Source organism: Phyllobates terribilis, unplaced genomic scaffold (assembly GCF_046119375.1).
Source record: "Phyllobates terribilis strain yellow unplaced genomic scaffold, ASM4611937v1 Scaffold_126__1_contigs__length_5098115, whole genome shotgun sequence".
In the NCBI taxonomy this organism is placed as follows: Eukaryota; Metazoa; Chordata; class Amphibia; order Anura; family Dendrobatidae; genus Phyllobates; species Phyllobates terribilis.
Window position 1 is genome coordinate 3,828,475 of NW_027362886.1, and position 65,765 is coordinate 3,894,239.

Genomic DNA, 65,765 nt, shown 5'->3' on the forward strand with positions numbered 1-65,765 from the left:
AGTGCGTATGAGTGAGTGTGTGTGAATGTGTGTGAGTGTGTGCGAGTGTGTGCATGCAAGTGTGTGCGTGCGACTGTGTGCGAGTGTGTGCGAGTGTGTGCGTGTGCGAGTGTTTGTGCGTGTGGGTGCGAGTGTGTATGAGTGTGTGTGCGATTGTGTGCAAGTGTGTGCGAGTGTGTATGAGTGTGTGTGCAAGTGTGTGCAAGTGTGTGCGAGTGTGTGGGTGCGAGTGTGTGCAAGTTTGTGCGAGTGTGTGTGAATGTGTGTTCGAGTGTGTGCGAGTGTGTGTGAATGTGTGCGAGTTCGTGTGTGCGAGTGTGTGTGTGCGATTGTGTATGAGTGTGTGCGAGTCTGTGTGAGTGTGTGCGAGTGTGTGCGAGTGTGTGTGTGCGAGTGAGTGCGAGTGCGTGCGAGTGTGTGTGAGTGTGTGCGAGTGTGCGTGATTGTGTGCATGTGAGTGAGTGTGTGTGTGTGTGTGATTGTGTGCTTGCGAGTGTGTGCTAGTATGCATGAGTGTGTGCGCGAGTGTGTGTGTGTGAGTGAGAGAGTGTGTGTGTGAGTGTGTGCGAGTGTTTGCGAGTGTGTGTGTGAGTGTGTAGGACTGTGTGTGCGAGTGTGTGTGCGAGTGTGTGCGAATGTGTATGAGTGTATATGCGAGTGTGTGTGCGAGTGTGTGCGATTGTGTGTGTGAGTGTGTAGGACTGTATGTGCAAGTGTGTGCGAGTGTGTGCGAGTGTGTGCGAGTGTGTGTGAGTGTGTGTGTGAGTGTGTGCAAGTGTGTTCGAGTGTGTGTGTGCGAGTGTGTATGAGTGTGCGTGTGTGCGAGTTTGTGTGCGAGTGAGTGTGTGCGAATGTGTGCGAGTGTGTTTGTGAGTGTGTGTGTGAGTGTGTGCGTGCGAGTGTGTGTGAGTGTGTGCAAGTGTGTGTGAGTGTGTGCAAGTGTGTGTGCGAGTGTGTGCGAGTGTGTGCAAATGTGCCCGAGTGTGCACGAGTGTGCACGAGTGAGTGTGTGCAAGTGTGTGTGAGTGTGTGCGAGTGTGTGTGTGCGAGTGTGTGTGTGCGAGTGTGTGCGAGTGTGTGTATGAGTGTGTGTTCGATTGTTTATAAGTGTGTGCGAGTGTGTGTGTGAGTGTGTGCGAGTGTGTGTGCAAGTGTGTGTGTGCGAGTGTGTTCGATTGTGTGTGGGTGTGTGTGTGAGTGTGAGTGAGTGTGTACAAATGTGTGCGAGTGTGTGCTAGTGTGTGTGATTGTGTGTGTGAGTGTGTAGGACTGTATGTGCGAGTGTGTGCGAGTGTGTATGAGTGTGTGTGTGAGTGTGTGCAAGTGTGTGTGAGTGAGTGTGTCTGCGAGTGTGTGTGTGAGTGTGTGTGAGTGTGTGCGATTTTGTGTGAGAGTGTGTAGGACTGTATGTGCGAGTGTGTACGAGTGTGTATGAGTGTGTGTGTGTGAGTGTGTGCAAGTGTGTGCGAGTGAGTGTGTGTGAGTGTGTGTGCGAGTGTGTGCATGTGAGTGTGTGCGTGCGAGTGTGTGCGTGCGAGTGTGTGCGAGTGTGTGCGAGTGTGTGAGTGCGAGTGTGTGCGAATGTGTGCGAGTTTGTGCGTGCGAGTGTGCACGAGTGTGCACGAGTGTGTGCGTGTAAGTGTATGCGTGCGAGTGTGCTCGAGTGAATGGGTGTGAGTGTGTGCGAGTGTGTGTGAGTGTGTGCGAGTGAGTGTGTGTGAGTGTGTATGAGTGAGTGTGTGTGAGTGTGTGCGTGTGTGTGAGTTTGTGTGCGAGTGTGTGCGAGTGTGTGCGAGTGTGTTTGAGTGTGTGCGAGTGTGTGTGCGAGTGTGTGCAAGTGTGTGCGAGTGTGTGCGAGTGTGTGTGTGCGAGTGTGTGTGAGTGTGTGCGAGTGTGTGTAGGAGTGTGTGTGAGTGTGTGCGATTGTGTGTGTCAGTGTGTAGGACTGTATGTGCGAGTGTGTGCGAGTATGTTCCAGTGTGTGTGTGTGTGCGAGTGTGTGAGTGTGTGTGAGTGTGTGCAAGTGTGTGTGTGCGAGTGTGTGTGTGAGTGTGTGCGACTGTGTGTGCACGTGTGTGTGCGTGTGTGCGAGTGTGTATGAGTGTATGTGCGAGTGTGTGTGCGAGTGTGTGCGAGTGTGGGTGCGAGTGTGTGTGTTTGAGTGTGTGCGAGTGGGTGTACGAGTGCGTACGAGTGTGTGCGTGTGTGCGAGTGTGTGCGTGCGAGTGTGTGCGAGTGTGCTCGAGTGAGTGGGTGCGAGTGTGTGCGAGTGTGTGTGAGTGTGTGCGAGTGAGTGTGTGCTAGTGTGCGCGAGTGTGTGTCAGTGTGTGCGAGTGTGCGCGAGTGTGTGCGTGTGAGTGAGTGTGTGTGTGATTGTGAGTGTGTGCTTGCGAGTGTGTGCTAGTGTGCATGAGTGTGTGAGTGTGTGCGAGTGTGTGTGTGAGTGAGCGCAAGTGGGGTTTGCGAGTGTGTGTGAGTGTGTAGGACTGTGTGTGCGAGTGTGTCCGAGTGTGTGCGAATTTGTATGAGTGTATGTGCGAGTGTGTGTGCGAGTGTGTGTGAGTGTGTGCGAGTGTGTGTAGGAGTGTGTGCGAGTGTGTGTAGGAGTGTGTGTCAGTGTGTGCGATTGTGTGTGTGAGTGTGTAGGACTGTATGTGCGAGTGTGTGCAAGTGTGTTCGAGTGTGTGTTTGTGTGTGAGTGTGTGCGTGTGTGAGTGTGTGCAAGTGTGTGTGTGCGAGTGTGTGTGTGCGAGTGTGTGTGATTGTGTATGAGTGAGTGTGTGCGAGTGTGTGCGAGTGTGTGTGTGAGTGTGTGCAAGCATGTTTGAGTGTGTGTGTGCGAGTGTGTTTGAGTGTGTGTGTGCGAGTGTGTGTGTGCATGAGTGAGTGTGTGCGAGCCTGTGAGAGTGTGTGTGTGTGAGTGTGTGCGAGTGTGTGTGCGAGTGTGTGTGTGCGAGTGTGTGCGTGCGAGTGTGTTCGAGTGTGTGTGCAAGTGTGTGTGCGTGCGAGTGTGTACGGGTGTGTATGAGTGTGTGTGTGCGTGCAAGTGTGTGCGAGTGCGTGCGAGTGTGTGTATGAGTGTGTGCGAGTGTGTGCAAATGAGTGTGTGCGAGTGTGTGAGTGTGTGTGTGCGATTGTGTATGAGTGAGTGTGTGCGAGTGTGTGTGAAAGTGTGTTCGAGTGTGTGTGTGAGTGTGTGTGAGTGTGTGCGTGCGAGTGAGTGCAAGTGCGTGCAAATGTGTGCGAGAGTGTGCGAGTGTGGGCGTGCGTGTCTGTGCTAGTGTGCGCGAGTGTGTGAGTATGTGCGAGTGTGCGCGAGTGTGTGTGTGAGTGAGTGTGTGGGAGTGTGTGCGAGTGTTTGCGAGTGTGTGTGAGTGTGTAGGACTGTGTGTGCAAGTGTGTGTGTTCGAGTGTGTTCGAGTGTGTGCAAGTGTGTGCGAGTTTGTGTGTGCGAGTGCGTATGAGTGAGTGTGTGCGAATGTGTGCGAGTGTGTGCGAGTGTGTGCATGCAAGTGTGTGCGTGCGACTGTGTGCGAGTGTGTGCGAGTGTGTGCGTGTGCGAGTGTTTGTGCGTGTGGTTGCGAGTGTGTATGAGTGTGTGTGCGATTGTGTGCAAGTGTGTGCGAGTGTGTATGAGTGTGTGTGCGAGTGTGTGCAAGTGTGTGCGAGTGTGTGGGTGCGAGTGTGTGCAAGTTTGTGCGAGTGTGTGTGAATGTGTGTTCGAGTGTGTGCGAGTGTGTGTGAATGTGTGCGAGTTCATGTGTGCGAGTGTGTGTGTGCGATTGTGTATGAGTGTGTGCGAGTCTGTGTGAGTGTGTGCGAGTGTGTGTGTGCGAGTGAGTGCGAGTGCATGCGAGTGTGTGTGAGTGTGTGCGAGTGTGCGCGAGTGTGTGCATGTGAGTGTGATTGTGTGCTTGCGAGTGTATGCTAGTGTGCATGAGTGTGTGCGCGAGTGTGTGTGTGTGAGTGAGAGAGTGTGTGTGTGAGTGTGTGCGAGTGTTTGCGAGTGTGTGTGTGAGTGTATAGGACTGTGTGTGCGAGTGTGTGTGCGAGTGTGTGCGAATGTGTATGAGTGTATATGCGAGTGTGTGTGCGAGTATGTGCGAGTGTGTGCGATTGTGTGTGTGAGTGTGTAGGACTGTATGTGCAAGTGTGTGCGAGTGTGTGCGAGTGTGTGTGTGAGTGTGTGCGAGTGTGTGTGAGTGTGTGTGTGAGTGTGTGCAAGTGTGTTCGAGTGTGTGTGTGCGAGTGTGTATGAGTGTGCGTGTGTGCGAGTTTGTGTGCGAGTGAGTGTGTGCGAATGTGTGCGAGTGTGTTTGTGAGTGTGTGTGCGAGTGTGTGCGTGCGAGTGTGTGTGAGTGTGTGCAAGTGTGTGTGAGTGTGTGCAAGTGTGTGTGCGAGTGTGTGCAAATGTGCCCGAGTGTGCACGAGTGTGCACGAGTGAGTGTGTGCGAGTGTGTGCAAGTGTGTGTGAGTGTGTGCGAGTGTGTGTGTGCGAGTGTGTGCGAGTGTGTGTATGAGTGTGTGTTCGATTGTTTATAAGTGTGTGCGAGTGTGTGTGCAAGTGTGTGCGAGTGTGTGTGCAAGTGTGTGTGTGCGAGTGTGTTCGATTGTGTGCGAGTGTGTGTGTGAGTGTGAGAGAGTGTGTACAAATGTGTGCGAGTGTGTGCTAGTGTGTGCGATTGTGTGTGTGAGTGTGTAGGACTGTATGTGCGAGTGTGTGCGAGTGTGTATGAGTGTGTGTGTGAGTGTGTGCAAGTGTGTGTGAGTGAGTGTGTGTGCGAGTGTGTGTGTGAGTGTGTGCGAGTGTGTGCGATTTTGTGTGAGAGTGTGTAGGACTGTATGTGCGAGTGTTTACGAGTGTGTATGAGTGTGTGTGTGTGAGTGTGTGCAAGTGTGTGCGAGTGAGTGTGTGTGAGTGTGTGTGCGAGTGTGTGCATGTGAGTGAGTGCGTGCGAGTGTGTGCGTGCGAGTGTGTGCGAGTGTGTGCGAGTGTGTGCGACTGTGTGCGAGTGTGTGCGAGTGTGTGAGTGCGAGTGTGTGCGAATTTGTGCGAGTGTGTGCGTGCGAGTGTGCACGAGTGTGCACGAGTGTGTGCGTGTAAGTGTATGCGTGCGAGTGTGTGCGAGTGTGCTCGAGTGAATGGGTGTGAGTGTGTGCGACTGTGTGTGAGTGTGTGTGAGTGAGTGTGTGTGAGTGTGTATGAGTGAGTGTGTGTGAGTGTGTGCGTGTGTGTGTGTAATTGTGTATGAGTGTGTGCGAGTGTGTGTGCGTTTGTGTGAGTGTGTGCGTGTGTGTATGCGAGTGCATGTGAGTGAGTGTGAGTGTGTGCGAGTGTGTGTGTGCGATTGTGTATGAGTGTGTGCGAGTGTGTGCGAGTGTGTGCGTGCGAGTGAGTGCGAGTGTGTGCAAATGTGTGCGAGAGTGTGCGCGAGTGTGTGCGTGTGAGTGAGTGTGTGTGTGAGTGTGAGTGTGTGCTATTGTGCATGAGTGTGTGAGTGTGTGCGAGTGTGCACGAGTGTGCGTGTGAGTGAGTGAGTGTGTGTGCCAGTGTGTGCGAGTGTGTGTGCGAGTGTGTGTGAGTGTGTATGAGTGTATGTAGGAGTGTGTGCGAGTGTGTGCGATTGTGTGTGTGAGTGTTTAGGACTGTATGTGCGAGTGTGTGTGAGTGTGTGTGAGTGTGTGTAGGTGTGTGTGCGATTGTGTGTGTGAGTGTGTAGGACTGTATGTGCGAGTGTGTGCGACTGTGTTTGAGTGTGTGTGTGCGAGTGTGTGAGCATGTGTGAGTGTGTGCAAGTGTGTGCGTGCGAGTGTGTGTGTGCGAGTGTGTGTGATTGTGTATGAGTGAGTGTGTGCGAGTGTGTGCGAGTGTGTGTGCAAGTGTGTTTGAGTGAGTGTGTGTGTGCGAGTGTGTGCGAGTGTGTGTGCGAGTGTGTGCGCCAGTGTGTGTGTGCGAGTGTGTGCGAGTGTGTGCGTGCGAGTGTGTGTGTGCACGCGAGTTTGTGCGAGTGTGTGAGTGTGTGTGCGAATGTGTGTGCGTGTGAGTGTGAGCGAGTGTGTATGAGTGTATGTGCGAGTGTGTGCCAGTGTGTGTGAGTGTGTGTGTGCGAGTGTGTGCAAGTGTGTGCGAGTGAGTGTGTGCGAGTGTGTGCGAGTGTGTGCATGCAAGTGTGTGCGTGCGAGTGTGTGCGAGTGTGTGCGAGTGTATGCGTGTGCGAGTGTTTGTGCGTGTGTGTGCGAGTGTGTATGAGTGTGTGTGCGATTGTGTGCAAGTGTGTGCGAGGTTGTATGAGTGTGTGTGCGAGTGTGTGCAAGTGTGTGCGAGTGTGTGGGTGCGAGTGTGTGCAAGTTTGTGCGAGTGTGTGTGAATGTGTGTTCGAGTGTGTGCGAGTGTGTGTGAATGTGTGGGAGTTTGTGTGTGCGAGTGTGTGTGTGCGATTGTGTATGAGTGTGTGCGAGTCTGTGTGAGTGTGTGCGAGTGTGTGCGAGTGTGTGTGTGCAAGTGCGTGCGAGTGCGTGCGAGTGTGTGTGAGTGTGTGCGAGTGTGCGCGAGTGTGTGCATGTGAGTGAGTGTGTGTGTGAGTGTGATTGTGTGCTTGCGAGTGTGTGCTAGTGTGCATGAGTGTGTGCGCGAGTGTGTGTGTGTGAGTGAGAGAGTGTGTGTGTGAGTGTGTGCGAGTGTTTGCGAGTGTGTGTGTGAGTGTGTAGGACTGTGTGTGCGAGTGTGTGCGAATGTGTATGAGTGTATATGCGAGTGTGTGTGCGAGTATGTGCGAGTGTGTGCGATTGTGTGTGTGAGTGTGTAGGACTGTATGTGCAAGTGTGTGCAAGTGTGTGCGAGTGTGTGTGTGTGAGTGTGTGCGAGTGTGTGTGAGTGTGTGTGTGAGTGTGTGCAAGTGTGTTCAAGTGTGTGTGCGAGTGTGTATGAGTGTGCGTGTGTGCGAGTTTGTGTGCGAGTGAGTGTGTGCGAATGTGTGCGAGTGTGTTTGTGAGTGTGTGTGCGAGTGTGTGTGAGTGTGTGCGAGTGTGTGTGAGTGTGTGCAAGTGTGTGTGCGAGTGTGTGCAAGTGTGTGCAAATGTGCCCGAGTGTGCACGAGTGTGCACGAGTGAGTGTGTGCGAGTGTGTGCAAGTGTGTGTGTGTGTGCGAGTGTGTGTGAGTGTGTGCGAGTGTGTTTGAGTGTGTGCGAGTGTGTGTGCGAGTGAGTGTGTGCGAGTGTGTGTGTAATTGTGTATGAGTGTGTGCGAAGGGTGTGCGTTTGTGTGAGTGTGTGCGTGTGTGTATGCGAGTGCGTGTGAGTGAGTGTGAGTGTGTGCGAGTGTGTGTGTGCGATTGTGTATGAGTGTGTGCGAGTATGTGTGAGTGTGTGCGAGTGTGTGCGAGTGTGTGCGTGCGAGTGAGTGCGAGTGTGTGCAAATGTGTGCGAGAGTGTGCGCGAGTGTGCGCGAGTGTGTGCGTGTGAGTGAGTGTGTGTGTGAGTGTGAGTGTGTGCTAGTGTGCATGAGTGTGTGTGTGTGCGAGTGTGCGCGAGTGTGCGTGTGAGTGAGTGAGTGTGTGTGCGAGTGTGTGCAAGTGTGTGAGAGTGTGTGCGAGTGTGTGTGTGCGAGTGTGTGCAAGTGTGTGCGAGTGAGTGTGTGCGAGTGTGTGTGTAATTGTGTATGAGTGTGTGCGAAGGGTGTGCGTTTGTGTGAGTGTGTGCGTGTGTGTATGCGAGTGCATGTGAGTGAGTGTGAGTGTGTGCGAGTGTGTGTGTGCGATTGTGTATGAGTGTGTGCGAGTATGTGTGAGTGTGTGCGAGTGTGTGCGAGTGTGTGCGTGCGAGTGAGTGCGAGTGTGTGCAAATGTGTGCGAGAGTGTGCGCGAGTGTGCGCGAGTGTGTGCGTGTGAGTGAGTGTGTGTGTGAGTGTGAGTGTGTGCTAGTGTGCATGAGTGTGTGAGTGTGTGCGAGTGTGCGCGAGTGTGCGTGTGAGTGAGTGAGTGTGTGTGCGAGTGTGTGTGCGAGTGTGTGTGAGTGTGTGTGTGAGTGTTTAGGACTGTATGTGCAAGTGTGTACGAGTGTGTGTGAGTGTGTGCGAGTGTGTGTAGGTGTGTGTGCGATTGTGTGTGTGAGTGTGTAGGACTGTATGTGCGAGTGTGTGCGACTGTGTTCGAGTGTGTGTGTGCGAGTGTGTGAGCATGTGTGAGTGTGTGCAAGTGTGTGCGTGCGAGTGTGTGTGTGCGAGTGTGTGTGATTGTGTATGAGTGAGTGTGTGTGAGTGTGTGCGAGTGTGTGTGCAAGTGTGTTTGAGTGAGTGTGTGTGTGCGAGTGTGTGTGAGTGTGTGTGCGAGTGTGTGTGCCAGTGTGTGTGTGCGAGTGTGTGCGAGTGTGTGCGTGCGAGTGTGTGTGTGCACGCGAGTTTGTGCGAGTGTGTGAGTGTGTGTGCGAATGTGTGTGCGTGTGAGTGTGAGCGAGTGTGTATGAGTGTATGTGCGAGTGTGTGCCAGTGTGTGCGAGTGTGTGTGTGCGAGTGTGTGCAATTGTGTGCGAGTGAGTGTGTGCGAGTGTGTGCGAGTGTGTGCGAGTGTGTGCATGCAAGTGTGTGAGTGCAAGTGTGTGCGAGTGTGTGCGAGTGTATGCGTGTGCGAGTGTTTGTGTGTGTGTGTGCGAGTGTGTATGAGTGTGTGTGCGATTGTGTGCAAGTGTGTGCGAGGTTGTATGAGTGTGTGTGCGAGTGTGTGCAAGTGTGTGCGAGTGTGTGGGTGCGAGTGTGTGCAAGTTTGTGCGAGTGTGTGTGAATGTGTGTTCGAGTGTGTGCGAGTGTGTGTGAATGTGTGCGAGTTCGTGTGTGCGAGTGTGTGTGTGCGATTGTGTATGAGTGTGTGCGAGTCTGTGTGAGTGTGTGCGAGTGTGTGCGAGTGTGTGTGTGCGAGTGCGTGCGAGTGCGTGCGAGTGTGTGTGAGTGTGTGCGAGTGTGCGCGAGTGTGTGCATGTGAGTGAGTGTGTGTGTGAGTGTGATTGTGTGCTTGCGAGTGTGTGCTAGTGTGCATGAGTGTGTGCGCGAGTGTGTGTGAGTGAGAGAGTGTGTGTGTGAGTGTGTGCGAGTGTTTGCGAGTGTGTGTGTGAGTGTGTAGGACTGTGTGTGCGAGTGTGTGCGAATGTGTATGAGTGTATATGCGAGTGTGTGTGCGAGTATGTGCGAGTGTGTGCGATTGTGTGTGTGTGTGTAGGACTGTATGTGCAAGTGTGTGCAAGTGTGTGCGAGTGTGTGTGTGTGAGTGTGTGCGAGTGTGTGTGTGAGTGTGTGCAAGTGTGTTCGAGTGTGTGTGTGAGTGTGTATGAGTGTGCGTGTGTGCGAGTTTGTGTGCGAGTGAGTGTGTGCGAATGTGTGCGAGTGTGTTTGTGAGTGTGTGTGCGAGTGTGTGCGTGCGAGTATGTGTGAGTGTGTGCGAGTGTGTGTGAGTGTGTGCAAGTGTGTGTGCGAGTGTGTGCAAGTGTGTGCAAATGTGCCCGAGTGTGCACGAGTGTGCACGAGTGAGTGTGTGCGAGTGTGTGCAAGTGTGTGTGAGTGTGTGCGAGTGTGTGTGTGCGAGTGTGTGTGAGTGTGTGTATGAGTGTGTGTTCGATTGTTTATAAGTGTGTGCGAGTGTGTGTGAGTGTGTGCGAGTGTGTGTGCAAGTGTGTGTGTGTGAGTGTGTTCGATTGTGTGCGAGTGTGTGTGTGAGTGTGAGTGAGTGTGTACAAGTGTGTGCTAGTGTGTGCGATTGTGTGTGTGAGTGTGTAGGACTGTATGTGCGAGTGTGTGCGAGTGTGTATGAGTGTGTGTGTGAGTGTGTGCAAGTGTGTGCGAGTGTGTGCGATTTTGTGTGAGAGTGTGTAGGACTGTATGTGCGAGTGTGTGCGAGTGTGTATGAGTGTGTGTGTGAGTGTGTGCAAGTGTGTGTGAGTGAGTGTGTGTGAGTGTGTGTGCGAGTGTGTGCATGTGAGTGTGTGCGTGCGAGTGTGTGCGTGCGAGTGTGTGCGACTGTGAGCGAGTGTGTGCGAGTGTGTGAGTGCGAGTGTGTGCGAATGTGTGTGAGTGTGTGCGTGCAAGTGTGCACGAGTGTGCACGAGTGTGTGCGTGTAAGTGTGTGCGTGCGAGTGTGTGCGAGTGTGCTCGAGTGAATGGGTGTGAGTGTGTGCGAGTGTGTGTGAGTGTGTGCGAGTGAGTGTGTGTGAGTGTGTGTGCGAGTGTGTGCGAGTGTGTGCGATTGTGTGTGTGAGTGTTTAGGACTGTATGTGCAAGTGTGTGCGAGTGTGTGTGAGTGTGTGCGAGTGTGTGTAGGTGTGTGTGCGATTGTGTGTGTGAGTGTGTAGGACTGTATGTGCGAGTGTGTGCGACTGTGTTCGAGTGTGTGTGTGCGAGTGTGTGAGCATGTGTGAGTGTGTGCAAGTGTGTGCGTGCGAGTGTGTGTGTGCGAGTGTGTGTGATTGTGTATGAGTGAGTGTGTGCGAGTGTGTGCGAGTGTGTGTGCAAGTGTGTTTGAGTGAGTGTGTGTGTGCGAGTGTGTGCGAGTGTGTGTGCGAGTGTGTGCGCCAGTGTGTGTGTGCGAGTGTGAGCGAGTGTGTGCGTGCGATTGTGTCTGTGCACGCGAGTTTGTGCGAGTGTGTGAGTGTGTGTGCGAATGTGTGTGCGTGTGAGTGTGAGCGAGTGTGTGCGATTGTGTGTGAGTGTTTAGGACTGTATGTGCAAGTGTGTGCGAGTGTGTGTGAGTGTGTGCGAGTGAGTGTGTGTGAGTGTGTGTGCGAGTGTGTGCGAGTGTGTGCGAGTGTGTGCGATTGTGTGTGAGTGTTTAGGACTGTATGTGCAAGTGTGTGCGAGTGTGTGTGAGTGTGTGCGAGTGTGTGTAGGTGTGTGTGCGATTGTGTGTGTGAGTGTGTAGGACTGTATGTGCGAGTGTGTGCGACTGTGTTCGAGTGTGTGTGTGCGAGTGTGTGAGCATGTGTGAGTGTGTGCAAGTGTGTGCGTGCGAGTGTGTGTGTGCGAGTGTGTGTGATTGTGTATGAGTGAGTGTGTGCGAGTGTGTGCGAGTGTGTGTGCAAGTGTGTTTGAGTGAGTGTGTGTGTGCGAGTGTGTGCGAGTGTGTGCGCCAGTGTGTGTGTGCGAGTGTGTGCGAGTGTGTGCGTGCGAGTGTGTGTGTGCACGCGAGTTTGTGCGAGTGTGTGAGTGTGTGTGCGAATGTGTGTGCGTGTGAGTGTGAGCGAGTGTGTATGAGTGTATGTGCGATTGTGTGCAAGTGTGTGCGAGGTTGTATGAGTGTGTGTGCGAGTGTGTATGAGTGTGTGTGCGATTGTGTGCAAGTGTGTGCGAGGTTGTATGAGTGTGTGTGCGAGTGTGTGCAAGTGTGTGCGAGTGTGTGGGTGCGAGTGTGTGCAAGTTTGTGCGAGTGTGTGTGAATGTGTGTTTGAGTGTGTGCGAGTGTGTGTGAATGTGTGCGAGTTCGTGTGTGCGAGTGTGTGTGTGCGATTGTGTATGAGTGTGTGCGAGTCTGTGTGAGTGTGTGCGAGTGTGTGCGAGTGTGTGTGTGCGAGTGTGTGCAAGTGTGTGCGAGTGAGTGTGTGCGAGTGTGTGCAAGTGTGTGCGAGTGTGTGTGTGCGAGTGTGTGTGTAATTGTGTATGAGTGTGTGCGAGTGTGTGTGCGTTTGTGCGAGTGTGTGCGTGTGTGTGTGCGAGTGCGTGTGAGTGAGTGTGAGTGTGTGCGAGTGTGTGTGTGCGATTGTGTATGAGTGTGTGCGAGTATGTGTGAGTGTGTGCGAGTGTGTGCGAGTGTGTGCGTGCGAGTGTGTGCGTGCGAGTGAGTGCGAGTGTGTGCAAATGTGTGCGAGAGTGTGCGCGAGTGTGCGCGAGTGTGTGCGTGTGAGTGAGTGTGTGTGTGAGTGTGAGTGTGTGCTAGTGTGCATGAGTGTGTGAGTGAGTGCGAGTGTGCGCGAGTGTGCGTGTGAGTGAGTGAGTGTGTGTGCGAGTGTGTGCGAGTGAGTGTGTGCGAGTGTGTGCGAGTGTGTGCGAGTGTGTGCATGCAAGTGTGTGAGTGCAAGTGTGTGCGAGTGTGTGCGAGTGTATGCGTGTGCGAGTGTTTGTGTGTGTGTGTGCGAGTGTGTATGAGTGTGTGTGCGATTGTGTGCAAGTGTGTGCGAGGTTGTATGAGTGTGTGTGCGAGTGTGTGCAAGTGTGTGCGAGTGTGTGGGTGCGAGTGTGTGCAAGTTTGTGCGAGTGTGTGTGAATGTGTGTTCGAGTGTGTGCGAGTGTGTGTGAATGTGTGCGAGTTCGTGTGTGCGAGTGTGTGTGTGCGATTGTGTATGAGTGTGTGCGAGTCTGTGTGAGTGTGTGCGAGTGTGTGCGAGAGTGTGTGTGCGAGTGCGTGCGAGTGCGTGCGAGTGTGTGTGAGTGTGTGCGAGTGTGCGCGAGTGTGTGCATGTGAGTGAGTGTGTGTGTGAGTGTGATTGTGTGCTTGCGAGTGTGTGCTAGTGTGCATGAGTGTGTGCGCGAGTGTGTGTGAGTGAGAGAGTGTGTGTGTGAGTGTGTGCGAGTGTTTGCGAGTGTGTGTGTGAGTGTGTAGGACTGTGTGTGCGAGTGTGTGCGAATGTGTATGAGTGTATATGCGAGTGTGTGTGCGAGTATGTGCGAGTGTGTGCGATTGTGTGTGTGTGTAGGACTGTATGTGCAAGTGTGTGCAAGTGTGTGCGAGTGTGTGTGTGTGAGTGTGTGCGAGTGTGTGTGTGAGTGTGTGCAAGTGTGTTCGAGTGTGTGTGTGAGTGTGTATGAGTGTGCGTGTGTGCGAGTTTGTGTGCGAGTGAGTGTGTGCGAATGTGTGCGAGTGTGTTTGTGAGTGTGTGTGCGAGTGTGTGCGTGCGAGTGTGTGTGAGTGTGTGCGAGTGTGTGTGAGTGTGTGCAAGTGTGTGTGCGAGTGTGTGCAAGTGTGTGCAAATGTGCCCGAGTGTGCACGAGTGTGCACGAGTGAGTGTGTGCGAGTGTGTGCAAGTGTGTGTGAGTGTGTGCGAGTGTGTGTGTGCGAGTGTGTGTGAGTGTGTGTATGAGTGTGTGTTCGATTGTTTATAAGTGTGTGCGAGTGTGTGTGAGTGTGTGCGAGTGTGTGCGCAAGTGTGTGTGTGTGAGTGTGTTCGATTGTGTGCGAGTGTGTGTGTGATTGTGAGTGAGTGTGTACAAGTGTGTGCTAGTGTGTGCGATTGTGTGTGTGAGTGTGTAGGACTGTATGTGCGAGTGTGTGCGAGTGTGTATGAGTGTGTGTGTGAGTGTGTGCAAGTGTGTGCGAGTGTGTGCGATTTTGTGTGAGAGTGTGTAGGACTGTATGTGCGAGTGTGTGCGAGTGTGTATGAGTGTGTGTGTGAGTGTGTGCAATTGTGTGCGAGTGTGTGCATGTGAGTGTGTGCGTGCGAGTGTGTGCGTGCGAGTGTGTGCGAGTGTGTGCGAGTGTGTGCGACTGTGTGCGAGTGTGTGCGAGTGTGTGAGTGCGAGTGTGTGCGAATGTGTGTGAGTGTGTGCGTGCAAGTGTGCACGAGTGTGCACGAGTGTGTGCGTGTAAGTGTGTGCGTGCGAGTGTGTGCGAGTGTGCTCGAGTGAATGGGTGTGAGTGTGTGCGAGTGTGCTCGAGTGAATGGGTGTGAGTGTGTGCGAGTGTGTGTGAGTGTGTGCGAGTGAGTGTGTGTGAGTGTGTGTGCGAGTGTGTGCGAGTGTGTGCGATTGTGTGTGTGAGTGTTTAGGACTGTATGTGCAAGTGTGTGCGAGTGTGTGTGAGTGTGTGCGAGTGTGTGTAGGTGTGTGTGCGATTGTGTGTGTGAGTGTGTAGGACTGTATGTGCGAGTGTGTGCGACTGTGTTCGAGTGTGTGTGTGCGAGTGTGTGAGCATGTGTGAGTGTGTGCAAGTGTGTGCGTGCGAGTGTGTGTGTGCGAGTGTGTGTGATTGTGTATGAGTGAGTGTGTGCGAGTGTGTGCGAGTGTGTGTGCAAGTGTGTTTGAGTGAGTGTGTGTGTGCGAGTGTGTGCGAGTGTGTGTGCGAGTGTGTGCGCCAGTGTGTGTGTGCGAGTGTGAGCGAGTGTGTGCGTGCGATTGTGTCTGTGCACGCGAGTTTGTGCGAGTGTGTGAGTGTGTGTGCGAATGTGTGTGCGTGTGAGTGTGAGCGAGTGTGTGCGATTGTGTGTGTGAGTGTTTAGGACTGTATGTGCAAGTGTGTGCGAGTGTGTGTGAGTGTGTGCGAGTGAGTGTGTGTGAGTGTGTGTGCGAGTGTGTGCGAGTGTGTGCGAGTGTGTGCGATTGTGTGTGTGAGTGTTTAGGACTGTATGTGCAAGTGTGTGCGAGTGTGTGTGAGTGTGTGCGAGTGTGTGTAGGTGTGTGTGCGATTGTGTGTGTGAGTGTGTAGGACTGTATGTGCGAGTGTGTGCGACTGTGTTCGAGTGTGTGTGTGCGAGTGTGTGAGCATGTGTGAGTGTGTGCAAGTGTGTGCATGCGAGTGTGTGTGTGCGAGTGTGTGTGATTGTGTATGAGTGAGTGTGTGCGAGTGTGTGCGAGTGTGTGTGCAAGTGTGTTTGAGTGAGTGTGTGTGTGCGAGTGTGTGCGAGTGTGTGTGCGAGTGTGTGCGCCAGTGTGTGTGTGCGAGTGTGTGCGAGTGTGTGCGTGCGAGTGTGTGTGTGCACGCGAGTTTGTGCGAGTGTGTGAGTGTGTGTGCGAATGTGTGTGCGTGTGAGTGTGAGCGAGTGTGTATGAGTGTATGTGCGATTGTGTGCAAGTGTGTGCGAGGTTGTATGAGTGTGTGTGCGAGTGTGTATGAGTGTGTGTGCGATTGTGTGCAAGTGTGTGCGAGGTTGTATGAGTGTGTGTGCGAGTGTGTGCAAGTGTGTGCGAGTGTGTGGGTGCGAGTGTGTGCAAGTTTGTGCGAGTGTGTGTGAATGTGTGTTTGAGTGTGTGCGAGTGTGTGTGAATGTGTGCGAGTTCGTGTGTGCGAGTGTGTGTGTGCGATTGTGTATGAGTGTGTGCGAGTCTGTGTGAGTGTGTGCGAGTGTGTGCGAGTGTGTGTGTGCGAGTGCGTGCGAGTGCGTGCGAGTGTGTGTGAGTGTGTGCGAGTGTGCGCGAGTGTGTGCATGTGAGTGAGTGTGTGTGTGAGTGTGATTGTGTGCTTGCGAGTGTGTGCTAGTGTGCATGAGTGTGTGCGCGAGTGTGTGTGAGTGAGAGAGTGTGTGTGTGAGTGTGTGCGAGTGTTTGCGAGTGTGTGTGTGAGTGTGTAGGACTGTGTGTGCGAGTGTGTGCGAATGTGCATGAGTGTATATGCGAGTGTGTGTGCGAGTATGTGCGAGTGTGTGCGATTGTGTGTGTGTGTAGGACTGTATGTGCAAGTGTGTGCAAGTGTGTGCGAGTGTGTGTGTGTGAGTGTGTGCGAGTGTGTGTGTGAGTGTGTGCAAGTGTGTTCGAGTGTGTGTGCGAGTGTGCATGAGTGTGCGTGTGTGCGAGTTTGTGTGCGAGTGAGTGTGTGCGAATGTGTGCGAGTGTGTTTGTGAGTGTGTGTGAGAGTGTGTGCGTGCGAGTGTGTGTGAGTGTGTGCGAGTGTGTGTGAGTGTGTGCAAGTGTGTGTGCGAGTGTGTGCAAGTGTGTGCAAATGTGCCCGAGTGTGCACGAGTGTGCACGAGTGAGTGTGTGCGAGTGTGTGCAAGTGTGTGTGAGTGTGTGCGAGTGTGTGTGTGCGAGTGTGTGTGAGTGTGTGTATGAGTGTGTGTTCGATTGTTTATAAGTGTGTGCGAGTGTGTGTGAGTGTGTGCGAGTGTGTGTGCAAGTGTGTGTGTGTGAGTGTGTTCGATTGTGTGCGAGTGTGTGTGTGAGTGTGAGTGAGTGTGTACAAGTGTGTGCTAGTGTGTGCTAGTGTGTGCGATTGTGTGTGTGAGTGTGTAGGACTGTATGTGCGAGTGTGTGCGAGTGTGTATGAGTGTGTGTGTGAGTGTGTGCAAGTGTGTGCGAGTGTGTGCGATTTTGTGTGAGAGTGTGTAGGACTGTATGTGCGAGTGTGTGCGAGTGTGTATGAGTGTGTGTGTGAGTGTGTGCAAGTGTGTGTGAGTGAGTGTGTGTGCGAGTGTGTGCATGTGAGTGTGTGCGTGCGAGTGTGTGCGTGCGAGTGTGTGCGAGTGTGTGCGAGTGTGTGCGAGTGTGTGCGACTGTGTGCGAGTGTGTGCGAGTGTGTGAGTGCGAGTGTGTGCGAATGTGTGTGAGTGTGTGCGTGCAAGTGTGCACGAGTGTGCACGAGTGTGTGCGTGTAAGTGTGTGCGTGCGAGTGTGTGCGAGTGTGCTCGAGTGAATGGGTATGAGTGTGTGCGAGTGTGTGTGAGTGTGTGCGAGTGAGTGTGTGTGAGTGTGTGTGCGAGTGTGTGCGAGTGTGTGCGAGTGTGTGCGATTGAGTGTGTGAGTGTTTAGGACTGTATGTGCAAGTGTGTGCGAGTGTGTGTGAGTGTGTGCGAGTGTGTGTAGGTGTGTGTGCGATTGTGTGTGTGAGTGTGTAGGACTGTATGTGCGAGTGTGTGCGACTGTGTTCGAGTGTGTGTGTGCGAGTGTGTGAGCATGTGTGAGTGTGTGCAAGTGTGTGCGTGCGAGTGTGTGTGTGCGAGTGTGTGTGATTGTGTATGAGTGAGTGTGTGCGAGTGTGTGCGAGTGTGTGTGCAAGTGTGTTTGAGTGAGTGTGTGTGTGCGAGTGTGTGCGAGTGTGTGTGCGAGTGTGTGCGCCAGTGTGTGTGTGCGAGTGTGTGCGAGTGTGTGCGTTCGATTGTGTGTGTGCACGCGAGTTTGTGCGAGTGTGTGAGTGTGTGTGCGAATGTGTGTGCGTGTGAGTGTGAGCGAGTGTGTGCGATTGTGTGTGTGAGTGTTTAGGACTGTATGTGCAAGTGTGTGCGAGTGTGTGTGAGTGTGTGCGAGTGAGTGTGTGTGAGTGTGTGTGCGAGTGTGTGCGAGTGTGTGCGAGTGTGTGCGATTGTGTGTGTGAGTGTTTAGGACTGTATGTGCAAGTGTGTGCGAGTGTGTGTGAGTGTGTGCGAGTGTGTGTAGGTGTGTGTGCGATTGTGTGTGTGAGTGTGTAGGACTGTATGTGCGAGTGTGTGCGACTGTGTTCGAGTGTGTGTGTGCGAGTGTGTGAGCATGTGTGAGTGTGTGCAAGTGTGTGCGTGCGAGTGTGTGTGTGCGAGTGTGTGTGATTGTGTATGAGTGAGTGTGTGCGAGTGTGTGCGAGTGTGTGTGCAAGTCTGTTTGAGTGAGTGTGTGTGCGAGTGTGTGCGAGTGTGTGTGCGAGTGTGTGCGCCAGTGTGTGTGTGCGAGTGTGTGCGAGTGTGTGCGTGCGAGTGTGTGTGTGCACGCGAGTATGTGCGAGTGTGTGAGTGTGTGTGCGAATGTGTGTGCGTGTGAGTGTGAGCGAGTGTGTATGAGTGTATGTGCGATTGTGTGCAAGTGTGTGCGAGGTTGTATGAGTGTGTGTGCGAGTGTGTATGAGTGTGTGTGCGATTGTGTGCAAGTGTGTGCGAGGTTGTATGAGTGTGTGTGCGAGTGTGTGCAAGTGTGTGCGAGTGTGTGGGTGCGAGTGTGTGCAAGTTTGTGCGAGTGTGTGTGAATGTGTGTTCGAGTGTGTGCGAGTGTGTGTGATTGTGTGCTTGCGAGTGTGTGCTAGTGTGCATGAGTGTGTGCGCGAGTGTGTGTGTGTGAGTGAGAGAGTGTGTGTGTGAGTGTGTGCGAGTGTTTGCGAGTGTGTGTGTGAGTGTGTAGGACTGTGTGTGTGAGTGTGTGCGAATGTGTATGAGTGTATATGCGAGTGTGTGTGCGAGTATGTGCGAGTGTGTGCGATTGTGTGTGTGTGTAGGACTGTATGTGCAAGTGTGTGCAAGTGTGTGCGAGTGTGTGTGTGTGAGTGTGTGCGAGTGTGTGTGAGTGTGTGTGTGAGTGTGTGCAAGTGTGTTCGAGTGTGTGTGCGAGTGTGTATGAGTGTGCGTGTGTGCGAGTTTGTGTGCGAGTGAGTGTGTGCGAATGTGTGCGAGTGTGTTTGTGAGTGTGTGTGCGAGTGTGTGCGTGCGAGTGTGTGTGAGTGTGTGCCAGTGTGTGTGAGTGTGTGCAAGTGTGTGTGCGAGTGTGTGCAAGTGTGGGCAAATGTGCCCGAGTGTGCACGAGTGTGCACGAGTGAGTGTGTGCGAGTGTGTGCAAGTGTGTGTGAGTGTGTGCGAGTGTGTGTGTGCGAGTGTGTGTGAGTGTGTGTATGAGTGTGTGTTCGATTGTTTATAAGTGTGTGCGAGTGTGTGTGAGTGTGTGCGAGTTTGTGTGCAAGTGTGTGTGTGTGAGTGTGTTCGATTGTGTGCGAGTGTGTGTGTGAGTGTGAGTGAGTGTGTACAAGTGTGTGCTAGTGTGTGCGATTGTGTGTGTGAGTGTGTAGGACTGTATGTGCGAGTGTGTGCGAGTGTGTATGAGTGTGTGTGTGAGTGTGTGCAAGTGTGTGCGAGTGTGTGCGATTTTGTGTGAGAGTGTGTAGGACTGTATGTGCGAGTGTGTGCGAGTGTGTATGAGTGTGTGTGTGAGTGTGTGCAAGTGTGTGTGAGTGAGTGTGTGTGCGAGTGTGTGCATGTGAGTGTGTGCGTGCGAGTGTGTGCGTTCGAGTGTGTGCGAGTGTGTGCGAGTGTGTGCGACTGTGTGCGAGTGTGTGCGAGTGTGTGAGTGCGAGTGTGTGCGAATGTGTGTGAGTGTGTGCGTGCAAGTGTGCACGAGTGTGCACGAGTGTGTGCGTGTAAGTGTGTGCGTGCGAGTGTGTGCGAGTGTGCTCGAGTGAATGGGTGTGAGTGTGTGCGAGTGTGTGTGAGTGTGTGCGAGTGAGTGTGTGTGAGTGTGTGTGCGAGTGTGTGCGAGTGTGTGCGAGTGTGTGCGATTGTGTGTGTGAGTGTTTAGGACTGTATGTGCAAGTGTGTGCGAGTGTGTGTGAGTGTGTGCGAGTGTGTGTAGGTGTGTGTGCGATTGTGTGTGTGAGTGTGTAGGACTGTATGTGCGAGTGTGTGCGACTGTGTTCGAGTGTGTGTGTGCGAGTGTGTGAGCATGTGTGAGTGTGTGCAAGTGTGTGCGTGCGAGTGTGTGTGTGCGAGTGTGTGTGATTGTGTATGAGTGAGTGTGTGCGAGTGTGTGCGAGTGTGTGTGCAAGTGTGTTTGAGTGTGCGAGTGTGTGCGAGTGTGTGTGCGAGTGTGTGCGCCAGTGTGTGTGTGCGAGTGTGTGCGAGTGTGTGCGTGCGATTGTGTGTGTGCACGCGAGTTTGTGCGAGTGTGTGAGTGTGTGTGCGAATGTGTGTGCGTGTGAGTGTGAGCGAGTGTGTGCGATTGTGTGTGTGAGTGTTTAGGACTGTATGTGCAAGTGTGTGCGAGTGTGTGTGAGTGTGTGCGAGTGAGTGTGTGTGAGTGTGTGTGCGAGTGTGTGCGAGTGTGTGCGAGTGTGTGCGATTGTGTGTGTGAGTGTTTAGGACTGTATGTGCAAGTGTGTGCGAGTGTGTGTGAGTGTGTGCGAGTGTGTGTAGGTGTGTGTGCGATTGTGTGTGTGAGTGTGTAGGACTGTATGTGCGAGTGTGTGCGACTGTGTTCGAGTGTGTGTGTGCGAGTGTGTGAGCATGTGTGAGTGTGTGCAAGTGTGTGCGTGCGAGTGTGTGTGTGCGAGTGTGTGTGATTGTGTATGAGTGAGTGTGTGCGAGTGTGTGCGAGTGTGTGTGCAAGTGTGTTTGAGTGAGTGTGTGTGCGAGTGTGTGCGAGTGTGTGTGCGAGTGTGTGCGCCAGTGTGTGTGTGCGAGTGTGTGCGAGTGTGTGCGTGCGAGTGTGTGTGTGCACGCGAGTTTGTGCGAGTGTGTGAGTGTGTGTGCGAATGTGTGTGCGTGTGAGTGTGAGCGAGTGTGTATGAGTGTATGTGCGATTGTGTGCAAGTGTGTGCGAGGTTGTATGAGTGTGTGTGCGAGTGTGTATGAGTGTGTGTGCGATTGTGTGCAAGTGTGTGCGAGGTTGTATGAGTGTGTGTGCGAGTGTGTGCAAGTGTGTGCGAGTGTGTGGGTGCGAGTGTGTGCAAGTTTGTGCGAGTGTGTGTGAATGTGTGTTCGAGTGTGTGCGAGTGTGTGTGAATGTGTGCGAGTTCGTGTGTGCGAGTGTGTGTGTGCGATTGTGTATGAGTGTGTGCGAGTCTGTGTGAGTGTGTGCGAGTGTGTGCGAGTGTGTGTGTGCGAGTGCGTGCGAGTGCGTGCGAGTGTGTGTGAGTGTGTGCGAGTGTGCGCGAGTGTGTGCATGTGAGTGTGTGTGTGTGAGTGTGATTGTGTGCTTGCGAGTGTGTGCTAGTGTGCATGAGTGTGTGCGCGAGTGTGTGTGTGTGAGTGAGAGAGTGTGTGTGTGAGTGTGTGCGAGTGTTTGCGAGTGTGTGTGTGAGTGTGTAGGACTGTGTGTGTGAGTGTGTGCGAATGTGTATGAGTGTATATGCGAGTGTGTGTGCGAGTATGTGCGAGTGTGTGCGATTGTGTGTGTGTGTAGGACTGTATGTGCAAGTGTGTGCAAGTGTGTGCGAGTGTGTGTGTGTGAGTGTGTGCGAGTGTGTGTGAGTGTGTGTGTGAGTGTGTGCAAGTGTGTTCGAGTGTGTGTGCGAGTGTGTATGAGTGTGCGTGTGTGCGAGTTTGTGTGCGAGTGAGTGTGTGCGAATGTGTGCGAGTTTGTTTGTGAGTGTGTGTGCGAGTGTGTGCGTGCGAGTGTGTGTGAGTGTGTGCCAGTGTGTGTGAGTGTGTGCAAGTGTGTGTGCGAGTGTGTGCAAGTGTGGGCAAATGTGCCCGAGTGTGCACGAGTGTGCACGAGTGAGTGTGTGCGAGTGTGTGCAAGTGTGTGTGAGTGTGTGCGAGTGTGTGTGTGCGAGTGTGTGTGAGTGTGTGTATGAGTGTGTGTTCGATTGTTTATAAGTGTGTGCGAGTGTGTGTGAGTGTGTGTGAGTTTGTGTGCAAGTGTGTGTGTGTGAGTGTGTTCGATTGTGTGCGAGTGTGTGTGTGAGTGTGAGTGAGTGTGTACAAGTGTGTGCTAGTGTGTGCGATTGTGTGTGTGAGTGTGTAGGACTGTATGTGCGAGTGTGTGCGAGTGTGTATGAGTGTGTGTGTGAGTGTGTGCAAGTGTGTGCGAGTGTGGGCGATTTTGTGTGAGAGTGTGTAGGACTGTATGTGCGAGTGTGTGCGAGTGTGTATGAGTGTGTGTGTGAGTGTGTGCAAGTGTGTGTGAGTGTGTGTGCGAGTGTGTGCATGTGAGTGTGTGCGTGCGAGTGTGTGCGTGCGAGTGTGTGCGAGTGTGTGCGACTGTGTGCAAGTGTGTGCGAGTGTGTGAGTGCGAGTGTGTGCGAATGTGTGTGAGTGTGTGCGTGCAAGTGTGCACGAGTGTGCACGAGTGTGTGCGTGTAAGTGTTTGCGTGCGAGTGTGCTCGAGTGAATGGGTGTGAGTGTGTGCGAGTGTGTGTGAGTGTGTGCGAGTGAGTGTGTGTGAGTGTGTGTGCGAGTGTGTGCGAGTGTGTGTGTGAGTGTGTAGGACTGTGTGTGTGAGTGTGTGCGAATGTGTATGAGTGTATATGCGAGTGTGTGTGCGAGTATGTGCGAGTGTGTGCGATTGTGTGTGTGTGTAGGACTGTATGTGCAAGTGTGTGCAAGTGTGTGCGAGTGTGTGTGTGTGAGTGTGTGCGAGTGTGTGTGAGTGTGTGTGTGAGTGTGTGCAAGTGTGTTCGAGTGTGTGTGCGAGTGTGTATGAGTGTGCGTGTGTGCGAGTTTGTGTGCGAGTGAGTGTGTGCGAATGTGTGCGAGTGTGTTTGTGAGTGTGTGTGCGAGTGTGTGCGTGCGAGTGTGTGTGAGTGTGTGCCAGTGTGTGTGAGTGTGTGCAAGTGTGTGTGCGAGTGTGTGCAAGTGTGGGCAAATGTGCCCGAGTGTGCACGAGTGTGCACGAGTGAGTGTGTGCGAGTGTGTGCAAGTGTGTGTGAGTGTGTGCGAGTGTGTGTGTGCGAGTGTGTGTGAGTGTGTGTATGAGTGTGTGTTCGATTGTTTATAAGTGTGTGCGAGTGTGTGTGAGTGTGTGCGAGTTTGTGTGCAAGTGTGTGTGTGTGAGTGTGTTCGATTGTGTGCGAGTGTGTGTGTGAGTGTGAGTGAGTGTGTACAAGTGTGTGCTAGTGTGTGCGATTGTGTGTGTGAGTGTGTAGGACTGTATGTGCGAGTGTGTGCGAGTGTGTATGAGTGTGTGTGTGAGTGTGTGCAAGTGTGTGCGAGTGTGTGCGATTTTGTGTGAGAGTGTGTAGGACTGTATGTGCGAGTGTGTGCGAGTGTGTATGAGTGTGTGTGTGAGTGTGTGCAAGTGTGTGTGAGTGAGTGTGTGTGCGAGTGTGTGCATGTGAGTGTGTGCGTGCGAGTGTGTGCGTTCGAGTGTGTGCGAGTGTGTGCGAGTGTGTGCGACTGTGTGCGAGTGTGTGCGAGTGTGTGAGTGCGAGTGTGTGCGAATGTGTGTGAGTGTGTGCGTGCAAGTGTGCACGAGTGTGCACGAGTGTGTGCGTGTAAGTGTGTGCGTGCGAGTGTGTGCGAGTGTGCTCGAGTGAATGGGTGTGAGTGTGTGCGAGTGTGTGTGAGTGTGTGCGAGTGAGTGTGTGTGAGTGTGTGTGCGAGTGTGTGCGAGTGTGTGCGAGTGTGTGCGATTGTGTGTGTGAGTGTTTAGGACTGTATGTGCAAGTGTGTGCGAGTGTGTGTGAGTGTGTGCGAGTGTGTGTAGGTGTGTGTGCGATTGTGTGTGTGAGTGTGTAGGACTGTATGTGCGAGTGTGTGCGACTGTGTTCGAGTGTGTGTGTGCGAGTGTGTGAGCATGTGTGAGTGTGTGCAAGTGTGTGCGTGCGAGTGTGTGTGTGCGAGTGTGTGTGATTGTGTATGAGTGAGTGTGTGCGAGTGTGTGCGAGTGTGTGTGCAAGTGTGTTTGAGTGTGCGAGTGTGTGCGAGTGTGTGTGCGAGTGTGTGCGCCAGTGTGTGTGTGCGAGTGTGTGCGAGTGTGTGCGTGCGATTGTGTGTGTGCACGCGAGTTTGTGCGAGTGTGTGAGTGTGTGTGCGAATGTGTGTGCGTGTGAGTGTGAGCGAGTGTGTGCGATTGTGTGTGTGAGTGTTTAGGACTGTATGTGCAAGTGTGTGCGAGTGTGTGTGAGTGTGTGCGAGTGAGTGTGTGTGAGTGTGTGTGCGAGTGTGTGCGAGTGTGTGCGAGTGTGTGCGATTGTGTGTGTGAGTGTTTAGGACTGTATGTGCAAGTGTGTGCGAGTGTGTGTGAGTGTGTGCGAGTGTGTGTAGGTGTGTGTGCGATTGTGTGTGTGAGTGTGTAGGACTGTATGTGCGAGTGTGTGCGACTGTGTTCGAGTGTGTGTGTGCGAGTGTGTGAGCATGTGTGAGTGTGTGCAAGTGTGTGCGTGCGAGTGTGTGTGTGCGAGTGTGTGTGATTGTGTATGAGTGAGTGTGTGCGAGTGTGTGCGAGTGTGTGTGCAAGTGTGTTTGAGTGAGTGTGTGTGCGAGTGTGTGCGAGTGTGTGTGCGAGTGTGTGCGCCAGTGTGTGTGTGCGAGTGTGTGCGAGTGTGTGCGTGCGAGTGTGTGTGTGCACGCGAGTTTGTGCGAGTGTGTGAGTGTGTGTGCGAATGTGTGTGCGTGTGAGTGTGAGCGAGTGTGTATGAGTGTATGTGCGATTGTGTGCAAGTGTGTGCGAGGTTGTATGAGTGTGTGTGCGAGTGTGTATGAGTGTGTGTGCGATTGTGTGCAAGTGTGTGCGAGGTTGTATGAGTGTGTGTGCGAGTGTGTGCAAGTGTGTGCGAGTGTGTGGGTGCGAGTGTGTGCAAGTTTGTGCGAGTGTGTGTGAATGTGTGTTCGAGTGTGTGCGAGTGTGTGTGAATGTGTGCGAGTTCGTGTGTGCGAGTGTGTGTGTGCGATTGTGTATGAGTGTGTGCGAGTCTGTGTGAGTGTGTGCGAGTGTGTGCGAGTGTGTGTGTGCGAGTGCGTGCGAGTGCGTGCGAGTGTGTGTGAGTGTGTGCGAGTGTGCGCGAGTGTGTGCATGTGAGTGTGTGTGTGTGAGTGTGATTGTGTGCTTGCGAGTGTGTGCTAGTGTGCATGAGTGTGTGCGCGAGTGTGTGTGTGTGAGTGAGAGAGTGTGTGTGTGAGTGTGTGCGAGTGTTTGCGAGTGTGTGTGTGAGTGTGTAGGACTGTGTGTGTGAGTGTGTGCGAATGTGTATGAGTGTATATGCGAGTGTGTGTGCGAGTATGTGCGAGTGTGTGCGATTGTGTGTGTGTGTAGGACTGTATGTGCAAGTGTGTGCAAGTGTGTGCGAGTGTGTGTGTGTGAGTGTGTGCGAGTGTGTGTGAGTGTGTGTGTGAGTGTGTGCAAGTGTGTTCGAGTGTGTGTGCGAGTGTGTATGAGTGTGCGTGTGTGCGAGTTTGTGTGCGAGTGAGTGTGTGCGAATGTGTGCGAGTGTGTTTGTGAGTGTGTGTGCGAGTGTGTGCGTGCGAGTGTGTGTGAGTGTGTGCCAGTGTGTGTGAGTGTGTGCAAGTGTGTGTGCGAGTGTGTGCAAGTGTGGGCAAATGTGCCCGAGTGTGCACGAGTGTGCACGAGTGAGTGTGTGCGAGTGTGTGCAAGTGTGTGTGAGTGTGTGCGAGTGTGTGTGTGCGAGTGTGTGTGAGTGTGTGTATGAGTGTGTGTTCGATTGTTTATAAGTGTGTGCGAGTGTGTGTGAGTGTGTGCGAGTTTGTGTGCAAGTGTGTGTGTGTGAGTGTGTTCGATTGTGTGCGAGTGTGTGTGTGAGTGTGAGTGAGTGTGTACAAGTGTGTGCTAGTGTGTGCGATTGTGTGTGTGAGTGTGTAGGACTGTATGTGCGAGTGTGTGCGAGTGTGTATGAGTGTGTGTGTGAGTGTGTGCAAGTGTGTGCGAGTGTGGGCGATTTTGTGTGAGAGTGTGTAGGACTGTATGTGCGAGTGTGTGCGAGTGTGTATGAGTGTGTGTGTGAGTGTGTGCAAGTGTGTGTGAGTGTGTGTGCGAGTGTGTGCATGTGAGTGTGTGCGTGCGAGTGTGTGCGTGCGAGTGTGTGCGAGTGTGTGCGACTGTGTGCAAGTGTGTGCGAGTGTGTGAGTGCGAGTGTGTGCGAATGTGTGTGAGTGTGTGCGTGCAAGTGTGCACGAGTGTGCACGAGTGTGTGCGTGTAAGTGTGTGCGTGCGAGTGCGTGCGAGTGTGCTCGAGTGAATGGGTGTGAGTGTGTGCGAGTGTGTGTGAGTGTGTGCGAGTGAGTGTGTGTGAGTGTGTGTGCGAGTGTGTGCGAGTGTGTGCGAGTGTGTGCGATTTTGTGTGAGAGTGTGTAGGACTGTATGTGTGAGTGTGTGCGAGTGTGTATGAGTGTGTGTGTGAGTGTGTGCAAGTGTGTGCGAGTGAGTGTGTGTGAGTGTGTGTGCGAGTGTGTGCATGTGAGTGTGTGCGTGCGAGTGTGTGCATGCGAGTGTGTGCGAGTGTGTGCGAGTGTGTGCGACTGTGTGCAAGTGTGTGCGAGTGTGTGAGTGCGAGTGTGTGCGAATGTGTGCGAGTGTGTGCGTGCGAGTGTGCACGAGTGTGCACGAGTGTGTGCGTGTAAGTGTGTACGTGCGAGTGTGTGCGAGTGTGCTCGAGTGAATGGGTGTGAGTGTGTGCGAGTGTGTGTGAGTGTGTGCGAGTGAGTGTGTGTGAGTGTGTATGAGTGAGTGTGTGTGAGTGTGTGCGTGTGTGTGAGTTTGTGTGCGAGTGTGTGCGAGTGAGTGTGTGCGAGTGTGTGCGAGTGTGTTTGAGTGTGTGCGAGTGTGTGTGAGTGTGTGCGAGTGTGTGTAGGTGTGTGTGCGATTGTGTGTGTGAGTGTGTAGGACTGTATGTGCGAGTGTGTGCGACTGTGTTCGAGTGTGTGTGTGCGAGTGTGTGAGCATGTGTGAGTGTGTGCAAGTGTGTGCGTGCGAGTGTGTGTGTGCGAGTGTGTGTGATTGTGTATGAGTGAGTGTGTGCGAGTGTGTGTGAGTGTGTGTGCAAGTGTGTTTGAGCGAGTGTGTGTGTGCGAGTGTGTGCGAGTGTGTGTGCGAGTGTGTGCGCCAGTGTGTGTGTGCGAGTGTGTGCGAGTGTGTGCGTGCGAGTATGTGTGTGCACGCGAGTTTGTGCGAGTGTGTGAGTGTGTGTGCGAATGTGTGTGCGTGTGAGTGTGAGCGAGTGTGTATGAGTGTATGTGCGAGTGTGTGCCAGCGTGTGCATGCAAGTGTGTGCGTGCGAGTGTGTGCGAGTGTGTGCGAGTGTATGCGTGTGCGAGTGTTTGTGCGTGTGTGTGTGAGTGTGTATGAGTGTGTGTGCGATTGTATGCAAGTGTGTGCGAGGTTGTATGAGTGTGTGTGCGAGTGTGCAAGTGTGTGCGAGTGTGTGGGTGCGAGTGTGTGCAAGTTTGTGCGAGTGTGTGTGAATGTGTGTTCGAGTGTGTGCGAGTGTGTGTGAATGTGTGCGAGTTCGTGTGTGCGAGTGTGTGTGTGCGATTGTGTATGAGTGTGTGCGAGTCTGTGTGAGTGTGTGTGAGTGTGTGCGAGTGTGTGCGAGTGTGTGTGTGTGAGTGCGTGCGAGTGCGTGCGAGTGTGTGTGAGTGTGTGCGAGTGTGCGCGAGTGTGTGCATGTGAGTGTGTGTGTGTGAGTGTGATTGTGTGCTTGCGAGTGTGTGCTAGTGTGCATGAGTGTGTGCGCGAGTGTGTGTGTGTGAGTGAGAGAGTGTGTGTGTGAGTGTGTGCGAGTGTTTGCGAGTGTGTGTGTGAGTGTGTAGGACTGTGTGTGCGAGTGTGCGCGAATGTGTATGAGTGTATATGCGAGTGTGTGTGCGAGTATGTGCGAGTGTGTGCGATTGTGTTTGTGAGTGTGTAGGACTGTATGTGCAAGTGTGTGCAAGTGTGTGCGAGTGTGTGTGTGTGTGAGTGTGTGCGAGTGTGTGTGTGAGTGTGTGCAAGTGTGTTCGAGTGTGTGTGCGAGTGTGTATGAGTGTGCGTGTGTGCGAGTTTGTGTGCGAGTGAGTGTGTGCGAATGTGTGCGAGTGTGTTTGTGAGTGTGTGTGCGAGTGTGTGCGTGCGAGTGTGTGTGAGTGTGTGCGAGTGTGTGTGAGTGTGTGCAAGTGTGTGTGCAAGTGTGTGCAAGTGTGTGCAAATGTGCCCGAGTGTGCACGAGTGTGCACGAGTGAGTGTGTGCGAGTGTGTGCAAGTGTGTGTGAGTGTGTGCGAGTGTGTGTGCCAGTGTGTGTGAGTGTGTGTATGAGTGTGTGTTCGATTGTTTATAAGTGTGTGCGAGTGTGTGTGTGAGTGTGTGCGAGTGTGTGTGCAAGTGTGTGTGCGAGTGTGTTTGATTGTGTGCGAGTGTGTGTGTGAGTGTGAGTGAGTGTGTACAAGTGTGTGCTAGTGTGTGCGAGTGTGTGCGACTGTGTGCGAGTGTGTGCGAGTGTGTGAGTGTGAGTGTGTGCGAATGTGTGCGAGTGTGTGCGTGCGAGTGTGCACGAATGTGCACGAGTGTGTGCGTGTAAGTGTGTGCGTGCGAGTGTGTGCGAGTGTGCTCGAGTGAATGGGTGTGAGTGTGTGCGAGTGTGTGTGAGTGTGTGCAAGTGAGTGTTTGTGAGTGTGTATGAGTGAGTGTGTGTGAGTGTGTGCGTGTGTGTGAGTTTGTGTGCGAGTGTGTGCGAGTGAGTGTGTGCGAGTGTGTGCGAGTGTGTTTGAGTGTGTGCGAGAGTGTGAGTGTGTGCGAGTGTGTGTAGGTGTGTGTGCGATTGTGTGTGTGAGTGTGTAGGACTGTATGTGCGAGTGTGTGCGACTGTGTTCGAGTGTGTGTGTGCGAGTGTGTGAGCATGTGTGAGTGTGTGCAAGTGTGTGCGTGCGAGTGTGTGTGTGCGAGTGTGTGTGATTGTGTATGAGTGAGTGTGTGCGAGTGTGTGTGAGTGTGTGTGCAAGTGTGTTTGAGTGAGTGTGTGTGCGCCAGTGTGTGTGTGCGAGTGTGTGCGAGTGTGTGCGTGCGAGTATGTGTGTGCACGCGAGTTTGTGCGAGTGTGTGAGTGTGTGTGCGAATGTGTGTGCGTGTGAGTGTGAGCGAGTGTGTATGAGTGTATGTGCGAGTGTGTGCCAGCGTGTGCGAGTGTGTGTGTGCGAGTGTGTGCAAGTGTGTGCGAGTGAGTGTGTGCGAGTGTGTGCGAGTGTGTGCGAGTGTGTGCATGCAAGTGTGTGCGTGCGAGTGTGTGCGAGTGTGTGCGAGTGTATGCGTGTGCGAGTGTTTGTGCGTGTGTGTGTGAGTGTGTATGAGTGTGTGTGCGATTGTGTGCAAGTGTGTGCGAGGTTGTATGAGTGTGTTTGCGAGTGTGTGCAAGTGTGTGCGAGTGTGTGGGTGCGAGTGTGTGCAAGTTTGTGCGAGTGTGTGTGAATGTGTGTTCGAGTGTGTGCGAGTGTGTGTGAATGTGTGCGAGTTCGTGTGTGCGAGTGTGTGTGTGTGATTGTGTATGAGTGTGTGCGAGTCTGTGTGAGTGTGTGCGAGTGTGTGCGAGTGTGTGTGTGTGAGTGCGTGCGAGTGCGTGCGAGTGTGTGTGAGTGTGTGTGAGTGTGCGCGAGTGTGTGCATGTGAGTGAGTGTGTGTGTGAGTGTGATTGTGTGCTTGCGAGTGTGTGCTAGTGTGCATGAGTGTGTGCGCGAGTGTGTGTGTGTGAGTGAGAGAGTGTGTGTGTGAGTGTGTGCGAGTGTTTGCAAGTGTGTGTGTGAGTGTGTAGGACTGTGTGTGCGAGTGTGTGCGAATGTGTATGAGTGTATATGCGACTGTGTGTGCGAGTATGTGCGAGTGTGTGCGATTGTGTTTGTGAGTGTGTAGGACTGTATGTGCAAGTGTGTGCAAGTGTGTGCGAGTGTGTGTGTGTGAGTGTGTGCGAGTGTGTGTGAGTGTGTGTGTGAGTGTGTGCAAGTGTGTTCGAGTGTGTGTGCGAGTGTGTATGAGTGTGCGTGTGTGCGAGTTTGTGTGCGAGTGAGTGTGTGCGAATGTGTGCGAGTGTGTTTGTGAGTGTGTGTGCGAGTGTGTGCGTGCGAGTGTGTGTGAGTGTGTGCGAGTGTGTGTGAGTGTGTGCAAGTGTGTGTGCAAGTGTGTGCAAGTGTGTGCAAATGTGCCTGAGTGTGCACGAGTGTGCACGAGTGAGTGTGTGCGAATGTGTGCAAGTGTGTGTGAGTGTGTGCGAGTGTGTGTGTGCGAGTGTGTGTGAGTGTGTGTATGAGTGTGTGTTCGATTGTTTATAAGTGTGTGCGAGTGTGTGTGTGAGTGTGTGCGAGTGTGTGTGCAAGTGTGTGTGTGCGAGTGTGTTCGATTGTGTGCGAGTGTGTGTGTGAGTGTGAGTGAGTGTGTACAAGTGTGTGCTAGTGTGTGCGATTGTGTGTGTGAGTGTGTAGGACTGTATGTGCGAGTGTGTGCGAGTGTGTTTGAGTGTGTGTGTGAGTTTGTGCAAGTGTGTGCGAGTGTGTGCGATTTTGTGTGAGAGTGTGTAGGACTGTATGTGCGAGTGTGTGCGAGTGTGTATGAGTGTGTGTGTGAGTGTGTGCAAGTGTATGCGAGTGAGTGTGTGTGAGTGTGTGTGCGAGTGTGTGCATGTGAGTGTGTACGTGCGAGTGTGTGCGTGCGAGTGTGTGCGAGTGTGTGCGAGTGTGTGCGACTGTGTGCGAGTGTGTGCGAGTGTGTGAGTGCGAGTGTGTGCGAATGTGTGCGAGTGTGTGCGTGCGAGTGTGCACGAGTGTGCACGAGTGTGTGCGTGTAAGTGTGTGCGTGCGAGTGTGTGCGAGTGTGCTCGAGTGAATGGGTGTGAGTGTGTGCGAGTGTGTGTGAGTGTGTGCGAGTGAGTGTGTGTGAGTGTGTGTGCGAGTGTGTGCGAGTGTGTGCGAGTGTGTGCGATTTTGTGTGAGAGTGTGTAGGACTGTATGTGCGAGTGTGTGCGAGTGTGTATGAGTGTGTGAGTGTGTGCAAGTGTGTGCGAGTGAGTGTGTGTGAGTGTGTGTGCGAGTGTGTGCATGTGAGTGTGTGCGTGCGAGTGTGTGCATGCGAGTGTGTGCGAGTGTGTGCGAGTGTGTGCGACTGTGTGCGAGTGTGTGCGAGTGTGTGAGTGCGAGTGTGTGCGAATGTGTGCGAGTGTGTGCGTGCGAGTGTGCACGAGTGTGCACGAGTGTGTGCGTGTAAGTGTGTGCGTGCGAGTGTGTGCGAGTGTGCTCGATTGAATGGGTGTGAGTGTGTGCGAGTGTGTGCGAGTGAGTGTGTGTGAGTGTGTATGAGTGAGTGTGTGTGAGTGTGTGCGTGTGTGTGAGTTTGTGTGCGAGTGTGTGCGAGTGAGTGTGTGCGAGTGTGTGCGAGTGTGTTTGAGTGTGTGCGAGTGTGTGTGCGAGTGAGTGTGTGCGAGTGTGTGTGAGTGTATGTGCGAGTGTGTGTGTGCGAGTGTGTGCAAGTGTGTGCGAGTGAGTGTGTGCGAGTGTGTGTGTAATTGTGTATGAGTGTGTGCGAGTGTGTGTGCGTTTGTGTGAGTGTGTGCGTGTGTGTGTGCGAGTGCGTGTGAGTGAGTGTGAGTGTGTGCGAGTGTGTGTGTGTGATTGTGTATGAGTGTGTGCGAGTATGTGTGAGTGTGTGCGAGTGTGTGCGAGTGTGTGCATGCGAGTGTGTGCGTGCGAGTGAGTGCGAGTGTGTGCAAATGTGTGCGAGAGTGTGCGCGAGTGTGCGTGAGTGTGTGCGTGTGAGTGAGTGTGTGTGTGAGTGTGAGTGTGTGCTAGTGTGCATGAGTGTGTGAGTGTGTGCGAGTGTGCGCGAGTGTGCGTGTGAGTGAGTGAGTGTGTGTGCGAGTGTGTGCGAGTGTGTGTGCGAGTGTGTGTGAGTGTGTACGAGTGTGTGTAGGAGTGTGTGCGAGTGTGTGCGATTATGTGTGTGAGTGTTTAGGACTGTATGTGCAAGTGTGTGCGAGTGTGTTCGAGTGTGTGAGTGTGTGCGAGTGTGTGTGAGTGTGTGCAAGTGTGTGTGTGCGAGTTTGTGTGTGCGAGTGTGTGTGTGAGTGTGTGCAAGTGTATTCGAGTGTGTGTGTGTGAGTGTGTGCGAGTGTGTGTGTGCGACTGTGTATTAGTGAATGTGTGCAAGTGTGCGTGCGTGTGAGTGAGTGAGTGTGTGTGTGCGAGTGTGTGCGAGTGAGTGTGAGTGAGTGTGTGCGAGTGTGTGCGAGTGTGTGCGAGTGTGTGCGATTTTGTGTGAGAGTGTGTAGGACTGTATGTGTGAGTGTGTGCGAGTGTGTATGAGTGTGTGTGTGAGTGTGTGCAAGTGTGTGCGAGTGAGTGTGTGTGAGTGTGTGTGCGAGTGTGTGCATGTGAGTGTGTGCGTGCGAGTGTGTGCATGCGAGTGTGTGCGAGTGTGTGCGAGTGTGTGCGACTGTGTGCAAGTGTGTGCGAGTGTGTGAGTGCGAGTGTGTGCGAATGTGTGCGAGTGTGTGCGTGCGAGTGTGCACGAGTGTGCACGAGTGTGTGCGTGTAAGTGTGTACGTGCGAGTGTGTGCGAGTGTGCTCGAGTGAATGGGTGTGAGTGTGTGCGAGTGAGTGTGTGTGAGTGTGTATGAGTGAGTGTGTGTGAGTGTGTGCGTGTGTGTGAGTTTGTGTGCGAGTGTGTGCGAGTGAGTGTGTGCGAGTGTGTGCGAGTGTGTTTGAGTGTGTGCGAGAGTGTGAGTGTGTGCGAGTGTGTGTAGGTGTGTGTGCGATTGTGTGTGTGAGTGTGTAGGACTGTATGTGCGAGTGTGTGCGACTGTGTTCGAGTGTGTGTGTGCGAGTGTGTGAGCATGTGTGAGTGTGTGCAAGTGTGTGCGTGCGAGTGTGTGTGTGCGAGTGTGTGTGATTGTGTATGAGTGAGTGTGTGCGAGTGTGTGTGAGTGTGTGTGCAAGTGTGTTTGAGTGAGTGTGTGTGCGCCAGTGTGTGTGTGCGAGTGTGTGCGAGTGTGTGCGTGCGAGTATGTGTGTGCACGCGAGTTTGTGCGAGTGTGTGAGTGTGTGTGCGAATGTGTGTGCGTGTGAGTGTGAGCGAGTGTGTATGAGTGTATGTGCGAGTGTGTGCCAGCGTGTGCGAGTGTGTGTGTGCGAGTGTGTGCAAGTGTGTGCGAGTGAGTGTGTGCGAGTGTGTGCGAGTGTGTGCGAGTGTGTGCATGCAAGTGTGTGCGTGCGAGTGTGTGCGAGTGTGTGCGAGTGTATGCGTGTGCGAGTGTTTGTGCGTGTGTGTGTGAGTGTGTATGAGTGTGTGTGCGATTGTGTGCAAGTGTGTGCGAGGTTGTATGAGTGTGTTTGCGAGTGTGTGCAAGTGTGTGCGAGTGTGTGGGTGCGAGTGTGTGCAAGTTTGTGCGAGTGTGTGTGAATGTGTGTTCGAGTGTGTGCGAGTGTGTGTGAATGTGTGCGAGTTCGTGTGTGCGAGTGTGTGTGTGCGATTGTGTATGAGTGTGTGCGAGTCTGTGTGAGTGTGTGCGAGTGTGTGCGAGTGTGTGTGTGTGAGTGCGTGCGAGTGCGTGCGAGTGTGTGTGAGTGTGTGCGAGTGTGCGCGAGTGTGTGCATGTGAGTGAGTGTGTGTGTGAGTGTGATTGTGTGCTTGCGAGTGTGTGCTAGTGTGCATGAGTGTGTGCGCGAGTGTGTGTGTGTGAGTGAGAGAGTGTGTGTGTGAGTGTGTGCGAGTGTTTGCAAGTGTGTGTGTGAGTGTGTAGGACTGTGTGTGCGAGTGTGTGCGAATGTGTATGAGTGTATATGCGACTGTGTGTGCGAGTATGTGCGAGTGTGTGCGATTGTGTTTGTGAGTGTGTAGGACTGTATGTGCAAGTGTGTGCAAGTGTGTGCGAGTGTGTGTGTGTGAGTGTGTGCGAGTGTGTGTGAGTGTGTGTGTGAGTGTGTGCAAGTGTGTTCGAGTGTGTGTGCGAGTGTGTATGAGTGTGCGTGTGTGCGAGTTTGTGTGCGAGTGAGTGTGTGCGAATGTGTGCGAGTGTGTTTGTGAGTGTGTGTGCGAGTGTGTGCGTGCGAGTGTGTGTGAGTGTGTGCGAGTGTGTGTGAGTGTGTGCAAGTGTGTGTGCAAGTGTGTGCAAGTGTGTGCAAATGTGCCTGAGTGTGCACGAGTGTGCACGAGTGAGTGTGTGCGAATGTGTGCAAGTGTGTGTGAGTGTGTGCGAGTGTGTGTGTGCGAGTGTGTGTGAGTGTGTGTATGAGTGTGTGTTCGATTGTTTATAAGTGTGTGCGAGTGTGTGTGTGAGTGTGTAGGACTGTATGTGCGAGTGTGTGCGAGTGTGTTTGAGTGTGTGTGTGAGTTTGTGCAAGTGTGTGCGAGTGTGTGCGATTTTGTGTGAGAGTGTGTAGGACTGTATGTGCGAGTGTGTGCGAGTGTGTATGAGTGTGTGTGTGAGTGTGTGCAAGTGTATGCGAGTGAGTGTGTGTGAGTGTGTGTGCGAGTGTGTGCATGTGAGTGTGTACGTGCGAGTGTGTACGTGCGAGTGTGTGCGAGTGTGTGCGAGTGTGTGCGACTGTGTGCGAGTGTGTGCGAGTGTGTGAGTGCGAGTGTGTGCGAATGTGTGCGAGTGTGTGCGTGCGAGTGTGCACGAGTGTGCACGAGTGTGTGCGTGTAAGTGTGTGCGTGCGAGTGTGTGCGAGTGTGCTCGAGTGAATGGGTGTGAGTGTGTGCGAGTGTGTGTGAGTGTGTGCGAGTGAGTGTGTGTGAGTGTGTGTGCGAGTGTGTGCGAGTGTGTGCGAGTGTGTGCGATTTTGTGTGAGAGTGTGTAGGACTGTATGTGCGAGTGTGTGCGAGTGTGTATGAGTGTGTGAGTGTGTGCAAGTGTGTGCGAGTGAGTGTGTGTGAGTGTGTGTGCGAGTGTGTGCATGTGAGTGTGTGCGTGCGAGTGTGTGCATGCGAGTGTGTGCGAGTGTGTGCGAGTGTGTGCGACTGTGTGCGAGTGTGTGCGAGTGTGTGAGTGCGAGTGTGTGCGAATGTGTGCGAGTGTGTGCGTGCGAGTGTGCACGAGTGTGCACGAGTGTGTGCGTGTAAGTGTGTGCGTGCGAGTGTGTGCGAGTGTGCTCGATTGAATGGGTGTGAGTGTGTGCGAGTGTGTGCGAGTGAGTGTGTGTGAGTGTGTATGAGTGAGTGTGTGTGAGTGTGTGCGTGTGTGTGAGTTTGTGTGCGAGTGTGTGCGAGTGAGTGTGTGCGAGTGTGTGCGAGTGTGTTTGAGTGTGTGCGAGTGTGTGTGCGAGTGAGTGTGTGCGAGTGTGTGTGAGTGTATGTGCGAGTGTGTGTGTGCGAGTGTGTGCAAGTGTGTGTGAGTGAGTGTGTGCGAGTGTGTGTGTAATTGTGTATGAGTGTGTGCGAGTGTGTGTGCGTTTGTGTGAGTGTGTGCGTGTGTGTGTGCGAGTGCGTGTGAGTGAGTGTGAGTGTGTGCGAGTGTGTGTGTGTGATTGTGTATGAGTGTGTGCGAGTATGTGTGAGTGTGTGCGAGTGTGTGCGAGTGTGTGCATGCGAGTGTGTGCGTGCGAGTGAGTGCGAGTGTGTGCAAATGTGTGCGAGAGTGTGCGCGAGTGTGCGTGAGTGTGTGCGTGTGAGTGAGTGTGTGTGTGAGTGTGAGTGTGTGCTAGTGTGCATGAGTGTGTGAGTGTGTGCGAGTGTGCGCGAGTGTGCGTGTGAGTGAGTGAGTGTGTGTGCGAGTGTGTGCGAGTGTGTGTGCGAGTGTGTGTGAGTGTGTACGAGTGTGTGTAGGAGTGTGTGCGAGTGTGTGCGATTATGTGTGTGAGTGTTTAGGACTGTATGTGCAAGTGTGTGCGAGTGTGTTCGAGTGTGTGAGTGTGTGCGAGTGTGTGTGAGTGTGTGCAAGTGTGTGTGTGCGAGTTTGTGTGTGCGAGTGTGTGTGTGAGTGTGTGCAAGTGTATTCGAGTGTGTGTGTGTGAGTGTGTGCGAGTGTGTGTGTGCGACTGTGTATTAGTGAATGTGTGCAAGTGTGCGTGCGTGTGAGTGAGTGAGTGTGTGTGTGCGAGTGTGTGCGAGTGAGTGTGAGTGAGTGTGTGCGAGTGTGTGCGAGTGTGTGTGTGCGATTGTGCACAAGTGTGTGCGAGTGTGAGTGTGTAGGACTGTGTGTGCGAGTGTGTGTGCGAGTGTGTGCGAGTGTGTGTGAGTGTGTGCGAGTGTGTGTAGGAGTGTGTGCGATTGTGTGTGTGAGTGTGTAGGACTGTATGTGCGAGTGTGTGCGACTGTGTTCGAGTGTGTGTGTGCGAGTGTGTGAGCATGTGTGAGTGTGTGCAAGTGTGTGCGTGCGAGTGTGTGTGTGCAATTGTGTGTGATTGTGTATGAGTGAGTGTGTGCGAGTGTGTGCGAGTGTGTGTGCGAGTGTGTGCGCGAGTGTGTGCGTGTGAGTGTGTGCGAGTGTGTGCGTGCGAGTGTGTGTGTGCACGTGAGTTTGTGCGAGTGTGTGAGTGTGTGTGCGAATGTGTGTGCGTGTGAGTGTGAGCGAGTGTGTATGAGTGTATGTGCGAGTGTGTGCCAGTGTGTGCAAGTGTGTGTGTGCGAGTGTGTGCGAGAGTGTGCGAGTGTGTGTGTGCGAGTGTGTGTGTGCGAGTGTGTGTGCAATTGTGTATGAGTGTGTGCGAGTATGTGTGAGTTTGTGCAAGTGTGTGCGTGTGTGCGTGCGAGTGCGTGCGAGTGAGTGCTAGTGTGTGCGAGTGTGTGTGTGCGAGTGTGTGCAAGTGTGTGCGAGTGAGTGTGTGCGAGTGTGTGCGAGAGTGTGCGAGTGTGTGTGTGCGAGTGTGTGTGTGCGAGTGTGTGTGCAATTGTGTATGAGTGTGTGCGAGTATGTGTGAGTTTGTGCAAGTGTGTGCGTGTGTGCGTGCGAGTGCGTGCGAGTGAGTGCTAGTGTGTGCGAGTGTGTATGCGAGTGTGTGTGCAATTGTGTATGAGTGTGTGCGAGTGTGTGTGAGTTTGTGCGAGTGTGTGCGTGTGTGTGTGTGTGTGTGTTAGTGTGCACGAGTGTTTGAGTGTGTGCGAGTGTGCCTGAGTAAGTGTGTGTGTGATTGTGTGCGAGTGTTTCCGAGTGTGTGTGTGAGTGAGTAGGACTGTGTGTGCGAGTGTTTGCGAGTGTGTGCAAATGTGCCCAACTGTGCACGAGTGTGCACGAGTGAGTGTGTGCGAGTGTGTGCAAGTGTGTGTGTGTGTGCGAGTGTGTGAGTGTGTGCGAGTGTGTGTATGAGTGTGTGTTCGATTGTGTATAAGTGTGTGCGAGTGTGTGTGTGAGTGTGTGCGAGTGTGTGTGCAAGTGTGTGTGTGCGAGTGTGTTCGATTGTGTGCGAGTGTGTGTGTGAGTGTGAGTGAGTGTGTACAAGTGTGTGCGAGTGTGTGCTAGTGTGTGCGATTGTGTGTGTGAGTGTGTGGGACTGTATGTGCGAGTGTGTGTGAGTGTGTATGAGTGTGTGTGTGAGTGTGTGCAAGTGTGTGCGAGTGTGTGTGTGTGAGTGTGTGTGCGAGTGTGTGTGCGAGTGTGTGCGAGTGTGTGCGATTGTGTGTGAGAGTGTGTAGGACTGTATGTGCAAGTGTGTGCGAGTGTGTATGAGTGTGTGCGTGAGTGTGTGCGAGTGAGTGTGTGTGAGTGTGTGTGCGAGTGTGTCCATGTGATAGTGTGCATGCGAGTGTGTGCGTGCGAGTGTGTGCGAGTGTGTGCGACTGTGTGCGAGTGTGTGCGAGTGTGTGATTGCGAGTGTGTGCGAATGTGTGCGAGTGTGTGCGTGCGAGTGTGCACGAGTGTGCACGAGTGTGTGCGTGTAAGTGTGTGCGTGCGAGTGTGCTCGAGTGAATGGGTGTGAGTGTGTGTGAGTGTGTGTGAGTGTGTGCGAGTGAGTGTGTGTGAGTGTGTATGAGTGAGTGTGTGTGAGTGTGTCCGCGTGTGTGAGTTTGTGTGCGAGTGTGTGCGAGTGAGTGTGTGCGAGTGTGTGCGAGTGTGTGTGAGTGTGTGCGAGTGTGTGCATGCGAGTGTGTGCGTGCGAGTGTGTGCGAGTGTGTATGAGTGAGTGTGTGTGAGTGTGTGCGTGTGTGTGAGTTTGTGTGTGAGTGTGTGCGAGTGTGTGCGAGTGTGTTGGAGTGTGTGCGAGTGTGTGTGCAAGTGAGTGTGTGCAAGTGTGTGTGAGTGTATGTGCGAGTGTGTGCAAGTGTGTGCGAGTGTGTTCGAGTGTGCGAGTGTGTGTGAGTGTGTGCAAGTGTGTGTGTGCGAGTTTGTGTGTGCGAGTGTGTGTGCGAGTGTGTGCAAGTGTGTTCGAGTGTGTGTGTGAGTGTGTGCGAGTGTGTGTGTGTGAGTGTGTGTGCGAGTGTGTGCGAGTGTGTGCGAGTGTGTGCGATTTTGTGTGAGAGTGTGTAGGACTGTATGTGCGAGTGTGTGCGAGTGTGTATGAGTGTGTGAGTGTGTGCAAGTGTGTGCGAGTGAGTGTGTGTGAGTGTGTGTGCGAGTGTGTGCAAGTATGTGTGAGTGTGTGCGAGTGTTTGTGTGCGAGTGTGTGTGAGTGTGTGTATGAGTGTGTGTTCGATTGTTTATAAGTGTGTGCGAGTGTGTGTGTGAGTGTGTGCGAGTGTGTGCGAGTGTGTTGGAGTGTGTGCGAGTGTGTGTGCAAGTGTGTGTGAGTGTATGTGCGAGTGTGTGCAAGTGTGTGCGAGTGTGTTCGAGTGTGCGAGTGTGTGTGAGTGTGTGCAAGTGTGTGTGTGCGAGTTTGTGTGTGCGAGTGTGTGTGCGAGTGTGTGCAAGTGTGTTCGAGTGTGTGTGTGAGTGTGTGCGAGTGTGTGTGTGTGAGTGTGTGTGCGAGTGTGTGCGAGTGTGTGCGAGTGTGTGCGATTTTGTGTGAGAGTGTGTAGGACTGTATGTGCGAGTGTGTGCGAGTGTGTATGAGTGTGTGAGTGTGTGCAAGTGTGTGCGAGTGAGTGTGTGTGAGTGTGTGTGCGAGTGTGTGCAAGTATGTGTGAGTGTGTGCGAGTGTTTGTGTGCGAGTGTGTGTGAGTGTGTGTATGAGTGTGTGTTCGATTGTTTATAAGTGTGTGCGAGTGTGTGTGTGAGTGTGTGCGAGTGTGTGTGCAAGTGTGTGTGTACGAGTGTGTTCAATTGTGTGCGAGTGTGTGTGTGAGTGTGAGTGAGTGTGTACAAGTGTGTGCTAGTGTGTGCGATTGTGTGTGTGAGTGTGTAGGACTGTATGTGCGAGTGTGTGCGAGTGTGTATGAGTGTGTGTGTGAGTGTGTGCAAGTGTGTGCGAGTGAGTGTGTGTGAGTGTGTGTGCGAGTGTGTGCATGTGAGTGTGTGCATGCGAGTGTGTGCGTGCGAGTGTGTGCGAGTGTGTGCGACTGTGTGCGAGTGTGTGCGAGTGTGTGAGTGCGAGTGTGTGCGAATGTGTGCGAGTGTGTGCGTGCGAGTGTGCACGAGTGTGCACGAGTGTGTGCGTGTAAGTGTGTGCGTGCGAGTGTGTGCGAGTGTGCTCGAGAGAATGGGTGTGAGTGTGTGCGAGTGTGTGTGAGTGTGTGCGAGTGAGTGTGTGTGAGTGTGTGTGCGAGTGTGTGCGAGTGTGTGCGAGTGTGTGCGATTTTGTGTGAGAGTGTGTAGGACTGTATGTGCGAGTGTGTGCGAGTGTGTATGAGTGTGTGAGTGTGTGCAAGTGTGTGCGAGTGAGTGTGTGTGAGTGTGTGTGCGAGTGTGTGCATGTGAGTGTGTGCGTGCGAGTGTGTGCATGCGAGTGTGTGCGAGTGTGTGCGAGTGTGTGCGACTGTGTGCGAGTGTGTGCGAGTGTGTGAGTGCGAGTGTGTGCGAATGTGTGCGAGTGTGTGCGTGCGAGTGTGCACGAGTGTGCACGAGTGTGTGCGTGTAAGTGTGTGCGTGCGAGTGTGTGCGAGTGTGCTCGATTGAATGGGTGTGAGTGTGTGCGAGTGTGTGCGAGTGAGTGTGTGTGAGTGTGTATGAGTGAGTGTGTGTGAGTGTGTGCGTGTGTGTGAGTTTGTGTGCGAGTGTGTGCGAGTGAGTGTGTGCGAGTGTGTGCGAGTGTGTTTGAGTGTGTGCGAGTGTGTGTGCGAGTGAGTGTGTGCGAGTGTGTGTGAGTGTATGTGCGAGTGTGTGTGTGCGAGTGTGTGCAAGTGTGTGCGAGTGAGTGTGTGCGAGTGTGTGTGTAATTGTGTATGAGTGTGTGCGAGTGTGTGTGCATTTGTGTGAGTGTGTGCGTGTGTGTGTGCGAGTGCGTGTGAGTGAGTGTGAGTGTGCGCGAGTGTGTGCGAGTGAGTGAGTGTGTGTGTGAGTGTGTGCTAGTGTGCATGAGTGTGTGAGTGTGTGCGAGTGTGCGCGAGTGTGCATGTGAGTGAGTGAGTGTGTGTGTGCGAGTGTGTGTACGAGTGTGTGTAGGAGTGTGTGCGAGTGTGTGCGATTGTGTGTGTGAGTGTTTAGGACTGTATGTGCAAGTGTGTGCGAGTGTGTTCGAGTGTGTGAGTGTGTGCGAGTGTGTGTGAGTGTGTGCAAGTGTGTGTGTGCGAGTTTGTGTGTGCGAGTGTGTGTGTGAGTGTGTGCAAGTGTGTTCGAGTGTGTTTGTGTGAGTGTGTGCGAGTGTGTGTGTGCGATTGTGTATTAGTGAATGTGTGCAAGTGTGCCTGCGTGTGAGTGAGTGAGTGTGTGTGTGCGAGTGTGTACGAGTGAGTGTGAGTGAGTGTGTGCGAGTGTGTGCGAGTGTGTGTGTGCGATTGTGCACAAGTGTGTGTGAGTGTGAGTGTGTAGGACTGTGTGTGCGAGTGTGTGTGCGAGTGTGTGCGAGTGTGTGTGAGTGTGTAGGACTGTATGTGCGAGTGTGTGCGACTGTGTTCGAGTGTGTGTGTGCGAGTGTGTGAGCATGTGTGAGTGTGTGCAAGTGTGTGCGTGCGAGTGTGTGTGTGCAAGTGTGTGTGATTGTGTATGAGTGAGCGTGTGCGAGTGTGTGCGAGTGTGTGTGCAAGTGTGTTTGAGTGAGTGTGTGTGTGCGAGTGTGTGCGAGTGTGTGCGAGTGTGTGTGAGTGTGTGCGAGTGTGTGTAGGAGTGTGTGTGATTGTGTGTGTGAGTGTGTAGGACTGTATGTGCGAGTGTGTGCGACTGTGTTCGAGTGTGTGTGTGCGAGTGTGTGAGCATGTGTGAGTGTGTGCAAGTGTGTGCGTGCGAGTGTGTGTGTGCAAGTGTGTGTGATTGTGTATGAGTGAGTGTGTGTGAGTGTGTGCGAGTGTGTGTGCAAGTGTGTTTGAGTGAGTGTGTGTGTGCGAGTGTGTGCGAGTGTGTGTGCGAGTGTGTGTGCCAGTGTGTGTGTGCGAGTGTGTGCGAGTGTGTGTGAGTGTGTGCGAGTGTGTGTAGGTGTGTGTGCGATTGTGTGTGTGAGTGTGTAGGACTGTATGTGCGACTGTGTTCAAGTGTGTGTGTGTGAGTGTGTGAACATGTGTGAGTGTGTGCAAGTGTGTGCGTGCGAGTGTGTGTGTGCGAGTGTGTGTGATTGTGTATGAGTGAGTGTGTGCGAGTGTGTGTGCAAGTGTGTTTGAGTCAGTGTGTGTGTGCGAGTGTGTGCGAGTGTGTGTGCGAGTGTGTGTGCCAGTGTGTGTGTGCGAGTGTGTGCGAGTGTGTGCGTGCGAGTATGTGTGTGCACGCGAGTTTGTGCGAGTGTGTGTGCGAATGTGTGTGCGTGTGAGTGTGAGCGAGTGTGTATGAGTGTATGTGCGAGTGTGTGCCAGTGTGTGCGAGTGTGTGTGTGCGAGTGTGTGCAAGTGTGTGCGAGTGAGTGTGTGTGAGTGTGTGCGAGTGTGTGCGAGTGTGTGCATGCAAGTGTGTGCGTGCGAGTGTGTGCGAGTGTGTGCGAGTGTATGCGTGTGCGAGTGTTTGTGCGTGTGTGTGCGAGTGTGTGTGCGATTGTGTGCAAGTGTGTGCGAGGTTGTATGAGTGTGTGTGCGAGTGTGTGCAAGTGTGTGCGAGTGTGTGGGTGCGAGTGTGTGCAAGTTTGTGCGAGTGTGTGTGAATGTGTGTTCGAGTGTGTGCGAGTGTGTGTGAATGTGTGCGACTTCGTGTGTGCGAGTGTGTGTGTGCGATTGTGTATGAGTGTGTGCGAGTCTGTGTGATTGTGTGCGAGTGTGTGCGAGTGTGTGTGTGCGAGTGCGTGCGAGTGCGTGCGAGTGTGTGTGAGTGTGTGCGAGTGTGCGCGAGTGTGTGCATGTGAGTGTGTGTGTGAGTGTGATTGTGTGCTTGCGAGTGTGTGCTAGTGTGCATGAGTGTGTGCGCGAGTGTGTGTGTGTGAGTGAGAGAGTGTGTGTGTGAGTGTGTGCGAGTGTTTGCGAGTGTGTGTGTGAGTGTGTAGGACTGTGTGTGCGAGTGTGTGCGAATGTGTATGAGTGTATATGCGAGTGTGTGTGCGAGTATGTGCGAGTGTGTGCGATTGTGTGTGTGAGTGTGTAGGACTGTATGTGCAAGTGTGTGCAAGTGTGTGCGAGTGTGTGTGTGTGAGTGTGTGCGAGTGTGTGTGAGTGTGTGTGTGAGTGTGTGCAAGTGTGTTCGAGTGTGTGTGCGAGTGTGTATGAGTGTGCGTGTGTGCGAGTTTGTGCGAGTGTGTGTATGAGTGTGTGTGTTTGATTGTGCAAGTGTGTTTGTGAGTGTGTGTGCGAGTGTGTGCGTGCGAGTGTGTGTGAGTGTGTGCGAGTGTGTGTGAGTGTGTGCAAGTGTGTGTGCGAGTGTGTGTGTGTATGAGTGTGTGTTCGATTGTTTATAAGTGTGTGCAAGTGTGTGTGTGAGTGTGTGTGAGTGTGTGTGCAAGTGTGTGTGTGCGAGTGTGTTCGATTGTGTGCGAGTGTGTGTGGGAGTGTGAGTGAGTGTGTACAAGTGTGTGCTAGTGTGTGCGATTGTGTGTGTGAGTGTGTAGGACTGTATGTGCGAGTGTGTGCAAGTGTGTATGAGTATGTGTGTGAGTGTGTGCAAGTGTGTGCGAGTGTGTGCGATTTTGTGTGAGAGTGTGTAGGACTCTATGTGCGAGTGTGTATGAGTGTGTGTGTGAGTGTGTGCAAGTGTGTGCGAGTGAGTGTGTGTGAGTGTGTGTGCGAGTGTGTGCATGTGAGTGTGTGCGTGCGAGTGTGTGCGTGCGAGTGTGTGCGAGTGTGTGCGAGTGTGTGCGACTGTGTGCGAGTGTGTGCGAGTGTGTGAGTGCGAGTGTGTGCGAATGTGTGCGAGTGTGCGCGTGCGAGTGTGCACGAGTGTGTGCGTGTAAGTGTGTGCGTGCGAGTGTGTGCGAGTGTGCTCGAGTGAATGGGTGTGAGTGTGTGCGAGTGTGTGTGAGTGTGTGCGAGTGAGTGTGTGTGAGTGTGTGTGAGTGTGTGTGCGAGTGTGTGCGAGTGTGTGCGAGTGTGTGCGATTTTGTGTGAGAGTGTGTAGGACTGTATGTGCGAGTGTGTATGAGTGTGTGTGTGAGTGTGTGCAAGTGTGTGCGAGTGAGTGTGTGTGAGTGTGTGTGCGAGTGTGTGCATGTGAGTGTGTGCGTGCGAGTGTGTGCATGCGAGTGTGTGCGAGTGTGTGCGACTGTGTGCGAGTGTGTGCGAGTGTGTGAGTGCGAGTGTGTGTGAATGTGTGCGAGTGTGTGCGTGCGAGTGTGCACGAGTGTGCACGAGTGTGTGCGTGTAAGTGTGTGCGTGCGAGTGTGTGCGAGTGTGCTCGAGTGAATGGGTGTGAGTGTGTGCGAGTGTGTGTGAGTGTGTGCGAGTGAGTGTGTGTGAGTGTGTGTGCGAGTGTGTGCGAGTGTGTGTGCGAGTGTGTGCGCCAGTGTTTGTGTGCGAGTGTGTGCGAGTGTGTGCGTGCGAGTATGTGTGTGCACGCGAGTTTGTGCGAGTGTGTGAGTGTGTGTGCGAATGTGTGTGCGTGTGAGTGTGAGCGAGTGTGTATGAGTGTATGTGTGAGTGTGTGCCAGTGTGTGCGAGTGTGTGTGTGCGAGTGTGTGCAAGTGTGTGCGAGTGAGTGTGTGCGAGTGTGTGTGAGTGTGTGCGAGTGTGTGCATGCAAGTGTGTGCGTGCGAGTGTGTGCGAGTGTGTGCGAGTGTGTGCGAGTGTGTGAGTGCGAGTGTGTGCGAATGTGTGCGAGTGTGTGCGTGTAAGTGTGTGCGTGCGAGTGTGCTCGAGTGAATGGGTGTGAGTGTGTGTGAGTGTGTGTGAGTGTGTGCGAGTGAGTGTGTGTGAGTGTGTATGAGTGAGTGTGTGTGAGTGTGTGCGTGTGTGTGAGTTTGTGTGCGAGTGTGTGCGAGTGAGTGTGTGTGAGTGTGTGCGAGTGTGTGTGAGTGTGTGCGAGTGTGTGTGAGTGTATGTGCGAGTGTTTGCAAGTGTGTGAGAGTGTGTGTGTGCGAGTGTGTGCAAGTGTGTGCGTGCGAGTGTGTGTGAGTGTGTGTGCGAATGTGTGTGCGAGTGAGTGTGTGCGAGTGTGTGTGAGTGTATGTGCGAGTGTGTGCAAGTGTGTGAGAGTGTGTGTGTGCGAGTGTGTGCAAGTGTGTGCGAGTGAGTGCGTGCGAGTGTGTGCAAGTGTGTGCGAGTGTGTGTGTGCGAGTGTGTGTGTAATTGTGTATGAGTGTGTGCGAGTGTGTGTGCGTTTGTGCGAGTGTGTGCGTGTGTGTGTGCGAGTGCGTGTGAGTGAGTGTGAGTGTGTGCGAGTGTGTGTGTGCGATTGTGTATGAGTGTGTGCGAGTATGTGTGAGTGTGTGCGAGTGTGTGCGTGCGAGTGTGTGCGTGCGAGTGAGTGCGAGTGTGTGCAAATGTGTGCGAGAGTGTGCGCGAGTGTGCGCGAGTGTGTGCGTGTGAGTGAGTGTGTGTGTGAGTGTGTGCTAGTGTGCATGAGTGTGTGAGTGTGTGCGAGTGTGCGCGAGTGTGCATGTGAGTGAGTGTGTGTGTGCGAGTGTGTGTACGAGTGTGTGTAGGAGTGTGTGCGAGTGTGTGCGATTGTGTGTGTGAGTGTTTAGGACTGTATGTGCAAGTGTGTGCGAGTGTGTTCGAGTGTGTGAGTGTGTGCGAGTGTGTGTGAGTGTGTGCAAGTGTGTGTGTGCGAGTTTGTGTGTGCGAGTGTGTGTGTGTGAGTGTGTGCAAGTGTGTTCGAGTGTGTTTGTGTGAGTGTGTGCGAGTGTGTGTGTGCGATTGTGTATTAGTGAATGTGTGCAAGTGTGCCTGCGTGTGAGTGAGTGAGTGTGTGTGTGCGAGTGTGTACGAGTGAGTGTGAGTGAGTGTGTGCGAGTGTGTGCGAGTGTGTGTGTGCGATTGTGCACAAGTGTGTGTGAGTGTGAGTGTGTAGGACTGTGTGTGCGAGTGTGTGTGCGAGTGTGTGCGAGTGTGTGTGAGTGTGTAGGACTGTATGTGCGAGTGTGTGCGACTGTGTTCGAGTGTGTGTGTGCGAGTGTGTGAGCATGTGTGAGTGTGTGCAAGTGTGTGCGTGCGAGTGTGTGTGTGCAAGTGTGTGTGATTGTGTATGAGTGAGCGTGTGCGAGTGTGTGCGAGTGTGTGTGCAAGTGTGTTTGAGTGAGTGTGTGTGTGCGAGTGTGTGCGAGTGTGTGCGAGTGTGTGTGAGTGTGTGCGAGTGTGTGTAGGAGTGTGTGTGATTGTGTGTGTGAGTGTGTAGGACTGTATGTGCGAGTGTGTGCGACTGTGTTCGAGTGTGTGTGTGCGAGTGTGTGAGCATGTGTGAGTGTGTGCAAGTGTGTGCGTGCGAGTGTGTGTGTGCAAGTGTGTGTGATTGTGTATGAGTGAGTGTGTGTGAGTGTGTGCGAGTGTGTGTGCAAGTGTGTTTGAGTGAGTGTGTGTGTGCGAGTGTGTGCGAGTGTGTGTGCGAGTGTGTGTGCCAGTGTGTGTGTGCGAGTGTGTGCGAGTGTGTGTGAGTGTGTGCGAGTGTGAGTAGGTGTGTGTGCGATTGTGTGTGTGAGTGTGTAGGACTGTATGTGCGACTGTGTTCAAGTGTGTGTGTGCGAGTGTGTGAGCATGTGTGAGTGTGTGCAAGTGTGTGCGTGCGAGTGTGTGTGTGCGAGTGTGTGTGATTGTGTATGAGTGAGTGTGTGCGAGTGTGTGTGCAAGTGTGTTTGAGTGAGTGTGTGTGTGCGAGTGTGTGCGAGTGTGTGTGCGAGTGTGTGTGCCAGTGTGTGTGTGCGAGTGTGTGCGAGTGTGTGCGTGCGAGTATGTGTGTGCACGCGAGTTTGTGCGAGTGTGTGTGCGAATGTGTGTGCGTGTGAGTGTGAGCGAGTGTGTATGAGTGTATGTGCGAGTGTGTGCCAGTGTGTGCGAGTGTGTGTGTGCGAGTGTGTGCAAGTGTGTGCGAGTGAGTGTGTGTGAGTGTGTGCGAGTGTGTGCGAGTGTGTGCATGCAAGTGTGTGCGTGCGAGTGTGTGCGAGTGTGTGCGAGTGTATGCGTGTGCGAGTGTTTGTGCGTGTGTGTGCGAGTGTGTGTGCGATTGTGTGCAAGTGTGTGCGAGGTTGTATGAGTGTGTGTGCGAGTGTGTGCAAGTGTGTGCGAGTGTGTGGGTGCGAGTGTGTGCAAGTTTGTGCGAGTGTGTGTGAATGTGTGTTCGAGTGTGTGCGAGTGTGTGTGAATGTGTGCGACTTCGTGTGTGCGAGTGTGTGTGTGCGAGTGCGTGCGAGTGCGTGCGAGTGTGTGTGAGTGTGTGCGAGTGTGCGCGAGTGTGTGCATGTGAGTGTGTGTGTGAGTGTGATTGTGTGCTTGCGAGTGTGTGCTAGTGTGCATGAGTGTGTGCGCGAGTGTGTGTGTGTGAGTGAGAGAGTGTGTGTGTGAGTGTGTGCGAGTGTTTGCGAGTGTGTGTGTGAGTGTGTAGGACTGTGTGTGCGAGTGTGTGCGAATGTGTATGAGTGTATATGCGAGTGTGTGTGCGAGTATGTGCGAGTGTGTGCGATTGTGTGTGTGAGTGTGTAGGACTGTATGTGCAAGTGTGTGCAAGTGTGTGCGAGTGTGTGTGTGTGAGTGTGTGTGAGTGTGTGTGTGAGTGTGTGCAAGTGTGTTCGAGTGTGTGTGCGAGTGTGTATGAGTGTGTGTGTGTGCGAGTTTGTGCGAGTGTGTGTATGAGTGTGTGTGTTTGATTGTGCAAGTGTGTTTGTGAGTGTGTGTGCGAGTGTGTGCGTGCGAGTGTGTGTGAGTGTGTGCGAGTGTGTGTGAGTGTGTGCAAGTGTGTGTGCGAGTGTGTGTGTGTATGAGTGTGTGTTCGATTGTTTATAAGTGTGTGCAAGTGTGTGTGTGAGTGTGTGTGAGTGTGTGTGCAAGTGTGTGTGTGCGAGTGTGTTCGATTGTGTGCGAGTGTGTGTGGGAGTGTGAGTGAGTGTGTACAAGTGTGTGCTAGTGTGTGCGATTGTGTGTGTGAGTGTGTAGGACTGTATGTGCGAGTGTGTGCAAGTGTGTATGAGTATGTGTGTGAGTGTGTGCAAGTGTGTGCGAGTGTGTGCGATTTTGTGTGAGAGTGTGTAGGACTGTATGTGCGAGTGTGTGCGAGTGTGTATGAGTGTGTGTGTGAGTGTGTGCAAGTGTGTGCGAGTGAGTGTGTGTGAGTGTGTGTGCGAGTGTGTGCATGTGAGTGTGTGCGTGCGAGTGTGTGCGTGCGAGTGTGTGCGAGTGTGTGCGAGTGTGTGCGACTGTGTGCGAGTGTGTGCGAGTGTGTGAGTGCGAGTGTGTGCGAATGTGTGCGAGTGTGCGCGTGCGAGTGTGCACGAGTGTGTGCGTGTAAGTGTGTGCGTGCGAGTGTGTGCGAGTGTGCTCGAGTGAATGGGTGTGAGTGTGTGCGAGTGTGTGTGAGTGTGTGCGAGTGAGTGTGTGTGAGTGTGTGTGAGTGTGTGTGCGAGTGTGTGCGAGTGTGTGCGAGTGTGTGCGATTTTGTGTGAGAGTGTGTAGGACTGTATGTGCGAGTGTGTATGAGTGTGTGTGTGAGTGTGTGCAAGTGTGTGCGAGTGAGTGTGTGTGAGTGTGTGTGCGAGTGTGTGCATGTGAGTGTGTGCGTGCGAGTGTGTGCATGCGAGTGTGTGCGAGTGTGTGCGACTGTGTGCGAGTGTGTGCGAGTGTGTGAGTGCGAGTGTGTGTGAATGTGTGCGAGTGTGTGCGTGCGAGTGTGCACGAGTGTGCACGAGTGTGTGCGTGTAAGTGTGTGCGTGCGAGTGTGTGCGAGTGTGCTCGAGTGAATGGGTGTGAGTGTGTGCGAGTGTGTGTGAGTGTGTGCGAGTGAGTGTGTGTGAGTGTGTGTGCGAGTGTGTGCGAGTGTGTGTGCGAGTGTGTGCGCCAGTGTTTGTGTGCGAGTGTGTGCGAGTGTGTGCGTGCGAGTATGTGTGTGCACGCGAGTTTGTGCGAGTGTGTGAGTGTGTGTGCGAATGTGTGTGCGTGTGAGTGTGAGCGAGTGTGTATGAGTGTATGTGCGAGTGTGTGCCAGTGTGTGCGAGTGTGTGTGTGCGAGTGTGTGCAATTGTGTGCGAGTGAGTGTGTGCGAGTGAGTGCGAGTGTGTGCGAGTGTGTGCATGCAAGTGTGTGCGTGCGAGTGTGTGCGAGTGTGTGCGAGTGTGTGCGAGTGTGTGAGTGCGAGTGTGTGCGAATGTGTGCGAGTGTGTGCGTGTAAGTGTGTGCGTGCGAGTGTGCTCGAGTGAATGGGTGTGAGTGTGTGTGAGTGTGTGCGAGTGAGTGTGTGTGAGTGTGTATGAGTGAGTGTGTGTGAGTGTGTGCGTGTGTGTGAGTTTGTGTGCGAGTGTGTGCGAGTGAGTGTGTGTGAGTGTGTGCGAGTGTGTGTGAGTGTGTGCGAGTGTGTGTGAGTGTATGTGCGAGTGTTTGCAAGTGTGTGAGAGTGTGTGTGTGCGAGTGTGTGCAAGTGTGTGCGTGCGAGTGTGTGTGAGTGTGTGTGCGAATGTGTGTGCGAGTGAGTGTGTGCGAGTGTGTGTGAGTGTATGTGCGAGTGTGTGCAAGTGTGTGAGAGTGTGTGTGTGCGAGTGTGTGCAAGTGTGTGCGAGTGAGTGCGTGCGAGTGTGTGCAAGTGTGTGCGAGTGTGTGTGTGCGAGTGTGTGTGTAATTGTGTATGAGTGTGTGCGAGTGTGTGTGCGTTTGTGCGAGTGTGTGAGTGAGTGTGAGTGTGTGCGAGTGTGTGTGTGCGATTGTGTATGAGTGTGTGCGAGTATGTGTGAGTGTGTGCGAGTGTGTGCGAGTGTGTGCGTGCGAGTGTGTGCGTGCGAGTGAGTGCGAGTGTGTGCAAATGTGTGCGAGAGTGTGCGCGAGTGTGCGCGAGTGTGTGCGTGTGAGTGAGTGTGTGTGTGAGTGTGTGCTAGTGTGCATGAGTGTGTGAGTGTGTGCGAGTGTGCGCGAGTGTGCATGTGAGTGAGTGAGTGTGTGTGTGCGAGTGTGTGTACGAGTGTGTGTAGGAGTGTGTGCGAGTGTGTGCGATTGTGTGTGTGAGTGTTTAGGACTGTATGTGCAAGTGTGTGCGAGTGTGTTCGAGTGTGTGAGTGTGTGCGAGTGTGTGTGAGTGTGTGCAAGTGTGTGTGTGCGAGTTTGTGTGTGCGAGTGTGTGTGTGAGTGTGTGCAAGTGTGTTCGAGTGTGTTTGTGTGAGTGTGTGCGAGTGTGTGTGTGCGATTGTGTATTAGTGAATGTGTGCAAGTGTGCCTGCGTGTGAGTGAGTGAGTGTGTGTGTGCGAGTGTGTACGAGTGAGTGTGAGTGAGTGTGTGCGAGTGTGTGCGAGTGTGTGTGTGCGATTGTGCACAAGTGAGTGTGAGTGTGAGTGTGTAGGACTGTGTGTGCGAGTGTGTGTGCGAGTGTGTGCGAGTGTGTGTGAGTGTGTAGGACTGTATGTGCGAGTGTGTGCGACTGTGTTCGAGTGTGTGTGTGCGAGTGTGTGAGCATGTGTGAGTGTGTGCAAGTGTGTGCGTGCGAGTGTGTGTGTGCAAGTGTGTGTGATTGTGTATGAGTGAGCGTGTGCGAGTGTGTGCGAGTGTGTGTGCAAGTGTGTTTGAGTGAGTGTGTGTGTGCGAGTGTGTGCGAGTGTGTGCGAGTGTGTGTGAGTGTGTGCGAGTGTGTGTAGGAGTGTGTGTGATTGTGTGTGTGAGTGTGTAGGACTGTATGTGCGAGTGTGTGCGACTGTGTTCGAGTGTGTGTGTGCGAGTGTGTGAGCATGTGTGAGTGTGTGCAAGTGTGTGCGTGCGAGTGTGTGTGTGCAAGTGTGTGTGATTGTGTATGAGTGAGTGTGTGTGAGTGTGTGCGAGTGTGTGTGCAAGTGTGTTTGAGTGAGTGTGTGTGTGCGAGTGTGTGCGAGTGTGTGTGCGAGTGTGTGTGCCAGTGTGTGTGTGCGAGTGTGTGCGAGTGTGTGTGAGTGTGTGCGAGTGTGTGTAGGTGTGTGTGCGATTGTGTGTGTGAGTGTGTAGGACTGTATGTGCGACTGTGTTCGAGTGTGTGTGTGCGAGTGTGTGAGCATGTGTGAGTGTGTGCAAGTGTGTGCGTGCGAGTGTGTGTGTGCGAGTGTGTGTGATTGTGTATGAGTGAGTGTGTGCGAGTGTGTGTGCAAGTGTGTTTGAGTGAGTGTGTGTGTGCGAGTGTGTGCGAGTGTGTGTGCGAGTGTGTGTGCCAGTGTGTGTGTGCGAGTGTGTGCGAGTGTGTGCGTGCGAGTATGTGTGTGCACGCGAGTTTGTGCGAGTGTGTGTGTGAATGTGTGTGCGTGTGAGTGTGAGCGAGTGTGTATGAGTGTATGTGCGAGTGTGTGCCAGTGTGTGCGAGTGTGTGTGTGCGAGTGTGTGCAAGTGTGTGCGAGTGAGTGTGTGTGAGTGTGTGCGAGTGTGTGCGAGTGTGTGCATGCAAGTGTGTGCGTGCGAGTGTGTGCGAGTGTGTGCGAGTGTATGCGTGTGCGAGTGTTTGTGCGTGTGTGTGCGAGTGTGTGTGCGATTGTGTGCAAGTGTGTGCGAGGTTGTATGAGTGTGTGTGCGAGTGTGTGCAAGTGTGTGCGAGTGTGTGGGTGCGAGTGTGTGCAAGTTTGTGCGAGTGTGTGTGAATGTGTGTTCGAGTGTGTGCGAGTGTGTGTGAATGTGTGCGACTTCGTGTGTGCGAGTGTGTGTGTGCGAGTGCGTGCGAGTGCGTGCGAGTGTGTGTGAGTGTGTGCGAGTGTGCGCGAGTGTGTGCATGTGAGTGTGTGTGTGAGTGTGATTGTGTGCTTGCGAGTGTGTGCTAGTGTGCATGAGTGTGTGCGCGAGTGTGTGTGTGTGAGTGAGAGAGTGTGTGTGTGAGTGTGTGCGAGTGTTTGCGAGTGTGTGTGTGAGTGTGTAGGACTGTGTGTGCGAGTGTGTGCGAATGTGTATGAGTGTATATGCGAGTGTGTGTGCGAGTATGTGCGAGTGTGTGCGATTGTGTGTGTGAGTGTGTAGGACTGTATGTGCAAGTGTGTGCAAGTGTGTGCGAGTGTGTGTGTGTGAGTGTGTGCGAGTGTGTGTGAGTGTGTGTGTGAGTGTGTGCAAGTGTGTTCGAGTGTGTGTGCGAGTGTGTATGAGTGTGCGTGTGTGCGAGTTTGTGCGAGTGTGTGTATGAGTGTGTGTGTTTGATTGTGCAAGTGTGTTTGTGAGTGTGTGTGCGAGTGTGTGCGTGCGAGTGTGTGTGAGTGTGTGCGAGTGTGTGTGAGTGTGTGCAAGTGTGTGTGCGAGTGTGTGTGTGTATGAGTGTGTGTTCGATTGTTTATAAGTGTGTGCAAGTGTGTGTGTGAGTGTGTGTGAGTGTGTGTGCAAGTGTGTGTGTGCGAGTGTGTTCGATTGTGTGCGAGTGTGTGTGGGAGTGTGAGTGAGTGTGTACAAGTGTGTGCTAGTGTGTGCGATTGTGTGTGTGAGTGTGTAGGACTGTATGTGCGAGTGTGTGCAAGTGTGTATGAGTATGTGTGTGAGTGTGTGCAAGTGTGTGCGAGTGTGTGCGATTTTGTGTGAGAGTGTGTAGGACTGTATGTGCGAGTGTGTGCGAGTGTGTATGAGTGTGTGTGTGAGTGTGTGCAAGTGTGTGCGAGTGAGTGTGTGTGAGTGTGTGTGCGAGTGTGTGCATGTGAGTGTGTGCGTGCGAGTGTGTGCGTGCGAGTGTGTGCGAGTGTGTGCGAGTGTGTGCGACTGTGTGCGAGTGTGTGCGAGTGTGTGAGTGCGAGTGTGTGTGAATGTGTGCGAGTGTGCGCGTGCGAGTGTGCACGAGTGTGTGCGTGTAAGTGTGTGCGTGCGAGTGTGTGCGAGTGTGCTCGAGTGAATGGGTGTGAGTGTGTGCGAGTGTGTGTGAGTGTGTGCGAGTGAGTGTGTGTGAGTGTGTGTGAGTGTGTGTGCGAGTGTGTGCGAGTGTGTGCGAGTGTGTGCGATTTTGTGTGAGAGTGTGTAGGACTGTATGTGCGAGTGTGTATGAGTGTGTGTGTGAGTGTGTGCAAGTGTGTGCGAGTGAGTGTGTGTGAGTGTGTGTGCGAGTGTGTGCATGTGAGTGTGTGCGTGCGAGTGTGTGCATGCGAGTGTGTGCGAGTGTGTGCGACTGTGTGCGAGTGTGTGCGAGTGTGTGAGTGCGAGTGTGTGTGAATGTGTGCGAGTGTGTGCGTGCGAGTGTGCACGAGTGTGCACGAGTGTGTGCGTGTAAGTGTGTGCGTGCGAGTGTGTGCGAGTGTGCTCGAGTGAATGGGTGTGAGTGTGTGCGAGTGTGTGTGAGTGTGTGCGAGTGAGTGTGTGTGAGTGTGTGTGCGAGTGTGTGCGAGTGTGTGTGCGAGTGTGTGCGCCAGTGTTTGTGTGCGAGTGTGTGCGAGTGTGTGCGTGCGAGTATGTGTGTGCACGCGAGTTTGTGCGAGTGTGTGAGTGTGTGTGCGAATGTGTGTGCGTGTGAGTGTGAGCGAGTGTGTATGAGTGTATGTGCGAGTGTGTGCCAGTGTGTGCGAGTGTGTGTGTGCGAGTGTGTGCAAGTGTGTGCGAGTGAGTGTGTGCGAGTGTGTGCGAGTGTGTGCGAGTGTGTGCATGCAAGTGTGTGCGTGCGAGTGTGTGCGAGTGTGTGCGAGTGTGTGCGAGTGTGTGAGTGCGAGTGTGTGCGAATGTGTGCGAGTGTGTGCGTGTAAGTGTGTGCGTGCGAGTGTGCTCGAGTGAATGGGTGTGAGTGTGTGTGAGTGTGTGTGAGTGTGTGCGAGTGAGTGTGTGTGAGTGTGTATGAGTGAGTGTGTGTGAGTGTGTGCGTGTGTGTGAGTTTGTGTGCGAGTGTGTGCGAGTGAGTGTGTGTGAGTGTGTGCGAGTGTGTGTGAGTGTGTGCGAGTGTGTGTGAGTGTATGTGCGAGTGTTTGCAAGTGTGTGAGAGTGTGTGTGTGCGAGTGTGTGCAAGTGTGTGCGTGCGAGTGTGTGTGAGTGTGTGTGCGAATGTGTGTGCGAGTGAGTGTGTGCGAGTGTGTGTGAGTGTATGTGCGAGTGTGTGCAAGTGTGTGAGAGTGTGTGTGTGCGAGTGTGTGCAAGTGTGTGCGAGTGAGTGCGTGCGAGTGTGTGCAAGTGTGTGCGAGTGTGTGTGTGCGAGTGTGTGTGTAATTGTGTATGAGTGTGTGCGAGTGTGTGTGCGTTTGTGCGAGTGTGTGCGTGTGTGTGTGCGAGTGCGTGTGAGTGAGTGTGAGTGTGTGCGAGTGTGTGTGTGCGATTGTGTATGAGTGTGTGCGAGTATGTGTGAGTGTGTGCGAGTGTGTGCGAGTGTGTGCGTGCGAGTGTGTGCGTGCGAGTGAGTGCGAGTGTGTGCAAATGTGTGCGAGAGTGTGCGCGAGTGTGCGCGAGTGTGTGCGTGTGAGTGAGTGTGTGTGTGAGTGTGTGCTAGTGTGCATGAGTGTGTGAGTGTGTGCGAGTGTGCGCGAGTGTGCATGTGAGTGAGTGAGTGTGTGTGTGCGAGTGTGTGTACGAGTGTGTGTAGGAGTGTGTGCGAGTGTGTGCGATTGTGTGTGTGAGTGTTTAGGACTGTATGTGCAAGTGTGTGCGAGTGTGTTCGAGTGTGTGAGTGTGTGCGAGTGTGTGTGAGTGTGTGCAAGTGTGTGTGTGCGAGTTTGTGTGTGCGAGTGTGTGTGTGAGTGTGTGCAAGTGTGTTCGAGTGTGTGTGTGTGAGTGTGTGCGAGTGTGTGTGTGCGATTGTGTATTAGTGAATGTGTGCGAGTGTGCGTGCATGTGAGTGAGTGTGTGTGTGTGAGTGTGAGTGAGTGTGTGCGAGTGTTTGCGAGTGTGTGCGAGTGTGTGTGTGCGATTGTGCATAAGTGTGTGCGAGTGTGAGTGTGTAGGACTGTGTGTGCGAGTGTGTGTGAGTGTGTGCGAGTGTGTGTAGGAGTGTGTGCGATTGTGTGTGTGAGTGTGTAGGACTGTATGTGCGAGTGTGTGCGACTATGTTCGAGTGTGTGTGTGCGAGTGTGTGAGCATGTGTGAGTGTGTGCAAGTGTGTGCGTGCGAGTGTGTGTGTGCGAGTGTGTGTGATTGTGTATGAGTGAGTGTGCGATTGTGTGCAAGTGTGTGCGAGTGTGTATGAGTGTGTGTGCAAGTGTGTGCGAGTGTGTGGGTGCGAGTGTGTGCAAGTGTGTGCGAGTGTGTGTGATTGTGTGTTCGAGTGTGTGCGAGTGTGTGTGAATGTGTGCGAGTTTGTGTGTGCGAGTGTGTTTGTGCGATAGTGTATGAGTGTGTTCTAGTCTGTGTGAGTGTGTGCGAGTGTGTGCGAGTGTGTGTGTGCGAGTGCGTGCGAGTGAGTGTGAGTGTGTGTGAGTTTGTGCGAGTGTGTGCGAGTGTGTGTGTGTGAGTGAGTGTGTGTGTGAGTGTGTGCGAGTGTTTGCGAGTGTGTGTGTGAGTGTGTAGGACTGTGTGTGCGAGTGTGTGTGCGAGTGTGTGCGAATGTGTATGAGTGTATGTGCGAGTGTGTGTGCGAGTGTGTGTGTGAGTGTGTAGGACTGTATGTGCAAGTGTGTGCGAGTGTGTGTGTGTGAGTGTGTGCGAGTGTGTTTGTGATTATGTGCAAGTGTGTTCGAGTGTGTGTGTGCGAGTGTGCATGAGTGTGTACGATTGTGTGTGCGAGTGTGTGCAAGTGTGTGCGAGTGCGTGCGAGTGTGTGTGTGCGAGTGTGTGCGAGTGTGTGCGAGTGAGTGTGCAATTGTGTATGAGTGAGTGTGTGTGAGTGTGTGCGAGTGTGCGTGAGTGTGTGCGTGTGAGTGAGTGTGTGCATGCGAGTGCATGCGAGTGAGTGCGAGTGAGTGTGTGCGAGTGTGTGCGAATGTGTGCGAGTGTGTTTGCGAGTGTGTGTGAGTGTGTGCAAGTGTGTGCGAGTGTGTGCGAGTGTGTGGGTGCGAGTGAGTGCGAGTGTGTGCAAATGTGTGTGAGAGTGTGTGAGTGTGGGCGTGCGAGTGTGTGCTAGTGAGCGCGAGTGTGTGTCAGTGTGTGCGAATGTGCGTGAGTGTGTGCGTGTGAGTGAGTGTGTGTGTGATTGTGAGTGTGTGCTAGTGTGCATGAGTGTGTGAGTGTGTGCGAGTGTGTGTGTGAGTGTGTGCAAGTGGGGTTTGCGAGTGTGTGTGAGTGTGTAGGACTGTGTGTGCGAGTGTGCCCGAGTGTGTGCGAATGTGTATGAGTGTATGTGTGAGTGTGTGTGCGAGTGTGTGTGAGTGTGTGCGAGTGTGTGTAGGAGTGTGTGCGAGTGTGTGTAGGAGTGTGTGTGAGTGTGTGCGATTGTGTGTGTGAGTGTGTAGGACTGTATGTGCGAGTGTGTGCAAGTGTGTTCGAGTGTGTGTGTGCGAGTGTGTGAGTGTGTGGGAGTGTGTGCAAGTGTGTGTGTGCGAGTGTGTGTGTGCGAGTGTGTGTGATTGTGTATGAGTGAGTGTGTGCGAGTGTGTGTGTAAGTGTGTGTGAGTGTGTGCGAGTGTGTGTGTGAGTGTGTGCAAGCATGTTTGAGTGTGTGTGTGCGAGTGAGTTTGAGTGTGTGTGTGCGAGTGTGTGTGTGCATGAGTGAGTGTGTGCGAGCCTGTGAGAGTGTGTGTGTGTGAGTGTGTGCGAGTGTGTGTGCGAGTGTGTGTGTGCGAGGGTGTGCGTGCGAGTGTGTTCGAGTGTGTGTGCGAGTGTGTGTGCGTGCGAGTGTGTACGGGTGTGTATGAGTGTGTGTGTGTGTGTGCAAGTGTGTGCGAGTGCGTGCGAGTGTGTGTGTGAGTGTGTGCAAGTGTGTGTGCGTGCGAGTGAGTGCGAGTGCGTGCAAATGTGTGCGAGAGTGTGCGAGTGTGGGCGTGCGTGTGTGTGCTAGTGTGCGCGAGTGTGTGAGTATGTGCGAGTGTGCGCGAGTGTGTGTGTGAGTGAGTGTGTGGGAGTGTGTGCGAGTGTTTGCGAGTGTGTGTGAGTGTGTAGGACTGTGTGTGCAAGTATGTGTGTTCGAGTGTGTTCGAGTGTGTGCAAGTGTGTGCGAGTGTGTGTGTGCGAGTGCGTATGAGTGAGTGTGTGCGAATGTGTGTGAGTGTGTGCGAGTGTGTGCATGCAAGTGTGTGCGTGCGACTGTGTGCGAGTGTGTGCGAGTGTGTGCGTGTGCGAGTGTTTGTGCGTGTGTGTGCGAGTGTGTATGAGTGTGTGTGCGATTGTGTGCAAGTGTGTGTGAGTGTGTATGAGTGTGTGTGCGAGTGTGTGCAAGTGTGTGCGAGTGTGTGGGTGCGAGTGTGTGCAAGTTTGTGCGAGTGTGTGTGAATGTGTGTCCGAGTGTGTGCGAGTGTGTGTGAATGTGTGCGAGTTCGTGTGTGCGAGTGTGTGTGTGCGATTATGTATGATTGTGTGCGAGTCTGTGTGAGTGTGTGCGAGTGTGTGCGAGTGTGTGTGTGCGAGTGCGTGCGAGTGAGTGCGAGTGTGTGTGAGTGTGTGCGAGTGTGCGCGAGCGTGTGCATGTGAGTGAGTGTGTGTGTGAGTGTGATTGTGTGCTTGCGAGTGTGTGCTATTGTGCATAAGTGTGTGCACGAGTGTGTGTGAGTGAGAGAGTGTGTGTGTGAATGTGTGCGAGTGTTTGCGAGTGTGTGTGTGAGTGTGTAGGACTGTGTGTGCGAGTGTGTGTGCGAGTGTTTGCGAATGTGTATGAGTGTATATGTGATTGTGTGTGCGAGTGTGTGCGAGTGTGTGCGATTGTGTGTGTGAGTGTGTAGGACTGTATGTGCAAGTGTGTGCGAGTGTGTGTGTGTGAGTGTGTGCGAGTGTGTGTGTGAGTGTGTGCAAGTGTGTTCGATTGTGTGTGTGCGAGTGTGTATGAGGGTGCGTGTGTGCGAGTTTGTGTGCGAGTGAGTGTGTGCGAATGTGTGCGAGTGTGTTTGTGAGTGTGTGTGCTAGTGTGTGCGTGCGAGTGTGTGCGAGTGTGTGTGAGTGTGTGCAAGTGTGTGTGCGAGTGTGTGCAAATGTGCCCGAGTGTGCACGAGTGTGCACGAGTGAGTGTGTGCGAGTGTGTGCAAGTGTGTGTGAGTGTGTGCGAGTGTGTGTGTGCGAGTGTGTGCGAGTGTGTGTATGAGTGTGTGTTCGATTGTTTATAAGTGTGTGCGAGTGTGTGTGTGAGTGTGTGCGAGTGTGTGTGCAAGTGTGTGTGTGCGAGTGTGTTCGATTGTGTGCGAGTGTGTGTGAGTGTGAGTGAGTGTGTACAAGTGTGTGCGAGTGTGTTCTAGTGTGTGCGATTGTGTGTGTGAGTGTGTAGGACTGTATGTGCGAGTGTGTGCGAGTGTGTATGAGTGTGTGTGTGAGTGTGTGCAAGTGTGTGCGAGTGAGTGTGTGTGAGTGTGTGTGCGAGTGTGTGTGCGAGTGTGTGCGAGTGTGTGCGATTTTGTGTGAGAGTGTGTAGGACTGTATGTGCGAGTGTGTGCGAGTGTGTATGAGTGTGTGTGTGAGTGTGTGCAAGTGTGTGCGATTGAGTGTGTGTGAGTGTGTGTGCGAGTGTTTGCATGTGAGTGTGTGCGTGCGAGTGTGTGCGTGCGAGTGTGTGCGAGTGTGTGCGACTGTGTGCGAGTGTGTGCGAGTGTGTGAGTGCGAGTGTGTGCGAATGTGTGCGAGTGTGTGCGTGCGAGTGTGCACGAGTGTGTGCGTGTAAGTGTGTGCGTGCGAGTGTGTGCGAGTCTGCTCGAGTGAATGGGTGTGAGTGTGTGCGAGTGTGTGTGAGTGTGTGCGAGTGAGTGTGTGTGAGTGTGTATGAGTGAGTGTGTGTGAGTGTGTGCGTGTGTGTGAGTTTGTGTGCGAGTGTGTGCGAGTGAGTGTGTGCGAGTGTGTGTGAGTCTGTGTGAGTGTGTGCATGTGAGTGTGTGCGAGTGTGTGCGAGTGTGTGAGTGTGTGTGCGAATGTGTGTGCGAGTGAGTGTGTGCTAGTCTGTGTGAGTGTATGTGCGAGTGTGTGCAAGTGTGTGAGAGTGTGTGCGAGTGTGTGTGTGCGAGTGTGTGCAAGTGTGTGCGAGTGAGTGTGTGCGAGTGTGTGCGAGAGTGTGCAAGTGTGTGCGAGTGTGAGTGTGCGAGTGTGTGTGTAATTGTGTATGAGTGTGTGCGAGTGTGTGTGCGTTTGTGCGAGTGTGTGCGTGTGTGTGTGCGAGTGCGAGTGAGTGAGTGTGAGTGTGTGCGAGAGTGTGTGTGCGATTGTGTATGAGTGTGTGAGAGTATGTGTGAGTGTGTGCGAGTGTGTGCATGCGAGTGTGTGCGTGCGAGTGAGTGCGAGTGTGTGCAAATGTGTGCGAGAGTGTGCGCGAGTGTGCGCGAGTGTGTGCGTGTGAGTGAGTGTGTGTGTGAGTGTGTGCTAGTGTGCATGAGTGTGTGAGTGTGTGCGAGTGTGCGCGAGTGTGCGTGTGAGTGAGTGAGTGTGTGTGCGAGTGTGTGTGAGTGTTTGTGCGAGTTTGTGTGATTGTGTGTGTGAGTGTTTAGGACTGTATGTGCAAGTGTGTGCGAGTGTGTGTGAGTCTGTGCAAGTGTGTGTGTGCGAGTTTGTGTGTGCGAGTGTGTGAGTGTGTGCAAGTGTGTTCGAGTGTGTGTGTGTGAGTGTGTGCGAGTGTGTGTGCGATTGTGTATTAGTGAATGTGTGCGAGTGTGCGTGCGTGTGAGTGAGTGAGTGTGTGTGTGCGAGTGTGTGCGAGTGAGTGTGAGTGAGTGTGTGCGAGTGTGTGCGAGTGTGTGTGTGCGATTGTGCATAAGTGTGTGCGAGTGTGAGTGTGTAGGACTGTGTGTGCGAGTGTGTGCGAGTGTGTGTGAGTGTGTGCGAGTGTGTGTAGGAGTGTGTGCGATTGTTTGTGTGAGTGTGTAGGACTGTATGTGCGAGTGTGTGCGACTGTGTTCGAGTGTGTGTGTGCGAGTGTGTGAGCATGTGTGAGTGTGTGCAAGTGTGTGCGTGCGAGTGTGTGTGTGCGAGTGTGTGTGATTGTGTATGAGTGAGTGTGTGCGAGTGTGTGTGCAAGTGTGTTTGAGTGAGTGTGTGTGTGCGAGTGTGTGCGAGTGTGTGTGCGAGTGTGTGCACGAGTGTGTGCGTGCGAGTGTGTGCGAGTGTGTGCATGCGAGTGTGTTTGTGTGCACGCGAGTTTGTGTGAGTGTGCGAGTGTGGGCGTGCGTGTGTGTGCTAGTGTGCGCGAGTGTGTGAGTATGTGCGAGTGTGCGCGAGTGTGTGTGTGAGTGAGTGTGTGGGATTGTGTGCGAGTGTTTGCGAGTGTGTGTGAGTGTGTAGGACTGTGTGTGCAAGTGTGTGTGTTCGAGTGTGTTCGAGTGTGTGCAAGTGTGTGCGAGTGTGTGTGTGCGAGTGCGTATGAGTGAGTGTGTGTGAATGTGTGTGAGTGTGTGCGAGTGTGTGCATGCAAGTGTGTGCGTGCGACTGTGTGCGAGTGTGTGCGAGTGTGTGCGTGTGCGAGTGTTTGTGCGTGTGGGTGCGAGTGTGTATGAGTGTGTGTGCGATTGTGTGCAAGTGTGTGCGAGTGTGTATGAGTGTGTGTGCAAGTGTGTGCAAGTGTGTGCGAGTGTGTGGGTGCGAGTGTGTGCAAGTTTGTGCGAGTGTGTGTGAATGTGTGTTCGAGTGTGTGCGAGTGTGTGTGAATGTGTGCGAGTTCGTGTGTGCGAGTGTGTGTGTGCGATTGTGTATGAGTGTGTGCGAGTCTGTGTGAGTGTGTGCGAGTGTGTGCGAGTGTGTGTGTGCGAGTGAGTGCGAGTGCGTGCGAGTGTGTGTGAGTGTGTGCGAGTGTGCGTGAGTGTGTGCATGTGAGTGAGTGTGTGTGTGTGTGTGATTGTGTGCTTGCGAGTGTGTGCTAGTATGCATGAGTGTGTGCGCGAGTGTGTGTGTGTGAGTGAGAGAGTGTGTGTGTGAGTGTGTGCGAGTGTTTGCGAGTGTGTGTGTGAGTGTGTAGGACTGTGTGTGCGAGTGTGTGTGCGAGTGTGTGCGAATGTGTATGAGTGTATATGCGAGTGTGTGTGCGAGTGTGTGCGATTGTGTGTGTGAGTGTGTAGGACTGTATGTGCAAGTGTGTGCGAGTGTGTGCGAGTGTGTGTGTGAGTGTGTGCGAGTGTGTGTGAGTGTGTGTGTGAGTGTGTGCAAGTGTGTTCGAGTGTGTGTGTGCGAGTGTGTATGAGTGTGCGTGTGTGCGAGTTTGTGTGCGAGTGAGTGTGTGCGAATGTGTGCGAGTGTGTTTGTGAGTGTGTGTGTGAGTGTGTGCGTGCGAGTGTGTGTGAGTGTGTGCAAGTGTGTGTGAGTGTGTGCAAGTGTGTGTGCGAGTGTGTGCGAGTGTGTGCAAATGTGCCCGAGTGTGCACGAGTGTGCACGAGTGAGTGTGTGCAAGTGTGTGTGAGTGTGTGCGAGTGTGTGTGTGCGAGTGTGTGTGTGCGAGTGTGTGCGAGTGTGTGTATGAGTGTGTGTTCGATTGTTTATAAGTGTGTGCGAGTGTGTGTGTGTGAGTGTGTGCGAGTGTGTGTGCAAGTGTGTGTGTGCGAGTGTGTTCGATTGTGTGCGGGTGTGTGTGTGAGTGTGAGTGAGTGTGTACAAATGTGTGCGAGTGTGTGCTAGTGTGTGTGATTGTGTGTGTGAGTGTGTAGGACTGTATGTGCGAGTGTGTGCGAGTGTGTATGAGTGTGTGTGTGAGTGTGTGCAAGTGTGTGTGAGTGAGTGTGTCTGCGAGTGTGTGTGTGAGTGTGTGTGAGTGTGTGCGATTTTGTGTGAGAGTGTGTAGGACTGTATGTGCGAGTGTGTACGAGTGTGTATGAGTGTGTGTGTGTGAGTGTGTGCAAGTGTGTGCGAGTGAGTGTGTGTGAGTGTGTGTGCGAGTGTGTGCATGTGAGTGTGTGCGTGCGAGTGTGTGCGTGCGAGTGTGTGCGAGTGTGTGCGAGTGTGTGCGAGTGTGTGAGTGCGAGTGTGTGCGAATGTGTGCGAGTTTGTGCGTGCGAGTGTGCACGAGTGTGCACGAGTGTGTGCGTGTAAGTGTATGCGTGCGAGTGTGCTCGAGTGAATGGGTGTGAGTGTGTGCGAGTGTGTGTGAGTGTGTGCGAGTGAGTGTGTGTGAGTGTGTATGAGTGAGTGTGTGTGAGTGTGTGCGTGTGTGTGAGTTTGTGTGCGAGTGTGTGCGAGTGTGTTTGAGTGTGTGCGAGTGTGTGTGCGAGTGTGTGCAAGTGTGTGCGAGTGTGTGCGAGTGTGTGTGTGCGAGTGTGTGTGAGTGTGTGCGAGTGTGTGTAGGAGTGTGTGTGAGTGTGTGCGATTGTGTGTGTCAGTGTGTAGGACTGTATGTGCGAGTGTGTGCGAGTATGTTCCAGTGTGTGTGTGTGTGCGAGTGTGTGAGTGTGTGTGAGTGTGTGCAAGTGTGTGTGTGCGAGTGTGTGTGTGAGTGTGTGCGACTGTGTGTGCACGTGTGTGTGCGTGTGTGCGAGTGTGTATGAGTGTATGTGCGAGTGTGTGTGCGAGTGTGTGCGAGTGTGGGTGCGAGTGTGTGTGTTTGAGTGTGTGCGAGTGGGTGTACGAGTGCGTACGAGTGTGTGCGTGTGTGCGAGTGTGTGCGTGCGAGTGTGTGCGAGTGTGCTCGAGTGAGTGGGTGCGTGTGTGTGCGAGTGTGTGTGAGTGTGTGCGAGTGAGTGTGTGCTAGTGTGCGCGAGTGTGTGTCAGTGTGTGCGAGTGTGCGCGAGTGTGTGCGTGTGAGTGAGTGTGTGTGTGATTGTGAGTGTGTGCTTGCGAGTGTGTGCTAGTGTGCATGAGTGTGTGAGTGTGTGCGAGTGTGTGTGTGAGTGAGCGCAAGTGGGGTTTGCGAGTGTGTGTGAGTGTGTAGGACTGTGTGTGCGAGTGTGTCCGAGTGTGTGCGAATTTGTATGAGTGTATGTGCGAGTGTGTGTGCGAGTGTGTGTGAGTGTGTGCGAGTGTGTGTAGGAGTGTGTGCGAGTGTGTGTAGGAGTGTGTGTCAGTGTGTGCGATTGTGTGTGTGAGTGTGTAGGACTGTATGTGCGAGTGTGTGCAAGTGTGTTCGAGTGTGTGTTTGTGTGTGAGTGTGTGCGTGTGTGAGTGTGTGCAAGTGTGTGTGTGCGAGTGTGTGTGTGCGAGTGTGTGTGATTGTGTATGAGTGAGTGTGTGCGAGTGTGTGCGAGTGTGTGTGTGAGTGTGTGCAAGCATGTTTGAGTGTGTGTGTGCGAGTGTGTTTGAGTGTGTGTGTGCGAGTGTGTGTGTGCATGAGTGAGTGTGTGCGAGCCTGTGAGAGTGTGTGTGTGTGAGTGTGTGCGAGTGTGTGTGCGAGTGTGTGTGTGCGAGTGTGTGCGTGCGAGTGTGTTCGAGTGTGTGTGCAAGTGTGTGTGCGTGCGAGTGTGTACGGGTGTGTATGAGTGTGTGTGTGCGTGCAAGTGTGTGCGAGTGCGTGCGAGTGTGTGTATGAGTGTGTGCGAGTGTGTGCAAATGAGTGTGTGCGAGTGTGTGAGTGTGTGTGTGCGATTGTGTATGAGTGAGTGTGTGCGAGTGTGTGTGAAAGTGTGTTCGAGTGTGTGTGTGAGTGTGTGTGAGTGTGTGCGTGCGAGTGAGTGCAAGTGCGTGCAAATGTGTGCGAGAGTGTGCGAGTGTGGGCGTGCGTGTCTGTGCTAGTGTGCGCGAGTGTGTGAGTATGTGCGAGTGTGCGCGAGTGTGTGTGTGAGTGAGTGTGTGGGAGTGTGTGCGAGTGTTTGCGAGTGTGTGTGAGTGTGTAGGACTGTGTGTGCAAGTGTGTGTGTTCGAGTGTGTTCGAGTGTGTGCAAGTGTGTGCGAGTTTGTGTGTGCGAGTGCGTATGAGTGAGTGTGTGCGAATGTGTGCGAGTGTGTGCGAGTGTGTGCATGCAAGTGTGTGCGTGCGACTGTGTGCGAGTGTGTGCGAGTGTGTGCGTGTGCGAGTGTTTGTGCGTGTGGTTGCGAGTGTGTATGAGTGTGTGTGCGATTGTGTGCAAGTGTGTGCGAGTGTGTATGAGTGTGTGTGCGAGTGTGTGCAAGTGTGTGCGAGTGTGTGGGTGCGAGTGTGTGCAAGTTTGTGCGAGTGTGTGTGAATGTGTGTTCGAGTGTGTGCGAGTGTGTGTGAATGTGTGCGAGTTCATGTGTGCGAGTGTGTGTGTGCGATTGTGTATGAGTGTGTGCGAGTCTGTGTGAGTGTGTGCGAGTGTGTGTGTGCGAGTGAGTGCGAGTGCATGCGAGTGTGTGTGAGTGTGTGCGAGTGTGCGCGAGTGTGTGCATGTGAGTGTGATTGTGTGCTTGCGAGTGTATGCTAGTGTGCATGAGTGTGTGCGCGAGTGTGTGTGTGTGTGAGTGAGAGAGTGTGTGTGTGAGTGTGTGCGAGTGTTTGCGAGTGTGTGTGTGAGTGTATAGGACTGTGTGTGCGAGTGTGTGTGCGAGTGTGTGCGAATGTGTATGAGTGTATATGCGAGTGTGTGTGCGAGTATGTGCGAGTGTGTGCGATTGTGTGTGTGAGTGTGTAGGACTGTATGTGCAAGTGTGTGCGAGTGTGTGCGAGTGTGTGTGTGAGTGTGTGCGAGTGTGTGTGAGTGTGTGTGTGAGTGTGTGCAAGTGTGTTCGAGTGTGTGTGTGCGAGTGTGTATGAGTGTGCGTGTGTGCGAGTTTGTGTGCGAGTGAGTGTGTGCGAATGTGTGCGAGTGTGTTTGTGAGTGTGTGTGCGAGTGTGTGCGTGCGAGTGTGTGTGAGTGTGTGCAAGTGTGTGTGAGTGTGTGCAAGTGTGTGTGCGAGTGTGTGCAAATGTGCCCGAGTGTGCACGAGTGTGCACGAGTGAGTGTGTGCGAGTGTGTGCAAGTGTGTGTGAGTGTGTGCGAGTGTGTGTGTGCGAGTGTGTGCGAGTGTGTGTATGAGTGTGTGTTCGATTGTTTATAAGTGTGTGCGAGTGTGTGTGCAAGTGTGTGCGAGTGTGTGTGCAAGTGTGTGTGTGCGAGTGTGTTCGATTGTGTGCGAGTGTGTGTGTGAGTGTGAGAGAGTGTGTACAAATGTGTGCGAGTGTGTGCTAGTGTGTGCGATTGTGTGTGTGAGTGTGTAGGACTGTATGTGCGAGTGTGTGCGAGTGTGTATGAGTGTGTGTGTGAGTGTGTGCAAGTGTGTGTGAGTGAGTGTGTGTGCGAGTGTGTGTGTGAGTGTGTGCGAGTGTGTGCGATTTTGTGTGAGAGTTTGTAGGACTGTATGTGCGAGTGTTTACGAGTGTGTATGAGTGTGTGTGTGTGAGTGTGTGCAAGTGTGTGCGAGTGAGTGTGTGTGAGTGTGTGTGCGAGTGTGTGCATGTGAGTGAGTGCGTGCGAGTGTGTGCGTGCGAGTGTGTGCGAGTGTGTGCGAGTGTGTGCGACTGTGTGCGAGTGTGTGCGAGTGTGTGAGTGCGAGTGTGTGCGAATTTGTGCGAGTGTGTGCGTGCGAGTGTGCACGAGTGTGCACGAGTGTGTGCGTGTGAGTGTATGCGTGCGAGTGTGTGCGAGTGTGCTCGAGTGAATGGGTGTGAGTGTGTGCGACTGTGTGTGAGTGTGTGTGAGTGAGTGTGTGTGAGTGTGTATGAGTGAGTGTGTGTGAGTGTGTGCGTGTGTGTGTGTAATTGTGTATGAGTGTGTGCGAGTGTGTGTACGTTTGTGTGAGTGTGTGCGTGTGTGTATGCGAGTGCATGTGAGTGAGTGTGAGTGTGTGCGAGTGTGTGTGTGCGATTGTGTATGAGTGTGTGCGAGTGTGTGCGAGTGTGTGCGTGCGAGTGAGTGCGAGTGTGTGCAAATGTGTGCGAGAGTGTGCGCGAGTGTGTGCGTGTGAGTGAGTGTGTGTGTGAGTGTGAGTGTGTGCTATTGTGCATGAGTGTGTGAGTGTGTGCGAGTGTGCACGAGTGTGCGTGTGAGTGAGTGTGTGTGCCAGTGTGTGCGAGTGTGTGTGCGAGTGTGTGTGAGTGTGTATGAGTGTATGTAGGAGTGTGTGCGAGTGTGTGCGATTGTGTGTGTGAGTGTTTAGGACTGTATGTGCGAGTGTGTGTGAGTGTGTGTGAGTGTGTGTAGGTGTGTGTGCGATTGTGTGTGTGAGTGTGTAGGACTGTATGTGCGAGTGTGTGCGACTGTGTTTGAGTGTGTGTGTGCGAGTGTGTGAGCATGTGTGAGTGTGTGCAAGTGTGTGCGTGCGAGTGTGTGTGTGCGAGTGTGTGTGATTGTGTATGAGTGAGTGTGTGCGAGTGTGTGCGAGTGTGTGTGCAAGTGTGTTTGAGTGAGTGTGTGTGTGCGAGTGTGTGCGAGTGTGTGTGCGAGTGTGTGCGCCAGTGTGTGTGTGCGAGTGTGTGCGAGTGTGTGCGTGCGAGTGTGTGTGTGCACGCGAGTTTGTGCGAGTGTGTGAGTGTGTGTGCGAATGTGTGTGCGTGTGAGTGTGAGCGAGTGTGTATGAGTGTATGTGCGAGTGTGTGCCAGTGTGTGTGAGTGTGTGTGTGTGAGTGTGTGCAAGTGTGTGCGAGTGAGTGTGTGCGAGTGTGTGCGAGTGTGTGCATGCAAGTGTGTGCGTGCGAGTGTGTGCGAGTGTGTGCGAGTGTATGCGTGTGCGAGTGTTTGTGCGTGTGTGTGCGAGTGTGTATGAGTGTGTGTGCGATTGTGTGCAAGTGTGTGCGAGGTTGTATGAGTGTGTGTGCGAGTGTGTGCAAGTGTGTGCGAGTGTGTGGGTGCGAGTGTGTGCAAGTTTGTGCGAGTGTGTGTGAATGTGTGTTCGAGTGTGTGCGAGTGTGTGTGAATGTGTGCGAGTTCGTGTGTGCGAGTGTGTGTGTGCGATTGTGTATGAGTGTGTGCGAGTCTGTGTGAGTGTGTGCGAGTGTGTGCGAGTGTGTGTGTGCGAGTGCGTGCGAGTGCGTGCGAGTGTGTGTGAGTGTGTGCGAGTGTGCGCGAGTGTGTGCATGTGAGTGAGTGTGTGTGTGAGTGTGATTGTGTGCTTGCGAGTGTGTGCTAGTGTGCATGAGTGTGTGCGCGAGTGTGTGTGTGTGAGTGAGAGAGTGTGTGTGTGAGTGTGTGCGAGTGTTTGCGAGTGTGTGTGTGAGTGTGTAGGACTGTGTGTGCGAGTGTGTGCGAATGTGTATGAGTGTATATGCGAGTGTGTGTGCGAGTATGTGCGAGTGTGTGCGATTGTGTGTGTGAGTGTGTAGGACTGTATGTGCAAGTGTGTGCAAGTGTGTGCGAGTGTGTGTGTGTGAGTGTGTGCGAGTGTGTGTGAGTGTGTGTGTGAGTGTGTGCAAGTGTGTTCAAGTGTGTGTGCGAGTGTGTATGAGTGTGCGTGTGTGCGAGTTTGTGTGCGAGTGAGTGTGTGCGAATGTGTGCGAGTGTGTTTGTGAG